This window comes from Thalassophryne amazonica, chromosome 3, assembly GCF_902500255.1.
Source record: "Thalassophryne amazonica chromosome 3, fThaAma1.1, whole genome shotgun sequence".
Classification (NCBI taxonomy): Eukaryota; Metazoa; Chordata; class Actinopteri; order Batrachoidiformes; family Batrachoididae; genus Thalassophryne; species Thalassophryne amazonica.
In genome coordinates, this window is record NC_047105.1 from 2,952,321 (window position 1) to 3,024,409 (window position 72,089).

At 42.4% G+C, this 72,089-nt stretch overlaps 1 protein-coding gene across 1 annotated transcript; it reads right to left on the minus strand.

Annotated features, from left to right (window-relative positions):
• Positions 1 to 12,657: 12,657 nt before the first annotated feature.
• Positions 12,658 to 60,375, minus strand: pnp4a (purine nucleoside phosphorylase 4a). The gene is made up of 7 exons (XM_034167645.1): positions 60,113 to 60,375; positions 45,408 to 45,571; positions 19,320 to 19,423; positions 17,431 to 17,606; positions 15,371 to 15,561; positions 13,301 to 13,380; positions 12,658 to 12,879 (listed from the first exon to the last, which is right to left on the minus strand). Exons 1-7 carry the CDS (start codon positions 60,226 to 60,228, stop codon positions 12,742 to 12,744), a joined length of 969 nt encoding a protein of 322 aa, XP_034023536.1. The 5' UTR covers positions 60,229 to 60,375; the 3' UTR covers positions 12,658 to 12,741.
• Positions 60,376 to 72,089: the final 11,714 nt, after the last annotated feature.

Genomic DNA, 72,089 nt, shown 5'->3' on the forward strand with positions numbered 1-72,089 from the left:
ACAAGTTCATCACAACGTTTTGATATGACACAGGCTGCTTGAACAAACAATGTGATCACATCATCCGCTTACCAGGGTCCCGGTATTCAGACATTAGTATCAACTCAGAATATGACACCACTTTGGTTCCAACTGCACTGAACTACTGAATGAACCTTTAACGTGTTCAACATTTTAAAATCACTTAACCACATACAGAAACACATCCAGGTACAGGTACTATCAAAATAAATATAAAAATAGCTAAACTACCAAATTTACAATATATTATGATTTATTTAATTAATTTAAAGCCTGACTTTTGCTTCTTCAGCTCTGTAACTCTGTGTCATGCAGTGACGTGCGTGACAGTTTTAAAGTTCTCCGTCTCTGGATTTCACCCTCAACAAGCTTTTCTTTCTACAATCATCACCTCCAAATCAAAGGTAAGCTGAACATTTTCCTCTTTTACCAACTTCATGTTGTAAATGTGCTGACTTTTCTGATCCATTTATCAGCATGTGCACTATAAAAACTATTAAAATATGATGGCAGACGAAGGATTGGAAGCAGAAAATGTGTGTTTGATTTAACAGGTGCACGTCAGGCTTCAGGTCCCAATCTGAACACAGTTTGAAAAAAAATAAGTGCTGGTCTACAGTACCACTTTCCTCAAATCGACGAGTGTCAGTGTGGAACTTTAATTTGTACCTCTGTTATTGTGCACGTCCAGACTGCTCCGAGTTTTTAATGGAAATACATTGTGATCAGATGGGACATTTTATCCGATGTGAGAGAAAAATCTGCTGTACAAAATGTGTTATACAGTATATGGTGTTTATTCCATGGAAAACAATACAAAAACTTTGGGACTTTTTTTGTCCGCTGACTGTGAATATCTGGTTTATATAATGATGGTTTAGGTGAGTTTTACTGGACATGGGACTGATCAATAAATTTACCTCTCAAAGCTTCGATGATTAAGTCTCTTCCATCCCACACACTGACTTTATTTTCCCAAATGTTTCTTCTGTTCAGATCTGAAGTGAATCTGTACATCTTGAAGCCCTTGTTGTGTCTATTTATGCCTCCAAATGCACAACAACACAGCATTTTCAGAGAATAAATAAATAAAATAGCTGGATTTACATGCAGACAGGTTAACAGCGAACGCTATTTTGAACCAAAGATAGTACCATGAGTCATGTGACCGCGTTTTTTTTTTTTTTTTGGCTCGTCATGTCGCCACTCTCTGAATAATGGGACTCTACCTCTTACCACGCCTATGCACCAGGTTGCAGCCAAACACACAGACCCACTGATACACAACAGCAGGGCAAGACTCAGGCAACTTCTGAAACCTTTTGGTGAGTCTTTTGGTTTGAACCAGAGCTCAGATTCATCACTGAGGTCATTCTGACTCTTGGCCATGTGATTGGCTCCTTTAGTGCGACCCAAACCAGAAAACATTGGGATAACGTGGAAAATGTAAAAACAAACAAACAAAATCTGTGATTCTTAGATTTACTTTTTTATTTTATTTCAGTCATTATAGAATATAGCCAGAATATTGACTTTATTCATTATAACAATTCCAATCAATTCCAGTTCGTGCAGAATTGTATTAGTAAAATTAGGACAGTCAGAGTAACGGTGACTGAAAAATATTTTAGTTGTTAAAAATACAGTGGTATGTAAAAGTTTGGGCCCCCCTGATAATTTTCATGATTTTCCTTTATAAATTATTGGTTGTCTGTATCAGAAATGTCAGTTAAATATATCATATAGCAGACAAACACACTGATATTTGAGAAGTGAAATGAAGTTTATAGGATTTACAGAAAGTGTGCAATAATTATTTAAACAAAATTAGGCAGGTGCATAAATTTGGGGTCCCTTGTCATTTTATTGATTTGAATAAATTTAGCACTAACTAGAAGCACTCAGAGAGTACAAACCGACTGACGCCATAACATCTACACGCCGTGGAATCACTGAACCTAAAAAAAGTCTAACAATGATGTTTGCTCAGTAGTAAAAAAAAGTTTCATCTGCTGTGACTGGATAGCATGTATCCTTAGTGCTTGGCATCACAGTTTATTGCAACTTGCACCTTTCCCAGAAGCTACTGTCATCTGAGCACTGATATTGATATTGCATGTGCTTATAGACAAAAACAAATAAGAGACAAAATTCAATTTATTATTCAACTAAACTGCAAATATATGAATTTTTTAACTTTTATGAAACACTTCTCTAAACAAGGCCATAGGGTCACTGACCCTAAAGAGATTCCCTCCTTGGCACAGTGATCTATTTTTTTTGTCTCTTTCTCTAAAATTGTATATAATAATCTATAAATAATAATAATAATATTATATATATATATATATATATATATATATATATATATATATATATAATAAAATAATAATATAATAAAATTTAATCACTTGTTCCTCTTGTCATTTCCAACCACTCCACAAAATTTCAACAAAAATAAATTTAAGAAATATTACAATTTGAAAACAAATGCACCTGAACGTGATGACAGCTGCAACTGCTTAATGCTAACTTTTAACATTGAAAATGCCATAGACACGCTAACGCATTAGCATTGGGATCCGGATCGTGATCCAGATCACCATTAAAATTTAATCACTTGTTCCTCTTGTCATTTCCAACCACTCCACAAAATTTCATCAAAATCCGTTCAAAAGTTTTTGAGTTATCCTGCTGACAGACAGACAAACAAGCAAACAAACGCGACCGAAAACATAACCTCCTTGCCGGAGGTAATTATTGGAACGAACACAAAATTGGTTTGGTAAGCTCATTGATACAAAAAGCTATCTCGGAGATTTCAGCTATCAGTTTCCACTGTGAGGAACATAGTGAGGAAATGGAAGACCACAGGCACAGTACTAGTTAAGGCCCAAAGTGGCAGGCCAAGGAAAATCTCAGATAAGCTGAAGTGAAGGATGGTGAGAACAGTCATAGTCAACCCACAGACCTACTCCAAAGACCTACAACATGATCTTGCTGCAGATAGCATCTCTGTGCATCATTCAACTATACAGTGCACTTTGCACAAAGAGATGCTGTATGATGCTGTAATGCAGAGGAAGCCTTTTCTGCCTACACGCCACAAACAGAGTCACTTGAGGTATGCTAAAGCACATTTGGACAAGCCAGCTTCATTTTGGAATAAGGTGCTGTGGACTGATGAAACTAAAATTAAGTTATTTGGACATAAGGGGCGGTATGCATGGCTGAAAAAGAACACAGCATTCCAAGAAAAACACTTGCTACCTACAGTAAAATTTGGAGGTGGTTCCATCACGCTGTGGGGCTGTGTGGCCAGTGCAGGTACTGGGAATCTTGTTAATGTTGAGGGTCACATGGATTCCAGTCAATATCAGCAGATTCTTGAGAACAATGTTCATGAATCAGTGACAAAGTTGAAGTTGGATCTTTCAAAAAGACAACGACCCTAAACACTGCTCAAAATCTACTAAGGCATGCATGCAGAGGATCAAGCACAATGTTCTGGAATGGCCATCGCAGTCCCCAGACCTGAATATTATTGAAAATCTGTGGTGATTTTAAGTGGGCTGTCCATGCTCAGAAACCAACAAACCTGAGATGTTTTGTAAAGAAGAATGGTCCAAAATACCTTCAACCAGAATCCAGACTCTCATTGGAAGCTACAGGAAGCATTTAGGGGTGATTCTTAGACTACGGGCACTTATTATGTCCTTTGATCATATTGTATGAAAAACAGAAAAAAGGGGACATTTCACACTTTTATAGTTATCTTTACAATGACAGTGTGTTAAGAAATTTGTTCTAGTAGTCTATGATGACTTTTTCACCTTTTTTCAGCATCATTATATGCAAATATTGCCGTTTTGTGCTTGTCCCACACCCAGACTTTTGATCTTCAATGATAAAAATGAATGGTAAAGAATGTCATACAACTGTTGTGATTTTTTTTAACACACACTATTGCCGTAATTTCCACCACAACACTGTAATGTCCCTTTTGTTTGTATGAAAGATTGTTTGGGTAGTTCCTATGGAGATAAACAGTGACATCAGAGCACATGTATATAGCGCCAAATCACAACAAACAGTTGCTCCAAGGCACTTTATATTGTTAGGCAATGGTGTGGTGGAAATTACATTTACAAGGCCAATAGTGTCCGTAGTTAAAGAATCACCCTTAGAGGTTACTTTTCTGCAAAAGGAGGATCTACTAAATAGTGATGTATTTTTTCTGTTGGGGTGCCCAAATTTATACACCTGCCTAATTTTGTTTAAATAATTATTGCACACTTTCTGTAAATCCTATAAACTTCATTTCACTTCTCAAATATCAGTGTGTTTGTCTGCTATATGACATATTTAACTGAAATTTCTGATCCAAACAACCAATGATTTATAAAGGAAAATCATGGAAATCATCAGGGGGCCCAAACTTTTACATACCACTGTGCATTCATTAGTATTTTTACCTTAGTTATGTTTTCACCCATGTTTATCTGTTTGTGAACAGTCTGTAACTCACAATTTTTCACATATTGTTATGAAATTTTTACTGAAGATTCATATCCTGACACTCACTATCACCTGACAAACTTTGATCTGGATCTGATCCATATTGCAGATTTAGCAGATATTTGATTTTAACATTGAAAAGCCCATTTGGTGTCCTAAATATACACACACATGACATTTGATCACATCTAGTTTAGCTGATGAAAAGCCACTTCTAACAGGACTTTGACCTGGAAACTTTTTTCAAGGTAAAAATTTGTGCAGTTGGAAACTAGTGTTGGTAGAAGTTTGCGCTCTATGAACACGGCGCTCAAGTTATTATTATTGATTGTGACTGATATCATCATCAGCATCATAATAGCAATCTGAGATTTCTGACTCAAAATAACAGATCTGTGATTCACATTGTGACCTGGACTTCATCTGGATCTGGATTCCACAACACAATGCAACAATTGCATCCTGTTCCAGGATGGTCCAACTGATCAAGATGTTGCAATCTGATAATAAATTCACAAGTTGAATCAAACTTGTGTCTTCCTGATCTTAGTTTTACATCGTGATGTTGATGTAATACTTAAAGCTCTACAAAGTGAAATCCTGATCTAGAATCCAGATCCGGATCACCTCCAAAATTTAATGGAGTCGTCCGAGGCCTGTGGTGAAAATTTGGTGAAAATTGCTTAAGTAGTTTTGACGTAATCCTCAAAATCCAACAAAGTGAAGCGTACAATTCTTTATTTTAACATTTAAAACGTAATGTGATGACAAACAAGTATATGGAGTTAAAATAGTCTCATTAATATTTGTAAATGCACTCAGGGTGATCTACAAATAATCACTGATTTGCAAATGTGTTCAGATATCCAAAATGCAAATTGCATATTTGTAACTTGTAAATTGGTCTTTGCAAATAATGTTGTATTTGCAAATATAAAACTTAATTTGTAAAAAAAAAAAATTACATTTGTAAAACTGAAAATTGTATTTGTGAATTGAGTTTCAGCATTTGTGGATCACCAATTACATGCATTCATCGCTTTCCTCTGTGACGTAATTTTGAGACATTCTTTTCACGAAATCCACACAGATCCACAAACAAATGCCGAATGATTCGCAAATACACACTCACGCACACTGGATATCCACTAGATCAGTGATTCTCAACCGGGGTGCCGCAGCACCCTAGGGTGCCGTGATCGATCGTCAGGGGTGCCGTGGGTATTTTTCATATTCGCGATTACCATGAATTATTTATTTTATCCATAAAGCATAAAACGACTCAGCCTCGCGTGCTGCAGCCTCGCTCTCGTCTTAAGGCGGGACAATAACAAGGAGGCTGATGGCCGATTAAAACAGTGCCGTCTCCTTCAAAAGCCGTCTAAAATGCGGAGCTGTTGGTGTGTGTGTCAGTGCCTGTGTGTGCGCGCGCACGCGGAGTTAACAGGCTGCAGACTGTGAGGGAGGGGAGGGGTCAGGGAGGGGAGGGGTCAGGGAGATTCCTGAATGCAGGCACACATTCAGTGCGCAGCGAGCGCGGAGCAGAGAGAGGATTTTAACCCAAGTGAACGTTAACAAAATGAAAACGTGAAGCTTTTACTTCTCTCTGAACTTTCTCTAAAGGTGTGATTCTGCCGTTACCGTCTTGTTCACACCATGTGCGCATCGTATGCTGAATTTATGAGATCATGAGATGAAATAAACGGTCAAATATCTTTAAAAACATATTTAAAAAATGAGAATATATGAATGAACTGAGCCACAAAAAAAAAAAAAAAACAATGTTCAGACGCACAGATCACAAAAAGCAGGTGAGAACTCTGAACTTTAACAGCTGTTATTTTCCAAAGGTATTTATTTGTTCAGTCTTTGAGCTTAATGTAGTGTTTAAGCACAAAACATGACTGATGAGGAGAAACAATTTCAGAAATGCAACAGAAACAACCACAAATCAGAAAAAGTTGGGACTGTATGTAAAATGAAGATAAAAATAAAAATGTTGCACCATTCCCAGTTTCTCCACTCACAGAAGCCAAACGTTCTTCCAGAGTTGTGTAATTATACTACAATAGTAGAATATAAAGAAGGGAAAAAAAAGAAAAAAAATAGACAATATATTCGTCAATCGCAATTATTTGTCTGACAATTAATCGTCTCCAGAAATTCCTAATCGTGACAGCCCTACTTGAGATCAGAGCGCAAAATGCTTGAGGATTTTCGAAATGCGGTGTTTTCTGTATCGATTTTCTATTGCGATAATTGGGTTCTGCGCAAAACCAGAGGTAATAGCATTATAATATTATTTTAGTTGGTGGTGTGCCGCAGGATTTTGTAAATACAAAAAGGGTGCCGCGGCTCAAAAAAGGTTGAAAATCACTGCACTAGATGGCAGTGTGGTTCCATTCATTACACAGCCGTCTATTTAGATCTCAGCCATTTGACTCATTTTGACTTCTGATATGAGCTGGACGGACATGTTGTCCTAACTGAAGATAAGACTCGACTCGCTTGATTATGTTCCTTCTTGGAAAATTGACTTTATCACGATTCGTCAAGAAGGAACGCACTGTCAGTGTGTTTGTGGGCGCACTGTGAGTGTGTTTGTGTTCACACTGTGAGTGTGTTTGTGTTCACACTTTCAGTGTGTTTGTGGGCGCACTGTGAGTGTGTTTGTGTTCACACTGTGAGTGTGTTTGTGTTCACACTTTCAGTGTGTTTGTGGGCGCACTGTGAGTGTGTTTGTGTTCACACTGTGAGTGTGTTTGTGTTCACACTTTCAGTGTGTTTGTGGGCGCACTGTGAGTGTGTTTGTGTTCACACTGTGAGTGTGTTTGTGTTCACACTTTCAGTGTGTTTGTGGGCGCACTGTGAGTGTGTTTGTGTTCACACTGTGAGTGTGTTTGTGTTCACACTGTGAGTGTGTTTGTGGGCGCACTGTGAGTGTGTTTGTGTTCACACTGTGAGTGTGTTTGTGTTCACACTGTGAGTGTGTTTGTGGGCGCACTGTGAGTGTGTTTGTGTTCACACTGTGAGTGTGTTTGTGGGCGCACTGTGAGTGTGTTTGTGTTCACACTGTGAGTGTGTTTGTGTTCACACTGTGAGTGTGTTTGTGGGCGCACTGTGAGTGTGTTTGTGTTCACACTGTGAGTGTGTTTGTGTTCACACTGTGAGTGTGTTTGTGGGCGCACTGTGAGTGTGTTTGTGTTCACACTGTGAGTGTGTTTTGTGTTCACACTGTGAGTGTGTTTGTGGGCGCACTGTGAGTGTGTTTGTGTTCACACTGTGAGTGTGTTTGTGGGCGCACTGTGAGTGTGTTTGTGTTCACACTGTGAGTGTGTTTGTGTTCACACTGTGAGTGTGTTTGTGTTCACACTTTCAGTGTGTTTGTGGGCGCACTGTGAGTGTGTTTGTGTTCACACTGTGAGTGTGTTTGTGTTCACACTGTAGGTGTGTTTGTGTTTGTGTGCGCACTGTGAGTGTGTTTGTGTTCACACTTTCAGTGTGTTTGTGTGCGCACTGTGAGTGTGTTTGTGTTCACACTTTCAGTGTGTTTGTGGGTGCACTGTGAGTGTGTTTGTGTTCACACTGTGAGTGTGTTTGTGTTCACACTGTAGGTGTGTTTGTGTTTGTGTTCACACTGTGAGTGTGTTTGTGTTCACACTGTGAGTGTGTTTGTGGGCGCACTGTGAGTGTGTTTGTGTTCACACTGTGAGTGTGTTTGTGGGCGCACTGTGAGTGTGTTTGTGTTCACACTGTGAGTGTGTTTGTGTTCACACTGTGAGTGTGTTTGTGGGCGCACTGTGAGTGTGTTTGTGTTCACACTGTGAGTGTGTTTGTGTTCACACTGTGAGTGTGTTTGTGGGCGCACTGTGAGTGTGTTTGTGTTCACACTGTGAGTGTGTTTGTGTTCACACTGTGAGTGTGTTTGTGGGCGCACTGTGAGTGTGTTTGTGTTCACACTGTGAGTGTGTTTGTGGGCGCACTGTGAGTGTGTTTGTGTTCACACTGTGAGTGTGTTTGTGTTCACACTGTGAGTGTGTTTGTGTTCACACTTTCAGTGTGTTTGTGGGCGCACTGTGAGTGTGTTTGTGTTCACACTGTGAGTGTGTTTGTGTTCACACTGTAGGTGTGTTTGTGTTTGTGTGCGCACTGTGAGTGTGTCTGTGTTCACACTGTGAGTGTGTCTGTGTTCACACTGAGTGTGTCTGTGTTCACACTGAGTGTGTTCGTGTTCACACTGTGAGTGTGTTCGTGTTCACACTGAGTGTGTCTGTGTTCACACTGTGAGTGTGTCTGTGTTCACACTGAGTGTGTCTGTGTTCACACTGAGTGTGTCTGTGTTCACACTGTGAGTGTGTTCGTGTTCACACTGTGAGTGTCTGTGTTCACACTGTGAGTGTGTCTGTGTTCACACTGTGAGTGTGTCTGTGTTCACACTGAGTGTGTCTGTGTTCACACTGAGTGTGTCTGTGTTCACACTGAGTGTGTCTGTGTTCACACTGTGAGTGTGTTCGTGTTCACACTGAGTGTGTGTTCGTGTTCACACTGAGTGTGTGTTCGTGTTCACACTGTGAGTGTGTTTGTGTTCACACTGTGAGTGTGTCTGTGTTCACACTGTGAGTGTGTCTGTGTTCACACTGTGAGTGTGTTCATGTTCACACTGTGAGTGTGCTTGTGTTCACACTGTGTGTCTGTGTTCACACTGTGAGTGTGTTTGTGTTCACACTGTGAGTGTGTTTGTGTTCACACTGTGTGTCTGTGTTCACACTGTGTGTCTGCTTGTTTTCACACTGTGAGTGTGTTTGTGGGCGCACTGTGAGTGTGTTTGTGTTCACACTGTGAGTGTGTTTGTGTTCACACTGTGTGTCTGCTTGTGTTCACACTGTGAGTGTGTTTGTGGGCACACTGTGAGTGTGTTCGTGTTCACACTGTGAGTGTGTTCGTGTTCACACTGTGAGTGTGTCTGTGCTCACACTGTGAGTGTGTTTGTGTTCACACTGTGTGTCTGTGTTCACACTGTGTGTCTGCTTGTTTTCACACTGTGAGTGTGTTTGTGGGCGCACTGTGAGTGTGTTTGTGTTCACACTGTGAGTGTGTTTGTGTTCACACTGTGTGTCTGCTTGTGGGCACACTGTGAGTGTGTTTGTGTTTGTGTGCGCACTGCGAGTGTGTTTGTGTTCACACTGTGAGTGTGTCTGTGTTCACACTGTGAGTGTGCTTGTGTTCACACTGTGAGTGTGCTTGTGTTCACACTGTGAGTGTGCTTGTGTTCACACTGTGTGTCTGTCTGTGTTCACACTGTGTGTCTGTGTTCACCCTGTGAGTGTGCTTGTGTTCACACTGTGTGTCTGTCTGTGTTCACACTGTGTGTCTGTGTTCACCCTGTGAGTGTGCTTGTGTTCACACTGTGTGTCTGTGTTCACACTGTGTGTTTGTGTTCACACTGTGTGTCTGTGTTCACACTGTGTGTCTGTCTGTGTTCACACTGTGAGTGTGTCTGTGTTCACACTGTGAGTGTGCTTGTGTTCACACTGTGAGTGTGCTTGTGTTCACACTGATTTCCTGACAGCAGCTGGACATCCAGTAAAACAGTACGACTTAGTGACGGCTATTGCAGAAACTTTAATGGAACCCACGACTGTTGCAGTAATAAAATATAAAGGACACAGCAAGAATCAACATCACACGCTCCAGGCAGGGAAAGAGGCAGCTGAACAAGCCATGGAACAAGCGGCAGGATGTCAGGGAGAACATATCATGCCTCTGTTAGAGGAAACATATGAGACTGACTTACCAACACTAACCCAAAAGGACTTGGAGACCCGACAGGAACAGGCAGGGGTATATGAGCAAAATCAGTGGATAGCTCATGGAGCATACAAAAAGGATGGACTGTGGAGATCAGGAGATGGATGTGCAGTTTTACCAGCAGGATTAGCACACGTGGTGATTTTGGAGGCGCATGGACAGGCTCATGTGTCTAAACAACAAACCCTGAATAATCTGACAACACGGTGGCATCCTATCTGAAAGATATGATAAAAGAACAATTGGATACCTGTGAAACTTGTCAACAATTTAGCCCTGTTCAGGAAATAGTGATTGATTTCACTGACATGGGCCCTGAAAACAGGGTACAAGGATTTAGATATCTCTTGGTTGTTGTCAATGCCTCGACCAAATAGGTAGAGGCGATCCCATCTAGAAAAGAGGATTCAGCAACTGTTTGCAAATACTTGATTAATCAATTTATTCATGCATGGATTCCCACAAAAGGTGAGATCTGACAATGGACCTCATTTTAAGAATGAAAATCTACAATCTGTGGAATAAGTGTTAGGCGTGAAACATTGCTTTGGGTCTGTTTATCATACCCAGTCCCAAGGGTTGGTGGAGAGAACAAACAGAACATTGAAAGAAAAATTGACAAAGATTTGTGCGGACTCAAAGCTGACCTGTGCTGAGGCATTGCCTATAGCGCTCATGACTATGAGAGCATCTGTAAATAGGAACACTGGATTTACTCTATATGAGTTGTGCCCAGGATGTGTTTTTGTTACTCCAGGCAAACTGGGCCTAAGGGGGACGCCCCTGGACCTCAGTCAAATTGATGCTGGAATGTTTTACAGATCGCTAACTGCACAGGTAACATCATTGTCTTTTCAGATCGAGGAGCGCTCTGCTGACCCCCAACAGGGACCTGTTGGGAAACAGGTGCATCTTGGTGATTGGGTGTGACTCAAGGTTATAAAGCACAAGTGGACTGAGCCTAGGTGAACAAGTCCATATAAAGTAATCAAGGCCAACTCTCACTCCATACAGGTCAAGATCAAAGAAGGAATCTGGTACCATCTCAGTGTGTGCAGGCATCCGTTTGTGTTTGTGCGCGCACTGTGTGTTTGTTTGTGCGTGCACGGTGAGTGCATTTGTGCCTGCACTGTCTATGTGTTTGTGCGCGCACGATGAGTGCGCTTGTGTTTGTGCGCGCACAGTGAGTGTGTTTGTGTGTGCACTGTGTGTTTGTGTGTGCACGTGAGTGTCTGTGTTTGTGTGCGCATTGTGAGTGTGCTTGTGCGCGCACGGTGAGTGTCTGTGTTTGTGTGCGCATTGTGAGCGTGCTTGTGCGCGCACGGTGAGTGTCTGTGTTTGTGTGCGCACTGTGTGTCTGTGTGCACATGGCGAGTGCGTTTGTGTGCGCACTGTGTGTGTCTGTGTGCACATGGCGAGTGCGTTTGTGTGCGCACTGTGGGTGTCTGTGTGCACATGGCGAGTGCGTTTGTGTGCGCACTGTGGGTGTCTGTGTGCACATGGCGAGTGCGTTTGTGCGCGCACTGTGGGTGTCTGTGTGCACATGGCGAGTGCGTTTGTGTGCGCACTGTGTGTGTTTGTGCGCACACGATGAGTGCGCTTGTGTTTGTGCGCGCACGATGAGTGTGTTTGTGTGTGCACTGTGTTTGTGTGTGCATGGTGAGTGTCTGTGTTTGTGTGCGCATTGTGAGTGTGCTTGTGCGCGCACGGTGGGTGTCTGTGTGCACATGGTGAGTGCGTTTGTGTTTGTGCGCGCACGGTGAGTGTGTTTGTGTGTGCGCTGTGAGTTTGTTTGTGCGTGCACAGTGAGTGTGTTTGTGTTTGTGCGCGCACGGTGAGTGTCTGTGTCTGTGAGCGCACTCATGGTGTGTTTGTGCGCGCACGATCAGTGTATTTGTGTGCACACTGAGTGTGTTTGTGTGCGCACTGTGATCGTGTGTGTGTACACGCACGGTGAGTATGTGTATTTGTGCGCGCATGGTATGTTTTTGGGCGCACTGTGAGTGTGTTTGTGTGGCCACTGAGTGTGTTTGTGCGCGCATTGTGAGTGTGTTTGTTTGTGCGTGCACTGTGTGTTTGTTTGTGTGCGCACAGTGAGTGTCTTTGTGTTTGTGCATGCATAGTGATTGTGTTTGTGTGCACAGTGTGAGTGTGTTTGTGCGCACATGGTGTGTTTGTGAGCGCACTGTGTGTTTGTGTGTGCATGGTGATTGTGTTTGTGTGGACAGTGTGAGTGTGTTTGTGCGCACATGGTGTGTTTGTGAGCGCACTGTGTGTTTGTGTGTGCATGGTGATTGTGTTTGTGTGCACAATGTGTGTTTGTGCGCACATGGTGAGTGTGTCTGTATTTGTGGGCGCACTGTGTGTGTGCGTGCACTGAGTGTGTGTGCACATTCAGATGATGATGTTGTTTATTTCCATCCTGCCAATCAGCTCCATCACCAGCTGCTGCAGAGTCGAGGCTCGCAAACGACCGACCTCCAGGACGCTTTCGTGGTTCACCAAGTCCGAGTCCTCATAGCTCTTCAGTACCTGAACCACAAACCGACCAAACAACCCGTCAATCAATCAATCAATAAAACAATCGACCAAGGAGTCCATTCACCAATCATTCACCTCCTCCCCGCTCCTCAGGAGGAGTAACAGGAAGACAGAGGATGGGAAGGAGAGGAGCAGTAGTAGCCAGTAATCCAGTTGTTGTGGTATTTATATTTATATTTACTTTTTGCAAATTGTTTTTTACTTCTATTTTACTCTGTGTACTTCTTACCCTGTGTGCTGCTAATCAATGCTGCTGGAACCTCAATTTCCCTGAGGGAGTCTTCCCAAGGGATCAATAAAGTTCTATCTAATCTTAAACAATCAATGTTTCAGTTAATTTGCCAGTCAATTAGTCCATTCATCCATTGATCAATCAATCAGTGGTCAGAATTCATTGATCAGTTATGATCACCTTATTTGTGATGAGCGAGATCCCAAAGACTCTGAGTCCACAGTGAGCAGCAACGACGACTTCTGGAGCGGTACTCATACCTGCAGAAACACCATGACACACCACAGTGACATTACTACGACCGCTCACGCCAGTCACACTGCTAACGGCACCGCAACCAGGGTGTTCCCAGGGTGTTCCCAGGGTGTTCCCAGGGTGTTCCCAGGGTCCTACCCTCACAGGGTCCTACCCTCCCAGGGGCCCATGTACTCAGGGTTTATGTTCTCAGTTTTTTATGAGTTCATTACCAGGGTCATACAATGACAGAGTTTATGTTCCCATGTGGCTGTGCTCCCAGGGGTCCGAGGCTCTGACGGCTCCTATCTTGACTTCTGTCCAGGTCTTGGCACTTCACATAATGACAGTGATGTTCTCAGACTTACAATAAAACTGTTATGGACTGGTCTGTTGAAGTTTCCGATTCCTCTCCCTGTTTTATTTTGACAGTCCCTTCCTGTGTTTGTTTCTGGCTGTTTTCTGGCTGATCTTGTGACACCCCTCTTTTTTACTTTTGTGCCGCTGCCATCTCCCCGTGCCAGATCGTCTTCAGTGCTTGCTACATCTTCTCACTGTTTCTTGGTGTTCTCTTGTTGCCAACCGTGGACTCCCTCCAGTGTATTCTTGTTTAGACTGTTCCTTGTGGAGCGGTCTAAACACTGGTTCCAACAAAAGCAGGAACCAGTGTTTCTGCATCAGTTGTGTACAGAAAACTACGAAGCTTCTCAATATTCCGTAGATGAAAAAAGCCAGAATAAGCAGTTTAAAGCCAAACTAACCAGTGATGCTAACATAGCTAACAGTGATGCTAACAGTGCTGGTCCAGAGTAAGGTCTTCCTGTACCCTTCTCATTCCTGCTCTTCTTCTTCTTTCGGCTGCTCCCATTAGGGGGCGTCACAGCTGATCATGTGTTTCTCTTCCTGTCCTCACCATGATACAACAACTTGAACCCATCGCCTATGCGCCTGCTCTTACTTCCCGTCCACTTGGTTTCTTGCACACACAATATGTCTAATGATTTGTATTCTTCCTGGTTATGTTCAATTCAATTTATTTTCATTCATATAGCACCAAATCACAACAAAGTTGCCTCAAGGCGCTTCACACAAGTAAGGTCGAACCTTACTAACCCCTAGAGCAAGAACACAGGAGACAGTGGTGAGAAAAAAAAAACTCCCTCTGATGATTTGAGGAAGAAACTTCAAGCAGACCAGACTCAAAGGGGTGACCCTCTGCTTGGGCCATGCTAACAATTACAAGGTTTTTACAAAGTTTTACTGCAGACTGCAGCATACAGCTCCCCCCCTCAGGCCTTCCACCTTACAGTCTGCCCGTGCCCTTCAGTTCGGATCCGTCCGTCGTCAGTACCTCAGACAGACAGAAAAAGAGCAGAATCAGTCGGCTGGAAAACCAACACCTAAAGTATAATTCATCAGTAGTAAATCAACAGAATAACAAAAATTACTAAGGCAATCGCCAGCCACTTGCCCTAAGTTTCACTAACAGACCCAGAATATAAATAAAGTTGAGGCCGAGACCTGTTCCATTGCTAATAAAATGACTTTAAAGGGACAGGAAGCATAGTAACATACGGTGCATCTTAAGTCTGGACTTGAAAGTCTCTACAGATTCTGACTGTTTTATTGATGCAGGGAGATCACAGAACAGGGGCACGATAAGAGAAAGCTCTATGACCCACAAACTTTTTATTCACCCTAGGGACACAAAGTAGTCTTGCACCCTGAGAACGCAGACCCCGGGCCGGTACGTAGGGTTTAATTAGGTCAGCTAGGTAGGGAGGTGCCAGTCCTTGAACAATTTTATAGGTTAGTAGCAGAACCTTAAAATCTGATCTCATGTTGGCTTGTTTTATGCCGGATGCCCTTCCTGATGCAACCCACTTATTTTTCCGGGCTTGGGACGGGCACTCAGAGTGTACTGGCTGCACACCCCATGTGGCTGAGTTTTCTCATTATTGCTCTTTGAATTTTAAAACTTTAAAATGTCCACAATCAGACTGAAATTCTTCATACCAACAGCGTCCACGCCAAGTCGATGCAGAAGTTGTGCTTCAGCGATGGTTTCAAAGTTGGGCCCGCCCACTGCAGCGTACACGCCCTCATGAACGAGGTCGGCCACACCCAAATTCTTGGAAATCTCCATCGCCAGGCAACGTAGACCTTTGTCATAGCAACTCGACATGGCTGGAAAACGTGGCCCAAACCTGGAAACAAAGCAACATCAATGTTTTACAAGTGTATTACCATGACAACCACAGTTACAAGATGCACCAAACATCATACTGATGGTCACATGACTGTTTCTGAACTTTGAAACCTTTGAACCTTAAGAAGTTAAACATCAGGGTGGCACGGCATCTTGGTGCTCACAGCGAGAAGGTTCCAGCTTCTCTTCCCACCTGGTCCTTTCCGTGTAGAGTTTCCATCTTCTCCCCGTGTTTGTGGAGGCTCCTCCCACTTTCACAGATTTCCAGTGAACTACAAACTTTAAACTGACCATTGATGTGAGTTTGTGTGTCTGCATGTGGCCCTGTGATAGACTGACAGTCCAGGGTGAACCCTGCCTCTCACCCATTGACCTAACCCTAACCCCACCAATCATATTTGTCTAATAGATTACAGTTTGTTCATGTAAATGGGGAATTTTCTTCACAGACTAAAGTTAATTATGGAGTTCCACAAGGTTCTGTGCTAGGACCAATTTTATTCACTTTATACATGCTTCCCTTAGGCAGTATTATTAGACGGTATTGCTTAAATTTTCATTGTTACGCAGATGATACCCAGCTTTATCTATCCATGAAGCCAGAGGATACACACCAATTAGCTAAACTGCAGGATTGTCTTACAGACATAAAGACATGGATGACCTCTAATTTCCTGCTTTTAAACTCAGATAAAACTGAAGTTATTGTACTTGGCCCCACAAATCTTAGAAGCATGGTGTCTAACCAGATCGTTACTCTGGATGGCATTTCCCTGATCTCTAGTAATACTGTGAGAAATCTTGGAGTTATTTTTGATCAGGATATGTCATTCAAAGCGCATATTAAACAAATATGTAGGACTGCCTTTTTGCATTTACGCAATATCTCTAAAATCAGAAAGGTCTTGTCTCAGAGTGATGCTGAAAAACTAATTCATGCATTTGTTTCCTCTAGGCTGGACTATTGTAATTCATTATTATCAGGTTGTCCTAAAAGTTCCCTAAAAAGCCTTCAGTTGGTTCAGAATGCTGCAGCTAGAGTACTGACGGGGACTAGAAGGAGAGAGCATATCTCACCCGTGTTGGCCTCCCTTCATTGGCTTCCTGTTAATGCTAGAATAGAATTTAAAATTCTTCTTCTTACTTATAAGGTTTTGAATAATCAGGTCCCATCTTATCTTAGGGACCTCATAGTACCATATTACCCCATTAGAGCGCTTCGCTCTCAGACTGCGGGCTTACTTGTAGTTCCTAGGGTTTGTAAGAGTAGAATGGGAGGCAGAGCCTTCAGCTTTCAGGCTCCTCTCCTGTGGAACCAGCTCCCAATTCAGATCAGGGAGACAGATACCCTCTCTACTTTTAAGATTAGGCTTAAAACTTTCCTTTTCGCTAAGGCTTATAGTTAGGGCTGGATCGGGTGACCCTGGACCATCCCTTGGTTATGTTGCTTTAGACGTAGACTGTGTTTCATAATTATTGTATGGCCTTGCCTTGCAATGTGGAGCGCCTTGGGGCAACTGTTTGTTGTGATTTGGCGCTATACAAGAAAAAAGTTGATTGATTGATTGATGCAATGACCTAACCCTAACCCCACCTCTCATCTAATGACCTAACCCTAATCCCACCTGTCATTTAATGACCTAACCCTAATCCCACCTCTCATCTAATGACCTACCCCTAACTCCACCTCTCATCCGATGAGCTAACCCTAATACCACCTCTACCCCAGTGACCTAACCCTAATCCCACCTCTCGCCCAATGACTACTTCAGTGCCCTGTGACATTTAACTGGAATAAGAGGGTTCAGAATATGGACAAATGGAGCAAAAATTCCAAACAAGAATCACCAGAGTGTGTGTGTGTTACTTGTCATTGTTGGGTCCACTCAATGGATTCAGTCCGACTAATCCAGGAAAGTTGATGTGGTCTTTGATGACCATCATGTGACCAGGTTGGAGGCTCTCAGCCAATGATCCAGCAGCATTTGTCACAATCAAGGTCTCCACCCCCAAAAGCTTGAAGACTGGAACAGGAAATGTTGTCTGAGAAAAAGAGAAGGGGGAGGGTCAGCGATGCAGCAGATGAGCACATGAACGCTCCCCTCAGGCATTCAGTCAGAGTTCCCCTCAGTCAGTCAGTCAGAGTTCCCCTCAGTCAGAGTTGCAATTAGTCAGTCAGTAAGTCAGTGTTCCCCTCAGTAAGTCAGAGTTCCCCTCAGTAAGTCAGAGTTCCCTTTGTCAGTCAGTAAGTCAGTGTTCCCCTCAGTCAGTCAGTCAGTCAGTAAGTCAGAGTTCCCCTCAGTAAGTCAGAGTTCCCTTTGTCAGTCAGTAAGTCAGAGTTCCCCTCAGTAAGTCAGAGTTCCCTTTGTCAGTCAGTAAGTCAGAGTTCCCCTCAGTCAGTCAGAGTTCCCCTCAGTCAGAGTTGCAATTTGTCAGTCAGTCAGTCAGTGTTCCAGTCAGTCAGTAAGTCAGTGTTCCCCTCAGTCAGTCAGTCAGAGTTCCAGTTAGTCAGTGTTCCAGTCAGTCAGTAAGTCAGAGTTCCCCTCAGTCAGTCAGTCAGAGTTCCCGTTAGTCAGTCAGTCAGTGTTCCAGTCAGTCAGTAAGTCAGAGTTCCCCTCAGTCAGTCAGAGTTGCAATTTGTCAGTCAGTCAGTCAGTGTTCCAGTCAGTCAGTAAGTCAGAGTTCCCTTTGTCAGTCAGTCAGTCAGAGTTCCCCTCAGTCAGTAAGTCAGAGTTCCCTTTGTCAGTCAGTCAGTCAGAGTTCCCCTCAGTCAGTCAGTCAGTCAGTGTTCCAGTCAGTCAGTCAGAGTTCCCCTCAGTCAGTCAGTCAGTCAGTGTTCCAGTCAGTCAGTCAGTCAGAGTTCCCCTCAGTCAGTCAGTCAGTCAGTGTTCCAGTCAGTCAGTCAGTCAGAGTTCCCCTCAGTCAGTCAGTCAGTCAGTGTTCCAGTCAGTCAGTCAGTCAGAGTTCCCTTTGTCAGTCAGTCAGTCAGAGTTCCCCTCAGTCAGTCAGTCAGTCAGTGTTCCAGTCAGTCAGTCAGTCAGAGTTCCCTTTGTCAGTCAGTCAGAGTTCCCCCCAGCCGGCTCTGGACAGATGGTGCGTCAGGAGTTAATCAGAGAAAAACCCAAATCGAAGAAGACACATCTGATCCTGACTCAGGTCTCCCATGTGCCTTCTGACAAACAGGAACTGAAATTATGTTTTTTTTTTGTTGTTTTAATTCTACTCTAATCCACTCCACCTACTTATGTGAGGTCAAAGGGCATCGACCTTGAACTCATTTTTCCAGGTTAGTTCCTGGGTGAGTCAATAGTTCTTCTAGAGGGAGCTATTGGACCCTCAGGACAGACCCCATGAAAGAATTCTACTGACATTGTTCAGTCACAGAGCGGTTAGCAGTGTTGCCTCACAGTGAGAAGGTCGTGGGTTCGCTTCCCGCCTCCTCCTTTCTGTGTGAAAGAGTTTGTCTGTCCACATGTGGCCCTGCAGTGGACTGGTGGCCTGTCCCATGTGGACCCTACAACACCCCCCCCCCCCCACCACCACCACCACTATAGGCTCCACCCCCTGCAGAGACCCTTATGTGCAGTAAGTGAATGAATGAATGAATGAACAATTTACAACAGTCTGAGTCTGTTGATCTGCAGGAAAATAAAGGATAAAAAGTTGGTCTGTAATGTGACCTCTAAGGGGCGCTGCTGTGCAACAGGATGAGCTGTGTATTCTCAAACACAAAGCAGTGTGTGTGTGTGTGTGTACCTTGCACAGCGAGTGTCCTTCGTACATGTGGAAACGACCCTGCATGCACACGCACGTCTTCCCCTTCAGTTCTCCGAAAACCAGCCGACCTGCGTGACCCTGAACTGCACACACACACACGCACACACACACACACACACACACACACACACACACACACACACACACACACACACACACACACACACACACACACACACACACACACACACACGGAGCCTCTGAGTGATGTGTTCACTTGAACTCTGAAAACAGTAACATTTTGTTGCTTTGTTGTGGTCTTTGGAGGACGAGGTTCTGACAGCAGCTTGGTGTTTTCCATTTATAGTCTCAACTTAGAGACAAAACTGAGCTCAGAATTTTTGAACAAGATTCCAAAAATCCAGCTTGACCACATGTTCAAATGTTTTTGTCCGAGCTGGAGTTCATAATTTCCCAAATCCCATTGTGCCCTGAATGCAGCATGCAACCTTAAAGCTAATGTCAGCATCAGTGTTCCTAAAATAAATAGGGGGATGTTAATATTAAGATCTCTATCTGGGAAGACCCAGGACCAGGTGGAGAGGTTATATCCCCACAGTGGCCTGGAACGCCTTGGGATCCCCTAGCCAGAGGTGGTCAATGTGGCCCGGGGAAGGGAAGTCTGGGTCCCCTGCCAGGATGGCCAACTTTGGGACTTTGGTTGGAGTGAGACTCTGCGTGCTCATAGTGCACCGAAAATGTGTGGTAACTGTAACCCTAATTAAACAAACAAACAAAAAGTCCTTGTTTACTAATAAAAATAACAATAGAAGGGAAAGTCTGCTTGAATACTCTCCACATCCATCCTCTATTTTCCAAAATATTTCAGCAAGCTCATCTACAGGCATGTGAGAGGCAAATAAAGAAAAATGCTTAAAATGGGGTGGGGGGTCAAGAGGACGCTGATCGGAAGGTCTGGGGCTTAGCCATGCTAATGCTCCCCAGTGAATTTGCAAGGAGAGAGATGGAGGCAGCCGTTTATCCATTTATCTTCATAAGCTGGACAAAATCTGTCTTCCTATGACACTGATGTCTGTGCTGTGTCAGAGGCTCCTCCCTAAAACTGAAGAGGAACAGACTCCATCCTAACACCACTGAAATGTTTAAAATAAAAACCTTTTAAGTCCCCAGATCATTTTGTACAACTATGGTATATCTCTGTTACAGACACGATTTTATGACGGCACAGTCACATTATAACACAAATATATTATTAATGTCTTTAAACAAAAATACAGTCAAACATTTCAAGATGCACATAGAACCTTTATTATTTAACTTGCATAACAGTCTGTTTCATTGTTCCATGCAAGTGCTATGTTAAAGATTGGCCAGCAGATGTCGCCATATTTAAAAACTTAAAACTTTCCTTTTTGCTAAAGCTTATAGTTAGGGCTGGATCAGGTGACCCTGAACCATCCCTTAGTTATGCTGCTATAGACGTAGACTGCTGGGGGGTTCCCATGATGCACTGTTTCTTTTTCTTTTTGCTCTGTATGCACCACTCTGCATTTAATCATTAGTGATCGATCTCTGCTCCCCTCCACAGCATGTCTTTTTCCTGGTTCTCTCCCTCAGCCCCAACCAGTCCCAGCAGAAGACTGCCCCTCCCTGAGCCTGGTTCTGCTGGAGGTTTCTTCCTGTTAAAAGGGAGTTTTTCCTTCCCACTGTAGCCAAGTGCTTGCTCACAGGGGGTCGTTTTGACCGTTGGGGTTTTACATAATTATTGTATGGCCTTGCCTTACAATATAAAGCGCCTTGGGGCAACTGTTTGTTGTGATTTGGCGCTATATAAAAAAAAAATTGATTGATTGATTGATTGATATTTAATTGTATCAAATGTTTCAAAACACTGAACCATTTCAACACAGTTGCTTAATATTGATTCAGTGGTTCAAAACACTTTGGTTTTTCCATTAAAAATTAGAAAATGCATCAGCGAGCACTAATTTTTAGCACGTGCACAGACAGACTTACAATCATGAATATCTGCTAACCAGGACATTAAATAATGTGCGACGTCTGTTAAATTAGCCGCTACATGTTGCACGGAGCCGACTGTCTCAGCACACAGACTGATGAGGCTCCGTGACAAGGGACCCAGTTTTATCAGACAATAGATTATTGATAATGACTTGGATTTCTAGAGCGCTTTACAAGTTGCGTTATTCATTCACTCATACATTCACACACGTTGGTGGTGATAAACTACTAGTGTAGCCACAGCTGCCCTGTAATACACAAATACGCCACTTTCAGACACCAAAAAAATGCCATAAAAAACTTTGTTTTGTCAGTTATTATGGCGCTTTTTACGCCGTAATTAAAGATGACGCTGTTGAATGCACCGTAATGTCAAAAAATACGCCATTTTTCATGGCCCTTAAAAACGCCATAAAAATGTCATTCAGATGTCCACAACGGGTGTAAAATACACGTGTCGTGAAGTGCACAGATGCATGTATTTTACACAAGATGGCGTTTGTGCGGTATGATAATTATCTCCAGCCTCCTTTTCTCTCAGCCAATGAACTTGAAGTGTTTGTGATCAACAAAAGCAGACAGAATCAGTCGAGCACAGATCTCTTTGTGTCAAAGTTTGCTCCAACTTACCTGTTGTGTCATTGAACATCGGCTAATATTTTGGGGTTAGAGAGGAAAATTTCTCATAAATTAACATCCTCTTTTATACGTTGTTTTTTTTATATTTATTTATTTATTTATTTTTTATCAAATACGTTTCCCTCCTTATTTATTTTAGGGATTTTGTGCTTCTGTTGTTAGGAAAGTGAATGAACAGACCCACGTAAATCTCTCATTAACTTCTGGATCTGCTCCTAAATGTTTCAAGTCTGCAGTGATTAAACAATTACTTAAGAAATCCAGTCTCGACCCTAGTGTATTGAAAAATTATAGACCGATATCAAATGTATCATTTTGTTCTAAAATCCTGGAAAAAGTGGTTTCGTGACAGCTCGTGGACTACCTCACTGAGAATAATCTTTTTGAGCCACTGCAGTCTGCTTTTAGAAAATATCACTCCACAGACACGGCACTTACTAAAGTAGTGAATGACCTTTTGCGAGCAGTGGACTCAGAAACCACTACAGTCTTGGTGCTGTTGGATCTTAGTGCTGCGTTTGATACTGTGGATCATCATATTTTACTCAATAGGCTGGAGAATCACTTTGGAATTACTGGAACTGCTCTTGCATGGTTGACGTCATACCTGTCCAGTGGTTCTTACTGTGTATTGTGTAATGGCACCTCCTCTGATTGTAGGGACATGAAGTTTGGGGTTCTGCAGAGATCCGTTTTAGGCCCCCTGCTTTTTTCCCTTTATGTAGCACCCCTTGGGAATATACTGCGGCGCTTTGGGATTCCCTTTCATTGCTATGCTGATGACACTCAATTGTACATGCCAATAACTGATGGTAATCTCATTCACATAAAATCTTTGGAAGATTGCCTTGTATCAGTAAGAAGTTGGATGTCTAGTAACTTCCTACTTTTAAATTCTTATAAGACTGAAGTTATGGTTCTTGGTCCAGCGAGGTATCGGCATCAATTTGATCAGCTAGCACTTAGCTTAGGTTCATGTGTTATACATTATACAGATAAAGTGAGGAACCTTGGAGTAATTTTTGATCCCACGTTGTCCTTTGATCTCTACATTAGAGATATTACGAGGACTGCTTTCTTCCATTTGCAAAATATAGCGAAGATTCGTCCCATCCTGTCTATGGCTGATGCTGAGACTTTGATTCATGCATTTGTCTCTTCTAGATTGGACTATTGTAATGCTCTATTTTCTGGCTTACCGCAGTCCAGGATTAGGGGTCTTCAACTGGTTCAAAACACTGCAGCCAGACTTTTGACACAAACCAGAAAGTTTGACCACATTACGCCCGTTTTGGCCTCCCTGCACTGGCTACCAGTTGCTGCAAGATCAGATTTTAAAGTACTGTTATTAGTTTATAAAATTGTTCATGGACTTGCACCTCCCTATCTGGCTGACCTGGTAAGCCCCTATGTACCAGCTCAGGCCCTGCGTTCTCAGGGTGCAGGACTTCTATGTGTTCCCAGGGTGAATAAAAATTCTACCGGTCACAGAGCTTTCTCCTACCGTGCCCCGGCTCTGTGGAACGATCTCCCGGCACACATTTGGCAGTTGGATACTGTGGAGACTTATAAGTCACGTTTAAAGACTCATTTGTTTTCTCTGTTTTATCATTAGTGTTATGATGTGTTTTCATTCTTGTATTCTTTTATGGTCATCTTTTTATTGTGTTTTAAATTTTTAATTCAGTTTTTGTTGTTGTTTTATGTTGTGTGAAGCGCCTTGAGATGAGTCGTGAATTGGCACTATATAAATTAATAAATTTGAATTTGAATTTGAATTCACGTTAGGGGGGGCGTAAAATGAATGGTCAATAGAATATCCAATAAATAACAATTTATTATGCAAGGTGCAACACAGAACCAAATTATGCTGAGTCCAATCAAACACAAAGTGACACGTGGGCAGGCCCGAGGGTAGGAGACACCTATCCACAGAAGAGCCGGGACCCATGAGTTTCACCGCCAGCCGGAGGTCTGCAGCACCCCTGAACCGCCAAGTCCTCGTTCCCCTGGTGGCCACCGCACGAAGCTGTCGGACCGGTACTGCTGGCAGTAACAGACGAAGGTTAAATGTGGGTGTGGGTACACCCAGCAAACAGTCAGCAACTCACAGTTATCCTCTTGGAGGAATAGTCCAGATACTCCCAGAGTGCAGAGGAAAAACTGGAGGACGTGCAGTGTCAAATGTTACACTCAGTAGTTAGAAGTGAGGAGTGGAGACGCAAACTCCTCCAACTCCCACAAACTCAGCTACAAGCTGCAAGTATAAGTCACAACTGCAAAGACTTCAGTTACAATGAATGTGCGTACGGCACAAAACGGCTGAGTATGTTTACCTGTCAGGTAAGCTGATAACTCGGCAGAGTTATGGTGTTCTTCCCAGGCTTTTATGGTATGAGTGATGATGATGGACCACAGCTGATGACAGCCTCCAGGTGCGCCTCCAGGAGTGCCAGCAAAAGGCCAGTGCGCCCTCCAGAGGCCCAAAGGTGCCAGTATGGCAGGGCGCCATCTGGTGGTGGGCCAGCAGTACCTCCTCTTCGGCGGCCCACACAACAGGACCCCCCCCCTCAACAGGTGCCTCCTGGCGCCCGCCCCGGCTTGTCAGGGTGCTCCCGGTAGACGTTCGCCAGGAGGGTGGGGTCCAGAATGTAGCTCCGCTTCACCCAGGAGTGTTCTTCTGGGCCACATCCCTCCCAGTCTACCAGATATTGGCAACTGTTAAGGATTTTATATATATATATATATATGTTATCACTGTTAAACATTTGTACCTTCGTCTTCTTTCTTATGAAAACGGTGTTGTGCTGTTTGCACCTAACCCCGAGAATGTATGTGTTATTCAACCTTGTTTTAGCACTCTGGGGTCAATCTGAGCTGGGAATGAAGGGCTGGATGTACTTATTATTATAATATAACTTTGTTTTCGCAGCCTCTAACGACTGGGAGTAAGAGAACGTTTTGACTGTTGTGATGTGGTGCTTAGTGTGAAGGAGTGTGAAGGACAGGACACTTCAGGCAGATGCAGAACAGCTGATAACTGCAACAGACGAACGAGATGTGCTGACCTGTGTAAAAGAAAGTGTTCTTCCTTACAGCTGCACTTATTGACGTATGCGTTTATGTTACGGGAAGAAACTTGTCTTGCGTCATCACCCCCACCCTTAGGACAAGTTTTTGTTTATGTGATGAGGGCGTCTCTTAATAAAAAGAGCGGAAAAGCAGGCCAGACTTTAGTGTAGCCTTGGTGTACAGCCTGGCCGCACTCCGCGCGTAAAATTTGACTTTCTGTCTCACTGGTGTTTCTTGACTCTGTTTGTCTTGTTAAAGGTTTTAAAAATGTTTGGAGGAGAAAATACCCAACATTGACTGGGGGCTCGTCCGGGATCTCAACAATACCGGAGGTGTCCAGCGGAGGTCGTCAAGTCCAGACGTAAATCCTTGGCCAAGGTCCGATCGATCGATTGATCGTGTCTGCAATTGTCGACCACCGTTGGCATCGTCTGGTTGACGAGATTTTCCCGAAGAAGACAGACAGGAAGTCGAGTCAGTGAGTAAAATTTCTTTGTAAACAGTACTGGGTGAGTGGTGATCAGATCACATAAAACAGTTAAATTCCGCAAGCGATGATACAGAATCGTCTGTTAATGCAAAGCAGTTAAACTCTGTAAGGAGGGTGCGGACTCCTCTGTTTATATACGCGTACCGGTAGGGGATAAAAGTGATCACATAAAACAGTTAAACTCCGTAAACGATGATACAGAATCGTCTGTTAATGAAACACAGTTAAACTCTGTAAGGAGGACGGACTCCTCTACGGTTGCGAGGGACGCACGTAGTTAAATTCCGGAAGGAGGATACGGACTCCTCTGTTTTAATACGTAAAGGAAATCCCGGGTAGAAATACGTGCACTGTAAAAAAGCAGTTAAATTTGGCAGGGACGGCGGAGTCCCCTAATGCAGGACATTAGTTAAATTTCACGGGAGGGCGAGCTCCCCTGGCATAAGAATACGCGTACGATTATTAAAAGTGTTTCTATGTGTAAATAGTGTTTTGTGTAAGTGTAAATAACTGTGTGAAAGTGTAATACTTTGGACAACGTTAGTGACAACCGTGCGTGTGGAAGCAGCAGGCAAGTGATTCCGCTTCCTACGGGGAGGTGAAAGGAATCAACCACACGACGGCAAATTAATTGTCACGTCCAAAGAAAGTGTGAAAACTTCAGATTTAGAACACCCTAGGTGTGCCCCCGTCTGAAGTCCAAAGTATAACAAGGGATAATAAAAATGGGGGGTAAGACGTCTATAAATAAGGAAAATTTATCAACTGACGACTGGAAATTTATGGAAGCAAAAAAAATCCAAAAGCAACAAAGAAATTGGAGACCTGGATAAATAAACATGACTTTGACGGACGACTGAACCTGATCAGTATACAGAAGCTGAAGAAGGAGTTAGAACAGCAACATAAAGGTGATGAGAAAAAGATGCAGAAAGTAGGGGCAGATTTAGTGGCATTTTGGGAGGAGGAAGCAGAGAACAGACGGAAGGGAGCAGAGAAGCGACGATTAGAGAAAGCAAGGAAAAAGAAAGCTGTAGGTAAGGCAGAAGAAGATGTGATAATTCAGCACAGAGAACCAGAACAGCCTCAGCAACCACCGCCGGCTGGATCGTTGGTGACAACAACACCCTTATCTCCTCTACCAGAGGATGACGATGTACCGCCACCACAGTATGATTTGGCAGTAAAACCTAAGGTAAAAAGTGAAAAACCTGAAAAACCAGAAAAACCACAAACACGCAGTCAAGCGAAAGTGCCTACAGCCCCTCCCATGGTGGAACACAGTGACCAGGGAGGTGCCTATCCTATGGTAGAAGTACCAAATCCTCGTGCAGGAACAGCAGGACATCGAACAACCATGCTCGTATATCGAACATGGAATGCTGATGATATCAAAGCAGCAGTCGACATGATACCATCGCCACATGTCGATATTGAGGGATTTATGCAGGATATAGAAAACATTAGAAATTCTTACCACCTTGATGGACCTGAAGTCCAACAGGTGTGGATGAAAGCATGTGGCCCTAAATGGAGTCAGATACGCGGAGACTGGAATCCTGCAGACCAACAAGGCGTACCACTGACACATGATGATCCAGTCTTGAAAACAAGAGTGGAAGCTATGATTAATCAATTCAATCAATTTTTTTATATAGCGCCAAATCACAACAAACAGTTGCCCCAAGGCGCTTTATATTGTAAGGCAAGGCCATACAATAATTATGTAAAACCCCAACGGTCAAAACGACCCCCTGTGAGCAAGCACTTGGCTACAGTGGGAAGGAAAAACTCCCTTTTAACAGGAAGAAACCTCCAGCAGAACCAGGCTCAGGGAGGGGCAGTCTTCTGCTGGGACTGGTTGGGGCTGAGGGAGAGAACCAGGAAAAAGACATGCTGTGGAGGGGAGCAGAGATCGATCACTAATGATTAAATGCAGAGTGGTGCATACAGAGCAAAAAGAGAAAGAAACAATGCATCATGGGAACCCCCCAGCAGTCTACGTCTATAGCAGCACGTGCAAAAGGTGTGTTAGGACCAAAGATAAATTATACTGAAATTACCAGGACAACACAGAAAGAAGGAGAGCCATGGACAGAGTTTAGATGCAGATTTGAGAGTGTATTTAGGGTCCACAGTGGCATATTGCCAGGAACACCAGTGTATGAAAACAAATTGAAAAATGTTTCACCTATGAAGCTGACAATGACCGATTTGATTCATGATGGCAACTCAACAGCTGTCATAACAGTAACAGGTGCCACTGAAGATGTTTTAAAATTGAGATTCACAGGTATGCCATTACATATGTCACTTTGTAAACCATATTTGACAGAATGGCAAGAATTGGGACTGACAGTCATAACAGCTTTGTCAGCCACTGATTGGAGCAGAGTTGGACCACGAACGGAGTTCAGTCCATCAACTAAATTGTATAAAGTGCCAGTTAATGTCTCATTGGTGCTGACAGCTGGAACACACATTGATGTGTCCACTTCACAATCCTGAGTGTTTCAGTTGAGTCCTGAAGAAGATGATCTTCTCTCTTCAGTACCGTCAGGATTGTGGACAACAGGTCCTTCAGACGTAGGACTGATAAAAAATGCACAACCTGTAGTTATAAGACCAAAAACAGAATACAGACCATGTGTAAGACAATATCCATTGAAACCTGATGCAATTGAAGGAATCAGGCCAGTAATAGAGGATTTATTAACAGCAGGAGTAATAGTGCCATGTCCAGATTCACCATGTAACACACCCATATTTCCTGTAAAAAAGGCTCCGCCCTCAGTGGGGTGGAGAATGATTCAAGATCTGCAGGCAGTAAATGCTGCTGTGATTAAAAGAGCACCATGTGTTCCAGATCCACACACCTTGTTAAATTCGCTGAGACCAAATTCTAATAGTTTCTCAGTAATTGACATAAGTAATGCATTTTTCTCTGTACCAGTACACCCAGATAGTCAATTCTGGTTTGCTTTTACCTTTAAAGGACAACGATATACATTCACCAGATTACCGCAGGGTTACGCAGAGAGTCCAACTATTTATTCTCAAGTCATGTCAGCATGTTTAGCCAATTTCGTTCCACCGGCAGATAGCCAACTATTAGTGTATGTTGATGACATTTTGATTGCCTCTGACACACGAGAAAACTGCATAACTGACACAGTAGCATTATTATGTTTCTTATTTGATAATGGCCACAAAGTGAGTAAAAACAAAGTTCAGTTGTGTAGGGATAAAGTAAAATATTTAGGACATGAATTATCAGCCACAGGGCGCACGATCCTGTCTGACAGGAAGGAGGCAATTTTGCACGCTCCAAAACCACAAACCAAAAAGCAGATGATGTCATTTCTTGGACTGACTAATTACTGCAGGGCATGGATTCCCTGCTATGCAGAATTGACTAGTCCACTTTCTGATTTGATGTACAAGGATGATATTTCAATGTCAACCGTGTTGGAATGGAACAAAGATGCTGAGGAAGCTTTTGTAAAAGTAAAACAAACATTAGTGTCATCCACAGTTTTGGCACTACCAGATTATAGTAAACCATTCATTCAAACAGCTGATTGTAAGAATAAGTTCATGACTAGTGTTTTGGTTCAAGTGTATGGCTCAAAATTAAGGCCAGTTGCCCACTACTCATCTAAATTGGATGCAGTGGCAAGTGCTTTACCACCATGTGTACAGGCTGTTGTTGCAGCCTCTATGGCTGTTCAAAGTAGCAGTAATGTTGTTCTATTCCATCAGTTGACACTGAAAGTTCCACATGCAGTCTCTGCACTTCTGTTGCAGACAAACATGAGCCTTTTGTCCCCAGCAAGACATCTTTCGTGTATGTCCTTGCTATTATCACAGCCACACCTTACGGTAGAGCGCTGTACAACATTGAATCCATCCACATTGATACCTTTACCTGAGGATGGTGAGCCGCACAATTGTCTTGTAGCTACAGTCTGTACGAAAGCACGCCCAGACCTCCGGGACACACCCATCCCAAACAGTACAATTGTGTATGTGGATGGTTCTTCCACTAAAAACGCTTATGGACAAACACAATCTGGATATGCTGTTGTCACAAATTCAGAAGTATTGGATTCTGCTTCATTGCCATCGTCATTTTCAACACAAGCAGCTGAATTAGTTGCTTTAACTGCGGCTTGCTATCTGTTTAAAGGTACGGCTGTAACAATTTATACAGACAGCCAGTACGCTTTCAGCACAGTGCATGTGTTTGCAAAACTGTGGGAAGAGCGTGGAATGGTGACATCATCTGGAAAGCCAGTGACTCATGCCACTCTCCTAACTGCACTACTGAAAGCTGTGAAGTTGCCTCAACAAATTGCTATATGCAAATGTGCGGCTCACACCAAAGGCTCTGACAGTATTTCAAAAGGAAATGATTTTGCTGACAGAGCAGCAAAAGAGGCAGCAGCAGCTTCTTCTATTTTTGTTGTACAGGAAACTACTCCAGATTTGCATTTAGGTCATACACTGCTTGCTGACATGCAACAGCAGGCAACTGACAGAGAAAAACAAATGTGGATAGCTAAAGGGGCTACGTATGCAAATGATTTGTACGTATGACCACAAAAGAAACCCATATTGCCAAAAAATATGTTTAAATGGGCAGCTATTATGAGCCATGGCGTGACGCATGTCTCATCAGGGGGTATGATATCGCAATTGCAATCTATTTTTTGTCTTTATGGGTTCGATGCATATGCAAAACAGCATTGTAGAGCATGCATGACATGTGCAAAACACAACTCACAAGGCAATTTGAGACCCCAAAGAGGTAAATTTCCAACACCACAATATCCCTTTCAAGTGATTCATATGGATTATATACAGCTGAGTAAACATGAAGGGAAGGAATTTTGTTTAGTCATAATTGATGCCTTCTCAAAATGGGTAGAATTGTTCCCTACAAAACATGCAGATTCACTTACAGTGGCTAAAGCATTATGCAAAGACATCATCCCACGATTTGGAATACCAGAAACAGTCTATTCAGATAATGGAGCGCATTTTGTTAATACAATAGTGCAATACGTAGGAGAAGCGCTACAGGTTAATCTCAAAAATCATTGTGCTTATCATCCACAAAGTGCTGGATTAGTGGAAAGGACAAAGGGCACAATAAAAATAAGATTAAGGAAATGTATAGAAGAGACAAAACGAACCTGGATTGAATGTTTGGACCTAGTAAAATTGTATATGAGAATAACACCAACACCATCAGGGTTAACACCATTTGAGATACTTTATGGACGACCATATCGTCTACCAATTTTGACATGGATACTAAAACAGCAGATGAGGAACAAACATTAGCAAATTTTATGAAAAAGACATTAACACAGAAAGAGATAACTTAAACACATTTACTGCCAAATAATTTTGATCTTCCACAGGACGGCCTTCCAGTAGTCTAGCCAGGAGACTGGGTGTTCATCAGAGTCCAGTCCTCATTGGGAAGGTCTATACCAAGTGCTGTTAACAACACCAACTGCAGTAAAGATAGCGGAGAGATCAACGTGGATACATCACTGTAAGATACAGCATGTGTTGGCGGCCTCCACAGTGTAAGGGGAAGTCTGGCTACAAAGGGAGTCTATTTAATTAGCAATAGATTGTCTCAACGCTAGTGAAGCAAGGAGATCCTTGCACTATTAGGTGAGGTTGGTTAACAACACTGTATCCTAGCAATCATGACTGAACTACAGCAGACCCCGGAGCGGCGTGCTCAGCGCCGCCGCTGCCGGACTGTTGGTAGGGCAGCCGGTTGCGTTGTGATCTTAGTGTGTTTCGTGCTCCTCGGATTCCTGGCCTGGTGGTTGACCCAAGAATTGCAGCTCACTGTGGACCGAGCCAGAGAACAACGCAAGCAACGTCAGAAGAGGTTTATTCATAATGTGAACGAGACAGATGGACACCCTCATATATACCATACTAATATGTGGTACAGATATGTTCATTTATTGGCTATGGAATTACGTTACTAATTGTTATGTTTGTTCGCAAATACCTATATCCTCAACACACCCAGCTCTGACGGCTAAACCGTACCCTGCTAGGGTGACAGAATGTCTTATCATACGGATGCATAATCAAACTGTATTTCGGGGGCAGTTCTAACACCACTTGCCTCAGTGCAATCACTTATATGTTAGGGATTTCAACAGAGGACGTACAAGCGTGCCCAAGTGCTGCTCCATTGACTAGACTGAAGGGAAACGCAAAAATATCATCACGTTAAATTGTCATCACAACGGCCATTCCCAATTTGCTTTTACGGGACAGGGAATAAAACTGTAGGTAAAATTAAGAAACGTCTGTGTACCCAAACGTATGTTTTATCAAATAATTTAAGCCTAACCAAAACATAATATGTGGATGGTACTTATCTTCATCACATTGGACGGGGATGTAATTATACAGGCTCCTGTCCATGGGGAACGGATGAATCATGTGCTTATGTTAGTAAGTTTTTGCTACCACCTGTAAATGGTACTCCGGTGTATGATGACATCTATTGGCTTTGTGGTTCCAGACTGTACATGAGTCTCCCACCAAATTGGGGTGGTGTGTGTGCACCTACCCAGGTGACTGACCATACATATGTGGTAGTGCCAAGGACCTCCACAGAGAAGAATGGCAGCACCAGACGGAGGAGATTGATATACCCAGATGTGTTACCACATGATCACATGTGGGGCTCGGATGTACTAAAGGACCAAAAAATTGTGGTCTGTAGGAGATAAAATAGCACATTCATTGTTCCCCTGGATAGGAGTGGGAAAAATTCATTAATGATTGAAACTCTGAATTATCGATTGGGTCTGTTCATGAATGTAACTAAAAAAATAGTAGCAGCTCAAAACACTGAAATAGATGCTTTACGTACCATGGTGATGCAAAATCGCATGGTTTTAGACTTGCTTACTGGTTCACAGGGAGGAGTTTGTGTTCTGCTGAACACAACATGCTGTACTTTCATCCCAGACTCCATTCATTCAGTGGATATGCAGGACGCATTGGAAGAGCTGAATAAACTTCGTGATGCAATGCATAAAGACACCCTAGCCGTGAACCGGTGGGATCCCTGGTCCTGGTTGACTTCAGGACCATGTTGGCCTAATTCTGATTGGACTTTGCATGTGTTGTGTGATCCCTTAACAATGGTTGGCAAAATGGTGTCAAATACATTTGTACAGTGTAATCTGGCCTTCCAACAAACTATGCCAAAATATCAAGCATTGAAACAGTCAGACCTTAGTGGAGAAAACTATAATGACTGTACTGAGAATTATGATGATATTGAAAAGCTCACAACTCCAGTTCAAGCTTGAACTGTTGACGTGATGAGTTAACACACTCTTAGCCTATGAAGCTTTAGCTGAAAAAGTAATAAGACAAGTGGTGTAGTCGAATAATACAGAAAAACGGTTCATTTATACCAGTCAGCCGAAGTGATGTATGGTGGTGGTGTGGTGATAACAGAATCTTTGACAGACTGCCACGAAATGTGTCAGGTTATTGTGCATTAATATCATTATTGTTACCCATGACCCCTGAAGACGTTACGACATATGCAGCCTCTCTTATTCCTGAGGATTGGCAGAAAGGCATAGCCAGACATAGAGTAAAAAGAGATTGGAAAGGAGTAGGAAATCCAACATATATTGACGCAATAGGAGTCCCCAGAGGAGTGCCTGACGAGTATAAACTGGTTGATCAAATAGCAGCTGGATTCGAATCTTCCATCTGTTGGTGGTGTTCAATTAATAAAAACATGGACAGAATAGATTAAGTTAATAAACTAACTAACTAAGCTGGGTGATGCCTACTGTATGTTTAACAGGTGATAAACAGGTGGGAAATGTTAAGGATTTTATATATATATATATATGTTATCACTGTTAAACATTTGTACCTTCGTCTTCTTTCTTATGAAAACGGTGTTGTGCTGTTTGCACCTAACCCCGAGAATGTATGTGTTATTCAACCTTGTTTTAGCACTCTGGGGTCAATCTGAGCTGGGAATGAAGGGCTGGATGTACTTATTATTATAATATAACTTTGTTTTCGCAGCCTCTAACGACTGGGAGTAAGAGAACGTTTTGACTGTTGTGATGTGGTGCTTAGTGTGAAGGAGTGTGAAGGACAGGACACTTCAGGCAGATGCAGAACAGCTGATAACTGCAACAGACGAACGAGATGTGCTGACCTGTGTAAAAGAAAGTGTTCTTCCTTACAGCTGCACTTATTGACGTATGCGTTTATGTTACGGGAAGAAACTTGTCTTGCGTCATCACCCCCACCCTTAGGACAAGTTTTTGTTTATGTGATGAGGGCGTCTCTTAATAAAAAGAGCGGAAAAGCAGGCCAGACTTTAGTGTAGCCTTGGTGTACAGCCTGACTGCACTCCGCGTGTAAAATTTGACTTTCTGTCTCACTGGTGTTTCTTGACTCTGTTTGTCTTGTTAAAGGTTTTAAAAATGTTTGGAGGAGAAAATACCCAACAGCAACCCCGACCCCTCCGTCGAACATCGAGGAGCTTCTTCACAGTCCACGCTGGTTCTTCGTCGATGATCCGGGCAGGAGGCGGCGCCGGTCAAGGGGAGCAAAGGGCTGAGGTGTGGTATGGCATGATGCGAGAAACGTGGAATACCGGGTGAATCCGCAGTGAAGCAGGGAGTCTGAGCTTCACCATGGCGGGGCTGATCACCTTGATGATCCTGTAGGGTCCAATGAAACGGTCAGTCAGTTTTGGGGAGTCCGTGTGTAGAGGGATGTTCTTGATAGACAGCCAAACCTCCTGCCCTGGCTGGTAAGCAGGGGCCAGGGCTCGTCGGTGATCCGCATGGTCCTTAGCCCTCGTCCGGGCTTTCAGGAGAGCAGAGCGGGCTTTCTTCCACACCCGACGGCATCTCCTGAGGTGGGCCTGGACCAAGGGCACCTCGACCTCTCCCTCGACTGCCGGAAATAACGGAGGTTGATACCCCAGGCAGACCTCAAACGGGGAGAGGCTGGTTGCGGATGAAACTTGGCTATTATGTGCGTACTCGATCCAGGCCAGGTGGTGGCTCCAGGCCGTCGGGTGTGCAGATGTGACACATTGGAGGGCTTGTTCCAGATCCCGGTTCGCCCGCTCTGCTTGACCGTTAGTCTGAGGGTGGTACCCGGACGACAGGCTCACTGTGGCCCCCAGGTACTTGCAAAAGCTCTTCCAGACCTGCGAGGAGAACTGAGGACCACGATCAGAGACGATGTCCGTGGGGATACTATGCAGATGCACGACGTGGTAGACCAGGAGGTCTGCAGTCTCCTGGGCAGTCGGGAGCTTCGGGAGGGCCATGAAGTGGGCCACCTTAGAAAACTGGTCCACTATTGTCAACACGACAGTCCTCCCCTGGTACGCAGGGAGGCCCGTGATGAAATCCAGGCCTATGAGATTGGCCCCCGATTGCCAACATCATAGTTCCGCTCAGTGGGGGTCAACCTGCGAGAGAAGTAAGCACAAGGGTGGACAACACCATCGGACTCCCTGCTCTGGGACAACACGGCTCCTATCCCTGAGTCAGAGGCATCCACTTCAACTATAAACTGGTGGCAAGGATCAGGCTGCACCAGAACTGGTGCAGTCAAAAACCGGTGATTCAACTCCCTAAACGCGGCTTCGAACCGATCCGACCAGGTGAAGGGGACTTTAGTGGCGGTTAGGGCTGTAAGAGGGCTTGCTACCTGACTGTAGCCCTTAATAAACCTCCTATAGAAATTAGCGAACCTCAGGAACTGTTGAAGCTTCCTACGGTTCGTTGGTTGGGGCCAATCTCTCACCACAGCTACCTTAGCCGGATCTGGTGCGACGTAGTTGGAGGAGATTATAAACCCCAAGAAGGACAGAGAGGTGCGGTGAAACTCACACTTCTCTGCCTTCACAAACAACCATTTCTCCAATAACCATTGAAGGACCTGACGGACATGCCTGACATGAGTCTCAGAGTCCTGGGAAAAGATGAGGATGTCGTCTAGGTAAATGAAGACAAATCGGTGCAGGAAATCCCACAGAATGTCATTTAACAAGGCTTGGAATGTAGCGGGGGCATTAGTGAGGCCGAACGGCATGACCAGGTACTCAAAATGACCTAAAGGGGTGTTAAATGCTGTCTTCCACTCATCTCCCTTCCTGATCCGAACTAGGTGATAGGCATTCCTAAGATCCAGTTTAGTGAAAATTTTGGCTCCATGCAGGGGCCCACACAACATCTGTTGTATAACTGTGGCTGTGGTGCAGCGGTAAGACTCCATCCGCCATTCAGGTCTTTTCAGGTTCGAATCCTGCGCGTGCCGTGTGTGTGTGTGTTTTTTTTAATTTAACCAGAAAAACTCCCACTGAGATTAAGAACATCTTTTCTAAGGGAGTCCTGGTCAAGACAAACAGCAGCAAATACGAGGTCTGTCCAAAAAGTAACGGACCTTTTTATTTTTTTCAAAAACTATATGGATTTGAATCACGTGTAATTGCATCAGCCAAGCTTGAACCTTCGTAGGCATGCTTGAGTTTTTTCACGCCTGTTGGTTGCGTCATTCGTCTGTGGGCAGGTTTTGAGTGAGCACTGGTCCACCCACCTCGTCGGATTTTTATTGTCAGTGAAATGGCTGAGCGACTGCCGCTTTGCTCCATGAAATTTTTTTCAGAAACTGTTAGAGACAGGCAGTTGGAAACCATTTGAAAGATTCAGATGGATTTGGTGAAGATTCTGTCGGCATCACACGGATTAAGGAGTGTTAAAACCTTTTTAAGACGGCCCACAGCGGCGGAGGGTGGGCAGTGCACTGAGCGGCCATCGACAGGCTGGAATGACTAGATCATTTCCAAACTGAACACTGTGTTGATCCGGGACATCATGTGACTACCACAGAAATGACAAGAGAGCTGGACATAGCACTTTTGTGGCACATTCCACTGTTACAGGAGCTTTTGTAATGAAAGACATGCGGAGGATTTCGCGCGTCGGCACGAAGCCGCTCATGGCGCGCAACAAAAAAAACACCTCCGTGTTGGAAACCATTCAGAAGATTCAGACGGCTTTCGATGGCTTTTCAGTCGAGTGAGTGTCCGAGAAATTGTGTAACAGCTGGACATGCCCCAACATGTCCTGTGAGACTTCCAACACGGAGGTGTTTTTTTGTTGCGCGCCATGAGCGGCTCCGTGTCGACGCACGAAATCCTCCGCACGTCTTTCATTACAAAATCTCCTGTAACAGTGGAATGTGCCACAAAAGTGCTATGTCCAGCTCTCTTGTCATTTCTGTGGTAGTCACATGATGTCCTGGATCAACACAGCGTTCAGTTTGGAAATGATCTAGTCATTCCAGCCTGTCGATGGCCGCTCGGTGCACTGCCCACCCTCCGCCGCTGTGGGCCGTCTTTAAAAAGGTTTTAACTGTTATGTGTCGACGCAGATTGAGGAGCGAACCTGCGTCAGACAGGACCCAGCACTAAAAATAACCAGAAAGCGGTTCCATCAACAAAAAACAATTTATTTTTCACCTGTGCCTAAATAAATTATACAAAAAAAACCCCAACCCAATGTCCTTCAAGAGGAGTGACTGCTGGCACGCTCTCCAGTGTTCATGGGGAGAGAAGTCCGGTGCTCCTGGACTCACTACCATCAAACAGACACCCCCCAGGTGGACACGACAAACTGACTCTCTGTTGAAGCACAGAAGATGTGAGGTACGTTAGCAGTTATAGCAATTTCTTTCACAAAACACATGCTATCAGCAACACATCAAGGTCTGTACTTTTTATCTTTATGCACATGAGCAGCTTCTCACAATAAGTGGAGGATCACTTATCCTGCACGCCACAGCAGTGAGAAGCAAGCCACACCATTCTCATCACAATTTCACGTATACTATGTAGCAAAACATCAAGTTACTATCTACAATTAGTCCAACAGTTAATTACCTTTACTGTGTGCTGACAGCATGTGTCCTCACCCTTCCTTGCTTCACAGGCTTAATGTGTCAAACCCAGGTGCGGTCCTCAGCGTCTCACAAACGAACATCACAAGGTCGAGTTCCCGGCAGTTCTGCTTGATTCACACCTGCCTTAAAAGCAGAACGCCATCCAATTATCCGCTACAGCTGAAAGTCTTTAGGGCTGCACGTGAGCACCAGTCCCAGGTGCCTCACATGATATTGACGAGGGTGAGGATTCTTCAGCCAGCACCTTTTTTCCACAGACAAATCAGCTTCCATGCCACCTGAGGAGCAAAGAAAAGAAAACAACACCAAAACCTCCAGCCACACCCCCCAACACACAACATTAACAGTCCATAATCTGCGTGACGCCGACAGAATCTTCACTGAAATCCATCTGAATCTTTCGAATGGTTTCCACCTGCCTGTCTCTAACAGTTTCTGAAAAAATTTTCATGGAGCAAAGCGGCAGCCTCTCAGCCATTTTCCTGACAATGAAAATCCGATGAGGGGGCTGGACCAGTGCTCACTCAAAGCCTGCCCACAGGCGAATGACGCAACCGACAGGTGTGAAAAAACTCACGCATGCGCACGAAGGTTCAAGCTTGGCTGATGCAAGCGCACATGATTCAAATCCATATAGTTTTTGAAAAAATAAAAAGGTCCATTACGTTTTGGACAGACCTCGTACAAAGCACAGTTACACATTTACACAAACACAAACAAAAGGCAAATAAAAAGATGATAAAAATTTAAATGACAAGCACACTATAAAAAACAAGTGCATATTATGGAGTTGGTCTCAAGTGCTCTCAGTGTGGATTTAAAAATGCTCAGTGAAATTAATAATTTTAATTTCCACTCCTCTTGCAATTTATTCCAGGCAAAAGCTGCGGAGTGGACAAAAGCCCTCTTCTGTCCGGGCACATGGAACAGAGCTGAACCACAGCAATAAATAACTGACATCTGACACATTAGAGCCCAAAAAGTTGGTATGATTAATAAATAAAAGGGGACCCAAAACAAAACCCCGTGGCACCCCATTGTGGAAAGAAACAAATTCAGAACACAGACCATCAGATTTAAAAATAATAATAAGAACCTTTATTTAACCAGGTCGAGTTCCACTGAGATTGAAGCCTCTTTTGCAATGAAGACCAGGCCAAGAGAGGCAGCAGCATCGTGGACAGTTTAACATCAACAGGAGAACGATGGTGATCAAGAAAATACAATCGACTTGGTCATAATAACATTGCACATGGTGTAAAGTATCAGGCAGATTTAGTTTTAGAAACATAGGCACTGCACAAACGAATCCCATTCACGATCTCATTAAATAAACTGGAAGGAGTTGAAGGAAGTCAGTCTGGACAGTTTCAGTTCAGATTGGAGAATGTTCCAATCAGAGGGAGCTGAAAAACTAAAGACATTCTTTCCTGCTTCAGTGAAGACACAAGGTACACGAACACATAACATGTCATTGAGAGCTTTTCCTCACAGACAGAGATTCAATAAGTTAACAAAATTTCTGTGGCTGTTTAGGGCCCTGTCCCACTGGGGAGAGGATTAATTGCACATGGATGGAGTACACAAATCGCGGGCGTTCGTTGTCGTCCACAACAACAATGGCCAAAAATGACAAATGTCCCAGTATGAATTACGGATATATTAATAATATATAGCGAATATATGATGAACAATCACGGTTATATAACGCATGTAGTGAGGAAACTGATCCGACACATTGAGATTATCACAGCAGTATTACGGGAGTATTATGAATGCATCGCGCACGTGTTGCGCGTGCACAGCATCTGCATTGAGGTCATAAAATAAGCGCACTCGGGCCGTCGGCATCACTATTCAAACCAACAATACAGCCTCTGGAGCATTTGCTGGACTTGGACAAGTTGATCACAGAGTTTGTTCATGTTGTCATGCGAGGGTTTGGGGAGCGGGAGGGGGGAAGCCGCTCGGGGTGTGAGACGGTGTTTTTTTTTTTTTTGAGTGAATTGTGGCTAAACAGCAACTCTTCCTTTTGTTGGTGTTAAATAAAAGTCCTGGATTGCAGCAGCTACGTCTTTGTGGATCTACATAGCCGGACCGGCACTGACTGGCAGGTATGTCGCTTTCTGCCACATATAGTACTTTGGGTTTACATGACGTGTTTGTTATGCATTCACAGATTGTCCGCAAATCAGCTGCAAAGCAGATGTAATAAAAACACTATATTTGTGGCCAATTTGTATGCATTTTCTACAACATATTTTAGTTTGTGATGTGGACATGATGGGCACAATATACGAGGTCTGTTAGAAAAGTATCTGACCTTTTTATTTTTTTCAAAAACCTGATGGATTTGAATCACGTGTGATTGCATCAGACAAGCTTGAACCTTGGGCGGTCTTTAAACCGTCTGCAGCACTCCTTAATCTGTGTAATCCCCATAAAATCGTCGCTGAAAGCCAACAGAATTTTCCGAACAGTGTCCACCTGGAGGTCTCTCTCAGTTTCTGGAAAAATTTGATGCAGCAAAGCTCCACATTGTTCAGACATTTTATTCATAATAAAAATCCAACGAGAGGGGTGGACCACTGCTCACTCAAAGCCTGCTCACAGGTGAATGACGCAACCGACAGGCGTGAAAAAACTCACACATGCGCACAAAGATTTAAGCTTGGCTGATGCAATCACACGTGATTCAAATCCAAATGGTTTTTGAAAAAATAAAAAGGCTGGATACTTTTCTAACAGACCTCGTATATCTGTTTTACACACTGTCCCAGTCCGCTGCCAAGCCGCAAATCCCCATCAGTTGTGGATATCAGCGGTTAACGGCAGATATACAGCGCATAGAGTGAGTATGTATTATGTATGAATTGAGTATGTATGGAGTATGTAAGGCGGATGTAATCTGCATTCAGATTTTTGAACAGCTCAAAAATCCTGGCTGTGGACATGCGTGCCTCTGCGGATGATCACAGGCGTGTTCGGATGACGGCCGACTCATACAGGCATGTTACACGGATATTGCGGATGTTTGGCGAATATGGGCCAATTTTGTGCGCAATCCATACGCAAATCCTCCTAAACGCCAGTGGGACAGGGCCCTAAGGTTATTAGTGGTGACAGACAAAGATGATGGACTCAGTGATGGTGGTGTAGATGTTCACCATCATTGTTTGGGGAAGGTTGAACTTCCTCAGCTGCTGTAGAAAGTACCTCCTCTGTTTTACTCTCTTGATGAGAGAGCTGACACCACGTCATTCAAACACAGGCAAGGCGGGTTAAGTGTCTTGCTCAAGGACACAATGGTAACATGTAGATTTTTCACTGGTTGGGAGCCAGATTTGAACCGCCGACCCCTCAGTCATAAGGCTGTAGCTCACTGTACCAGCTGAGCTACTGCCGCCTCGATTATTCGATTTGTTCGGCTATTCATCGGCTTACCTTGCCATCCCCTCATTACCCCATCCCCGTAGAGACGGTGCCTGCTCCCAGACCACCAATAACCAGCAAAAATCTATTTAAGCATAAAAATTCAAAAAGAAAAAATAATATAGCACCTTCAACTGCACCACAGACTAAAACAGTTAAATGTGGTCTATTAAACATTAGGTCTCTCTCTTCTAAGTCCCTGTTGGTAAATGATATAATAATTGATCAACATATTGATTTATTCTGTCTTACAGAAACCTGGTTACAGCAGGATGAATATGTTAGTTTAAATGAGTCAACACCCCCGAGTCACACTAACTGCCAGAATGCTCGTAGCACGGGCCGAGGAGGAGGATTAGCAGCAATCTTCCATTCCAGCTTATTAATTAATCAAAAACCCAGACAGAGCTTTAATTCATTTGAAAGCTTGACTCTTAGTCTTGTCCATCCAAATTGGAAGTCCCAAAAACCAGTTTTATTTGTTATTATCTATCGTCCACCTGGTCGTTACTGTGAGTTTCTCTGTGAATTTTCAGACCTTTTGTCTGACTTAGTGCTTAGCTCAGATAAGATAATTATAGTGGGCGATTTTAACATCCACATAGATGCTGAGAATGACAGCCTCAACACTGAATTTAATCTATTATTAGACTCAATTGGCTTTGCTCAAAATGTAAATGAGTCCACCCACCACTTTAATCATATCTTAGATCTTGTTCTGACTTATGGTATGGAAATAGAAGACTTAACAGTATTCCCTGAAAACTCCCTTCTGTCTGATAATTTCTTAATAACATTTACATTTACTCTGATGGACTACCCAGCAGTGGGGAATAAGTTTCATTACACTAGAAGTCTTTCAGAAAGCGCTGTAACTAGGTTTAAGGATATGATTCCTTTTTTATGTTCTCTAATGCCATATACCAACACAGTGCAGAGTAGCTACCTAAACTCTGTAAGGGAGATAGAGTATCTCGTCAATAGTTTTACATCCTCATTGAAGACCACTTTGGATGCTGTAGCTCCTCTGAAAAAGAGAGCTTTAAATCAGAAGTGCCTGACTCCGTGGTATAACTCACAAACTCGCAGCTTAAAGCAGATAACCCGTAAGTTGGAGAGGAAATGGCGTCTCACTAATTTAGAAGATCTTCACTTAGCCTGGAAAAAGAGTCTGTTGCTCTATAAAAAAGCCCCCCGTAAAGCTAGGACATCTTACTACTCATCACTAATTGAAGAAAATAAGAACAACCCCAGGTTTCTTTTCAGCACTGTAGCCAGGCTGACAAAGAGTCAGAGCTCTATTGAGCCAAGTATTCCTTTAACTTTAACTAGTAATGACTTCATGACTTTCTTGGCTAATAAAATTTTAACTATTAGAGAAAAAATTACTCATAACCATCCCAAAGACATATCGTTATCTTTGGCTGCTTTCAGTGATGCCGGTATTTGGTTAGACTCTTTCTCTCAGATTGTTCTGAGTTATTTTCATTAGTTACTTCATCCAAACCATCAACATGTCTATTAGACCCCATTCCTACCAGGCTGCTCAAGGAAGCCCTACCATTATTTAATGCTTCGATCTTAAATATGATCAACCTATCTTTATTAGTTGGCTATGTTCCACAGGCTTTTAAGGTGGCAGTAAGTAAACCATTACTTAAAAAGCCATCACTTGACCCAGCTATCTTAGCTAATTATAGGCCAATCTCCAACCTTCCTTTTCTCTCAAAAATTCTTGAAAGGGTAGTTGTAAAACAGCTAACTGATCATCTGCAGAGGAATGGTCTATTTGAAGAGTTTCAGTAGATTTTAGAATTCATCATAGTACAGAAACAGCATTAGTGAAGGTTACAAATGATCTTCTTATGGCTTCAGACAGTGGACTCATCTCTGTGCTTGTTCTGTTAGACCTCAGTGCTGCTTTTGATACTGTTGACCATAAAATGTTATTACAGAGATTAGAGCATGCCATAGGTATTAAAGGCACTGCGCTGCAGTGGTTTGAATCATATTTATCTAATAGATTACAATTTGTTCATGTAAATGGGGAATCTTCTTCACAGACTAAGGTTAATTATGGAGTTCCACAAGGTTCTGTGCTAGGACCAATTTTATTCACTTTATACATGCTTCCCTTAGGCAGTATTATTAGACGCCATTGCTTAAATTTTCATTGTTACGCAGATGATACTCAGCTTTATCTATCCATGAAGCCAGAGGACACACACCAATTAGCTAAACTGCAGGATTGTCTTACAGACATAAGGACATGGAGCAGAGATCGATCACTAATGATTAAATGCAGAGTGGTGCATACAGAGCAAAAAGAGAAAGAAACAGTGCATCATGGGAACCCCCCAGCAGTCTACGTCTATAGCAGCATAACTAAGGGATGGTTCAGGGTCACCTGATCCAGCCCTAACTATAAGCTTTAGCAAAAAGGAAAGTTTTAAGCCTAATCTTAAAAGTAGAGAGGGTGTCTGTCTCCCTGATCTGAATTGGGAGCTGGTTCCACAGGAGAGGAGCCTGAAAGCTGAAGGCTCTGCCTCCCATTCTACTCTTACAAACCCTAGGAACTACAAGTAAGCATGCAGTCTGAGAGCGAAGCGCTCTATTGGGGTGATATGGTACTATGAGGTCCCTAAGATAAGATGGGACCTGATTATTCAAAACCTTATAAGTAAGAAGAAGAATTTTAAATTCTATTCTAGAATTAACAGGAAGCCAATGAAGAGAGGCCAATATGAGTGAGACATGCTCTCTCCTTCTAGTCCCCGTCAGTACTCTAGCTGCAGCATTTTGAATTAACTGAAGGCTTTTTAGGGAACTTTTAGGACAACCTGATAATAATGAATTACAATGGTCCAGCCTAGAGGAAATAAATGCATGAATTAGTTTTTCAGCATCACTCTGAGACAAGACCTTTCTGATTTTAGAGATATTGCGTAAATGCAAAAAAGCAGTCCTACATATTTGTTTAATATGCGCTTTGAATGACATATCCTGATCAAAAATGACTCCAAGATTTCTCACAGTATTACTAGAGGTCAGGGTAATGCCATCCAGAGTAAGGATCTGGTTAGACACCATGTTTCTAAGATTTGTGGGGCCAAGTACAATAACTTCAGTTTTATCTGAGTTTAAAAGCAGGAAATTAGAGGTCATCCATGTCTTTATGTCTGTAAGACAATCCTGCAGTTTAGCTAATTGGTGTGTGTCCTCTGGCTTCATGGATAGATAAAGCTGGGTATCATCTGCGTAACAATGAAAATTTAAGCAATACCGTCTAATAATACTGCCTAAGGGAAGCATGTATAAAGTGAATAAAATTGGTCCTAGCACAGAACCTTGTGGAACTCCATAATTAACCTTAGTCTGTGAAGAAGATTCCCCATTTACATGAACAAATTGTAATCTATTAGACAAATATGATTCAAACCACCACAGTGCAGTGCCTTTAATACCTATGGCATGCTCTAATCTCTGTAATAAAATTTTATGGTCAACAGTATCAAAAGCAGCACTGAGGTCTAACAGAACAAGCACAGAGATGAGTCCACTGTCCGAGGCCATAAGAAGATCATTTGTAACCTTCACTAATGCTGTTTCTGTACTATGATGAATTCTAAAACCTGACTGAAACTCTTCAAATAGACCATTCCTCTGCAGATGATCAGTTAGCTGTTTTACAACTACCCTTTCAAGAATTTTTGAGAGAAAAGGAAGGTTGGAGATTGGCCTATAATTAGCTAAGATGGCTGGATCAAGTGATGGCTTTTTAAGTAATGGTTTAATTACTGCCACCTTAAAAGCCTGTGGTACATAGCCAACTAATAAAGATAGATTGATCATATTTAAGATCGAAGCATTAAATAATGGTAGGGCTTCCTTGAGCAGCCTGGTAGGAATGGGGTCTAATAAACATGTTGATGGTTTGGATGAAGTAACTAATGAAAATAACTCAGACAGAACAATCGGAGAGAAAGAGTCTAACCAAATACCGGCATCACTGAAAGCAGCCAAAGATAACGATACGTCTTTGGGATGGTTATGAGTAATTTTTCTCTAATTTTTTCTAAACAGGCCGCTGTGCTCACAGAAAATTAACGGCAGAAATTTTTATTGGCGGGACATTTGATGCTTGTGCGTGAGAGGGTGAGCGTCTCGCCCCACGACCCTGAAGATGAGTGAGTAAGTGAAATTAACAGCATTTTGAAGTTAATGTTAAACTTTAATGTCTCAGCTGTTATTCATTTATTCTTTGAACTTCTGTAACACAAGCTAGGCTAAGCTAGGCTAGTGCCAAGTCACAGCGTTACGGCATCTTCAGTGACCAAACACTGATTGATAATCAATAACTTGTGCTCATAAGTGTTCATAAAAGTCAGATTTAAGTTCTGCTCTTATTTAGAATTCCGTTTGTCTCGCGTGCTTACCTGTGCTCTGCGGAAAACCAGGAATGTCTGAGTAAGGAAACAATTCCTGGCACTTGAGGGCGTCGGCGAGCATGCCCAGGCCAGACCCGCAAATGAACGCCACCTGGGGGCGCTGCTTCGTCTGACACATCAACCAATCTGCTGCCTTCTGGTACTCGTCATGGCTGCTCCCCAAGGAGAGAAAAAGATAAAAATAAAAAAATAAATCACCATAAGTTTCCAAACTGTGGTCTGGGGCCACAAACAGCCCACGAGTTGGGTCATGTTGGCCTGCTGGAGCACAGGAAGAAGGCAGAGCTTTGTAACTGCTGCGTTCACACGCAGTCTGGATTCTTGGGCACTAACAAGTCTCCTGAACTCCTCAAGTCAGAGCTAACGACTCGCCAGTCGGTGCCATGGCTATGAGCCTGGTGCATGCTGGGAAGTTGTGCGGGTTTTTGTTGCGGCCTGTGGTTTTGTGTGCACTTGGTCTTTGGGGGCAGAGCTGATTTAATCTGGGCTGTGATGTAGATCTCTCTCTCATTGGTCTGTTTTGTGACTTTTTGACATCAAGCACACAGACAGTCAGCCCTTATTAAAGGGGCGGAGCTTGTAAAAAGTGTTTGCACTTTTGCCCTTTGACATGATTTCAAACAGACTGCTGTTTTACATGTTGTTCTGTTATTTTGTGTTTCATATTTTCTTTCGATTTCAGTCACTGAGTAGATTTGTTCATTCTACAACTTAAAAAAAAAAAAAATCAAAGCTGGATTTTATACATCTTAAAAAATAATTTGACTTCAAGAATGAACTTGAACTGTTATTTAATTTGGATCATGCTGCAGAGAGTCTGTTTTTAACCCTTTCATATCCTCACATATTTCAATAGGCAGCACAGTCTCCTTTGAACCCTGCGTGATACCGCAGGATTTGACCATTTATGGGGGCCGCTGCTCCCGTTGTGCAATATATACACAGCCTAACTTCACACGGATAAATGGTGCACTGTTTTGTTTTTGGCTGCAATAACCAAAGCAGTTGTGAAAAGTGCCGTTTTTCGGTTCCCAGTGGAGAAGGGAAGAAGAGGCGAGTGGGAAACGTCATGTCTGTAAGTGTTAGCCTACACAGCTAACTGGAGTAGCTGCGTTCTCTCGTCTGCAAATCTGCCTCGACATGTTTGAGCTCCAGTCTCGCCGATTGAATGGTCCCCCCCCAAAAAAAAACTGGTCCACTCTGCCTTCGCTGTGCAAGTGTCATTTCGGAGCACAGCAGCTCGTCTGAGTCTGAGTCTCTGAGTCTGACTCTCTTCATCCAAAGTGATGAACAGGATTAATGTGATTATTAACCATCAGTTGACAAAGTAAAAACTCTTAAATCATTCTCAAGTCAGTTTTAAGCAGAAACAAGGTGATAAACGGTGAATTGTTGCTGATGCTCTGAAATGATGGAGGAAGTGATCAAAGTGCCGCGGTGAGAATCGCTGAATTGCTGCTGAGGCTCAGAAATGATGCATGCGCAGTGAAGGTGGGGGGGGGGGGATTTTTAGGGGGGATCTTTCAGTCAGTGACAAACTCAGCCACATGGGGTGTGCAGCCAGTACATTCTGAGTGCCGGTCCCAAGCCCGGATAAATGAGGAGGGTTGCGTCAGGAAGGGCATCTGGCGTAAAACAAGCCAACCCAACTATGCAGACTCAGAATCGAATTCCCATACCGGATCGGTCGCGGCCCGGGTTAACAACGTCCACCACCAGTGCTATTGCCCAACAGGGTGCCGGTGGAAATTGGGCTACTGCTGGGCGAAGACGACGAAGAAAAGGAGGAAAACGTTGCCACAAACAGCGGGAGAAGAGGAAAACTAGAAGGGTGGAAATGAGAGTGGGGACTTTGAATGTTGGTAGTATGACTGGTAAAGGGAGAGAGCTGGCTGATACGAGGGCTGTCCATAAAGTATAGGTCCTTTTTATTTTTTTCAAAAACTATATGGATTTCATTCATATGTTTTTACGTCAGACATGCTTGAACCCTCGTGCGCATGCGTGAGTTTTTCCACGCCTGTCGGTGACGTCATTCACCTGTGAGCACTCCTTGTGGGAGGAGTCGTCCAGCCCCTCGTTGGAATTCCTTTGTCTGAGAAGTTGCTGAGAGACTGGCGCTTTGTTTGATCAAAATTTTTTCTAAACCTGTGAGACACATCGAAGTGGACACGGTTCGAAAAATTAAGCTGGTTTTCAGTGAAAATTTTAACGGCTGATGAGAGATTTTGAGGTGATACTGTCGCTTTAAGGACTTCCCACGGAGCGAGACGTCGTGCAGCACTCTCAGGCGCCTGGGAGCGCTGCGTGACGTCCCACTCTCTGTTATTGTTATTAATGAGTTTTTTCATAAATTGTGACAGATTCATGGCTGGCTGTCGCCACCTCACCCATCACTGTGAGTTGTCTGCCAAAGCTGGCATGCCCTCTTCCCTCTTTGACCGTCAGGTGATACACACATCAGATGACTCTGGTTTACAAAACTTTTATTGGACTGATTCTGACCTATTTATCCAGTTTACTTCGGAGATCTGAAAGCTGTGACGCTCTGCGTTCAAACGACATGTTAAGTTTCTGTGTACCTCGTGTCCGCACTGAAACGGGAAAGAAGCTTCTATGGAGCTAAATCAAGGCCAAAAGTTTTCTAATCTGAAAATAAAAAAGATTAAAATGTCAGGTTTTAGCCCTGGACCTGCCCAGAATCTGGTGTTGTCCCCCAGTCTCCGTCCATTTCCCTGTCTTGGTCCTTCTGTTTAGCTCTGAGTGTTTATTTTCTGTTTCTTCCACTTTGGTCTTGGTTTTATGATCTGTTACACTTCAGCCACGTTAAGTTCTGTTCTAGTTTAGTCTCTGCTTTTTATTTAGTCATACTGTGTCATCACATTAGGTTTTGAGGATTATCTGTTACACTTCGGCCACTTATTGAGTTCTGTTCTAGTTTAGTCTTCATCCTTTACTTTCTGGTTATTCAGTCACTCTGTGTTGAGCACATTAGTCCTTCAGGTTTTTCTGTACACTCCTGCCACACGTTGAGTTCTCATCTAGTTTAGATCCAGCCTTTAATTTTCTGTTCTGCTCCTGCCTTTGTTTATTCTGTTACCACATTTGTATTCTAGGTATCATTATTTCCTTATTGTTTAACATTTGTTCTGTCACTGTCATATTCCTCTTTTTCCTGCTTTTGTCTGATACGCCCACCTGTCACTCCACTCGTCTCACTCAGCCACGCCTTCTTTACTCCACTCGTCTCACTCAGCCACGCCTTCTTTACTCAATGTCGGACTCTGTAGTTTTCTCTGGGCCCCTCCCCAATCGGACCGGGAGTGACATGTTTAGCCGCATGTTCTCCTTGAATTGCTGGCTGTCTGAGTGGTGTCAAAAAAATGAGGTGGGCTTCATAGATAATTGGCAAAGCTTCTGGGGAAAACCTGGTCTTGTTAGGAGAGACGGCATCCATCCCACTTTGGATGGAGCAGCTCTCATTTCTAGAAATCTGGCCAATTTTCTTAAATCCTCCAAACCGTGACTATCCAGGGTTGGGACCAGGAAGCAGAGTTGTAGTCTTACACACCTCTCTGCAGCTTCTCTCCCCCTGCCATCCCCTCATTACCCCATCCCCGTAGAGACGGTGCCTGCTCCCAGACTACCAATAACCAGCAAAAATCTATTTAAGCATAAAAATTCAAAAAGAAAAAATAATATAGCACCTTCAACTGTACCACAGACTAAAACAGTTAAATGTGGTCTATTAAACATTAGGTCTCTCTCTTCTAAGTCCCTGTTAGTAAATGATATAATAATTGATCAACATATTGATTTATTCTGCCTTACAGAAACCTGGTTACAGCAGGATGAATATGTTAGTTTAAATGAGTCAACACCCCCGAGTCACACTAACTGTCAGAATGCTCGTAGCACGGGCCGGGGCGGTGGATTAGCAGCAATCTTCCATTCCAGCTTATTAATTAATCAAAAACCCAGACAGAGCTTTAATTCATTTTGAAAGCTTGTCTCTTAGTCTTGTCCATCCAAATTGGAAGTCCCAAAAACCAGTTTTATTTGTTATTATCTATCGTCCACCTGGTCGTTACTGTGAGTTTCTCTGTGAATTTTCAGACCTTTTGTCTGACTTAGTGCTTAGCTCAGATAAGATAATTATAGTGGGCGATTTTAACATCCACACAGATGCTGAGAATGACAGCCTCAACACTGCATTTAATCTATTATTAGACTCTATCGGCTTTGCTCAAAAAGTAAATGAGTCCACCCACCACTTTAATCATATCTTAGATCTTGTTCTGACTTATGGTATGGAAATAGAAGACTTAACAGTATTCCCTGAAAACTCCCTTCTGTCTGATCATTTCTTAATAACATTTACATTTACTCTGATGGACTACCCAGCAGTGGGGAATAAGTTTCATTACACTAGAAGTCTTTCAGAAAGCGCTGTAACTAGGTTTAAGGATATGATTCCTTCTTTATGTTCTCTAATGCCATATACCAACACAGTGCAGAGTAGCTACCTAAACTCTGTAAGGGAGATAGAGTATCTCGTCAATAGTTTTACATCCTCATTGAAGACAACTTTGGATGCTGTAGCTCCTCTGAAAAAGAGAGCTTTAAATCAGAAGTGTCTGACTCCGTGGTATAACTCACAAACTCGTAGCTTAAAGCAGATAACCCGTAAGTTGGAGAGGAAATGGCGTCTCACTAATTTAGAAGATCTTCACTTAGCCTGGAAAAAGAGTCTGTTGCTCTATAAAAAAGCCCTCCGTAAAGCTAGGACATCTTTCTACTCATCACTAATTGAAGAAAATAAGAACAACCCCAGGTTTCTTTTCAGCACTGTAGCCAGGCTGACAAAGAGTCAGAGCTCTATTGAGCTGAGTATTCCATTAACTTTAACTAGTAATGACTTCATGACTTTCTTTGCTAACAAAATTTTAACTATTAGAGAAAAAATTACTCATAACCATCCCAAAGACGTATCGTTATCTTTGGCTGCTTTCAGTGATGCCGGTATTTGGTTAGACTCTTTCTCTCCGATTGTTCTGTCTGAGTTATTTTCATTAGTTACTTCATCCAAACCATCAACATGTTTATTAGACCCCATTCCTACCAGGCTGCTCAAGGAAGCCCTACCATTATTTAATGCTTCGATCTTAAATATGATCAATCTATCTTTGTTAGTTGGCTATGTACCACAGGCTTTTAAGGTGGCAGTAATTATTCACTTTATACATGCTTCCCTTAGGCAGTATTATTAGACGGTATTGCTTAAATTTTCATTGTTACACAGATGATACCCAGCTTTATCTATCCATGAAGCCAGAGGACACACACCAATTAGCTAAACTGCAGGATTGTCTTACAGACATAAAGACATGGATGACCTCTAATTTCCTGCTTTTAAACTCAGATAAAACTGAAGTTATTGTACTTGGCCCCACAAATCTTAGAAACATGGTGTCTAATCAGATCCTTACTCTGGATGGCATTACCCTGACCTCTAGTAATACTGTGAGAAATCTTGGAGTCATTTTTGATCAGGATATGTCATTCAATGCGCATATTAAACAAATATGTAGGACTGCTTTTTTGCATTTACGCAATATCTTTAAAATCAGAAAGGTCTTGTCTCAGAGTGATGCTGAAAAACTAATTCATGCATTTATTTCCTCTAGGCTGGACTATTGTAATTCATTATTATCAGGTTGTCCTAAAAGTTCCCTAAAAAGCCTTCAGTTAATTCAAAATGCTGCAGCTAGAGTACTGACGGGGACTAGAAGGAGAGAGCATATCTCACCCATATTGGCCTCTCTTCATTGGCTTCCTGTTAATTCTAGAATAGAATTTAAAATTCTTCTTCTTACTTATAAGGTTTTGAATAATCAGGTCCCATCTTATCTTAGGGACCTCGTAGTACCATATCACCCCAATAGAGCGCTTCACTCTCAGACTGCAGGCTTACTTGTAGTTCCTAGGGTTTGTAAGAGTAGAATGGGAGGCAGAGCCTTCAGCTTTCAGGCTCCTCTCCTGTGGAACCAGCTCCCAATTCAGATCAGGGAGACAGACACCCTCTCTACTTTTAAGATTAGGCTTAAAACTTTCCTTTTTGCTAAAGCTTATAGTTAGGGCTGGATCAGGTGACCCTGAACCATCCCTTAGTTATGCTGCTATAGACGTAGACTGCTGGGGGGTTCCCATGATGCACTGAGTGTTTCTTTCTCTTTTTGCTCTGTATGCACCACTCTGCATTTAATCATTAGTGATTGATCTCTGCTCCCCTCCACAGCATGTCTTTTTCCTGGTTCTCTCCGTCAGCCCCAACCAGTCCCAGCAGAAGACTGCCCCTCCCTGAGCCTGGTTCTGCTGGAGGTTTCTTCCTGTTAAAAGGGAGTTTTTCCTTCCCACTGTAGCCAAGTGCTTGCTCACAGGGGGTCGTTTTGACCGTTGGGGTTTTACATAATTATTGTATGGCCTTGCCTTACAATATAAAGCGCCTTGGGGCAACTGTTTGTTGTGATTTGGCTCTATATAAAAAAATTGATTGATTGATTGATTGATTGACTCAGCCACGCCTTCTTTACTCCACTCGTCTCACTCAGCCACGCCTTCTTTACTCCACTCGTCTCACTCAGACACGCCTTCTTTACTCCACTCGTCTCACTCAGCCACGCCTTCTTTACTCCACTCGTCTCACTCAGACACGCCTTCTTTACTCCACTCGTCTCACTCAGCCACGCCTTCTTTACTCCACTCGTCTCACTCAGACACGCCTTCTTTACTCCACTCGTCTCACTCAGACACGCCTTCTTTACTCCACTCGTCTCACTCAGACACGCCTTCTTTACTCCACTCGTCTCACTCAGCCACGCCTTCTTTACTCCACTCGTCTCACTCAGACACGCCTTCTTTACTCCACTCGTCTCACTCAGCCACGCCTTCTTTACTCCACTCGTCTCACTCAGACACGCCTTCTTTACTCCACTCGTCTCACTCAGCCACGCCTTCTTTACTCCACTCGTCTCACTCAGACACGCCTTCTTTACTCCACTCGTCTCACTCAGACACGCCTTCTTTACTCCACTCGTCTCACTCAGCCACGCCTTCTTTACTCCACTCGTCTCACTCAGACACGCCTTCTTTACTCCGCTCGTCTCACTCAGCCACGCCTTCTTTACTCCACTCGTCTCACTCAGACACGCCTTCTTTACTCCACTCGTCTCACTCAGCCACGCCTTCTTTACTCCGCTCGTCTCACTCAGACACGCCTTCTTTACTCCGCTCGTCTCACTCAGACACGCCTTTCTTTACTCCGCTCGTCTCACTCAGACACGCCTTCTTTACTCCACTCGTCTCACTCAGCCACGCCTTCTTTACTCCACTCGTCTCACTCAGACACGCCTTCTTTACTCCACTCGTCTCACTCAGACACGCCTTCTTTACTCCGCTCGTCTCACTCAGACACGCCTTCTTTACTCCGCTCGTCTCACTCAGACACGCCTTCTTTACTCCACTCGTCTCACTCAGACACGCCTTCTTTACTCCGCTCGTCTCACTCAGACACGCCTTCTTTACTCCACTCGTCTCACTCAGACACGCCTTCTTTACTCCGCTCGTCTCACTCAGACACGCCTTCTTTACTCCGCTCGTCTCACTCAGACACGCCTTCTTTACTCCACTCGTCTCACTCAGACACGCCTTCTTTACTCCACTCGTCTCACTCAGACACGCCTTCTTTACTCCGCTCGTCTCACTCAGACACGCCTTCTTTACTCCACTCGTCTCACTCAGACACGCCTTCTTTACTCCACTCGTCTCACTCAGACACGCCTTCTTTACTCCACTCGTCTCACTCAGCCACGCCTTCTTTACTCCACTCGTCTCACTCAGACACGCCTTCTTTACTCCACTCGTCTCACTCAGACACGCCTTCTTTACTCCACTCGTCTCACTCAGACACGCCTTCTTTCCTGCACCTGCATATCATCACGCCCTGATTATCCTCTGATTTAAACCCCTTGTCTTCAGCAGCTCACTGCTAGTTCGTTGTGCATTCTGCCTCGTTCCAAGCCACCTGTATCCTGTCATAGTCTGTGTTTTTGCCGTTCTCGACCTCTGCTTGTCCTTGACCACGTTTCTGCCTGAGCCTGTTAACCTGCTTCTCTGTGCCTGAACCCTGCTTGTTTTTTGACTATGTTTTTGCCTCCTCTGATACACCTGTTTGCTCGTGCTGGAACTCCGCTTGTCACTGACCACGCCGCCACCTCAACACTGTCTGTACTGCTGCCTGCCTGCTTGTGACCCTGTGTATCGACCTGAGCCTGTTTTTTGGATAAAGCCTTTTTCTTAACCCACATCTGAGTCATGCATTTGTGTCCATCCGCCCGCTGTGCCTCGCCACCTCAGTCCCTGACACGAAAAAAAAAATCATTTTGAAACTGACAATTAAAGTTTTGTAATCTGAAAATAAAAAAAAAATAATTTTGAAACTGAAAATTAAAGTTTTGTAATCTGAAAATTAAAAAAAATAATTTTGAAACTGAAAATTAAAGTTTTCTAATCTGAAAATAAAAAAATAATTTTGAAACTGAAAATTAAAGTTTTGTAATCTGAAAATAAAAAGATTGAAAAAATACATTTTGAAACTGAAAATTCAATGTTTGTTCTTGAATTTTATAATCATTTAAAAAGTATTATCAAAATAAAAGTAAGTGTAAGATATATATTTTTCAGTTTAAATAAATTTTTGATTCAGCTCTGTAATTTTTTTGATCAAATAATTTTTTTTCATTCATATTGTTGTGTGGGCCGCTGAAGAGGAGGTACTGCTGGCCCACTACCACCAGAGGGCGCCCTGCTTGGAGTGCGGGCTCCAAGCACGAGAGGGCGCCAGACCCAGAGGAAGTGACAGGTGTCACTCATCACACCAGCTGTCACTCATCTACACCACCACTTAAGCCGGACTGCAACTCCACCTCACCGCCGAGAAATCAACTACCGAGAGGTACGTTCTCTGCTACTGACACATTGTGTTATAATCCAGTTCTCATTTGCAGCCCTATTCCTGTGGACGGAGCCTTATCTGGGACTTCGGTGTTTGGCGTAACGACGACGACTGCGCCTTACTCTCTGGACAGATAAGTGGTTACACAGGAGTTGCACGAGTGTGTGATTCGGAGGTGGAGGTTCCCCCTCCTAACGGTGTACAGACCGAGGACCGCTGAGTGTAAAGACTTACACTCATTCATCTTGTTTCTGCTCTTTGCCAGCAGTACCAGGGTCGACAGTCGAAGACAGAGGTCACCTGGGGACTCGGGACTTGGCGGCTCCGGTGTTCTTCAGGCCGTTGGTGGTGGAAGCCGTGTGGGACGCGGCCTCTCTCTCATCGGGGTCTCCTATCTTCGAGCCTGCCCACACGTCACCTGGTGTTAATTGACTTTGCAGATTTTGTGTGTTTAGTTGTGTATTGTCACAACATTAAATTGTTACCTTTTGGCTTACTCATTGTCCGTTCATTCGCGCCCCCTGTTGTGGGTCCGTGCTACGACACCTTCCCAACACATATTTCTTTTTTTCACCTTCAGATCTTATTTTCACTTTCAGATCTTATTTTTCAGTTTCAAACTTTTGGCTCCGTTCTGACGTGGGAGGGCGTGGCTTCGATTGAGAGGGGCGTGGAATTGTGAGTGACAGGAGAGCAATCAGTCCTCACATGATGTTGCTTTCAGGAAACGTGGGTACTTTGATAGATAATGACTCTGCTCCCGTCTCCATCATTTATTTACTACGCGGCTGGCGCGTGAAAGAAAATAAAAGAAAGTTTATTACGAGGCTTTAAACCCTCGAGATAAAGATGTTTATTGTGATGGATGTGTAGCAGTTGGTTTGATAAATAATGACTTAACACTTTCTCTCCACTGTGTTGTCTTGATACCTGTAAATAAAGTGATGCTAAAGATGTCTGTTACAAGTAATTCTAGACCACTCTTTGTCATTTTTGATGTTTAAAAATGGAAAATACGCAAGATTGTAAAGTTTAACACCTATACCTAAAAACCAATGTGTCCCAAATCCACACAAGATCGTGAACGCAGCGCAGCATCGCCGCATGAAAATGAGGCAGGTCACTCATTTTACAGGCTGCAGTGGAGTGTTACAGCTTTCTAAGTGACACACAGAGATCTGACTCAGCAGATCTGAAGGAAGCTTTAATATGGACACAACCAAACAGACCGCCTGGAAATCCAAATCCAAAGCCACCCGGAAGAGCGCTCCGGCTACCGGCGGTGTGAAGGAGCCTCACCGTTACAGGCCCGGCACCGTGGCACTCCACCGCTACCAGAAATCCACTGAGCTGCTGATCCGCAAGCTGCTCTTCCAGCACCTGGTGAGAGAATTCGCTCAGGACTTCAAGACCGACCTCCGCTTTCAGAGCTCTGCTGTGATGCTCTGCAGGAGGCCGGCAGCTTGTGGATCAGCAGCTCGGTGGATTTCTGGTAGCAGTGGATCTCTCTCAGCGCCTCAGTGCCGGGCCTGTAACGGTGAGGCTTCTTCACACCGCCGGTAGCCGGAGCGCTCTTCCGGCTTTGGCTTTACGGGCGGTCAACTTTGTTACATCGTCATTAAATTCACTATCCGGTACAACATATGGATCCACTGAACAGTACCCACGTTTCCTGAAAGCAACATCATGTGAGGACTGATTGCTCTCCTGTCACTCACAATTCCACGCCCCTCTCAATCGAAGCCACACCCTCCCACGTCAGAACGGGGCCAAAAGTTTGAAACTGAAAAAATAAGATCTGAAAGTGAAAAAAAGATCTGAAGGTGAAAAAAGAAATATGAATGAAAATAAATTATTTGATCAAAAAAATTACAGAGCTGAATCAAAAATTTATTTAAACTGAAAAATATATATCTTACACTTATTTTTATTTTGATAATACTTTTTAAATTATTAGAAAATTCAAGAACAAACATTGAATTTTCAGTTTCAAAATTTATTTTTTCAATCTTTTTTATTTTCAGATTACAAAACTTTTTGCCTTGATTTAGCTCCATAGACAAACACATTGATATTTGAGAAGTGAAATGAAAAATTTACAGAAAGTGTGCAGTATTTATTTAAACAAAATTAGGCAGGTGCATAAATTTGGGCACCCTTGTCATTTTGTTGATTTGAATACATTTAGCACTAATTATTGGTTAAAAATTGATTTGGTAAGCTCATTGACCCTTGACCTCCTTACACAGGTGAATCCAATCATGAGAAAGGGTATTTAAGGTGGCCATTTACAAATGTTTCCCCTCTTTGCATCTCTTCGAATGAGTGGCAACATGGGTGCCTCTAAACAACTCTCAAATGACCTGAAAACAAAGACTGTTCAACATCATGGTTTAGGAGAAGGATACAAAAAGCTATCTCAGAGATTTCAGCTGTCAGTTTCCACTGTGAGGAACATAGTGAGGAAATGGAAGACCGCAGGCACAGTACTAGTTAAGGCCCGAAGTGGCAGGCCAAGAAAAATCTCAGATATGCTGATGCGAAGGATGGTGAGAACAGTCAACCCATAGACCTGCTCCAAAGACCTACAACGTGATCTTCCTGCAGATAGTGTCACTGTGCATCGTTCAACTATACAGTGCACTTTGCACAAGGAGATGCTGTATGATGTTGTAATGCAGAGGAAGTCTTTTCTGCGTACATGCCACAAACAGTCGCTTGAGGTATGTTAAAGCAGATTTGGACAAGCCAGCTTCATTTTGGAATAAGGTGCTGTGGACTGATGAAGTTAAAATTTAGTTATTTGGACATAACAAGGGGCGGTATGCATGGCTGAAAAAGAACACAGCATTACAAGAAAAACACTTGCTACCTACAGTAAAATTTGGAGGTGGTTCCATCACGCTGTGGGGCTGTGTGGCCAGTGCAGGTACTGGGAATCTTGTTAAAGTTGAGGGTCACATGGATTCCAGTCAATATCAGCAAATTCTAGTGAACAATGTTCGTGAATCAGTGATAAAGTTGAAGTTGTTCTGGGGTTGGATCTTTCAAAAAGACAACGACCCTAAACACTGCTCAAAATCTACTAAGGCAATCATGCAGAGGAACAAGTACAACGTTCTGGAATGACCATCTCAGTCCCCAGACCTGAATATTATTGAAAATCTGTGGTGTGATTTTAAGCGGGCTGTCCATGCTCAGAAACCAACAAACCTGAGATGTTTTGTAAAGAAGAATGGTCCAAAATACCTTCAACCAGAATCCAGACTCTCATTGGAAGCTATAGGAAGCGTTTAGAGGCTGTTATTTCTGCAAAAGGAGGATCTACTAAATAGTAATGTATTTTTTCTGTTGGGGTGCCCAAATTTATGCACCTGCCTAATTTTGTTTAAATAATTATTGCACACTTTCTGTAAATCCTATAAATTTCATTTCACTTCTCAAATATCACTGTGTTTGTCTGCTATATGAGCTATTTAACTGAACTTGCTGATCCAAACAACCAACGGTTTATAAAGGAAAATCATGGAAATCATCAGGGGGGCACAAACTATATATATAGCTACGACAGTACGCGCGATCTGATTGGCTGATTTCAGGTGTCACAGACCGAATGGGCCCCCCCTAAAAATTGGTCTGCCCTGCCTTCACTGCTTGAAAGGCTAAAAGCTTCCAGGGATATTGTTCAACATTTTACAGAAATTTCTTTGAACACCCCTGTAGCCATGTCACATTATCTTCCAACCTTGAGCTGGTCTTCATCATTGGTTAAGATCAGCCATGTGACCAGTGTCGCAGACCGAATGGTCCCCCACTAAAACTCTGTCTGCCTGCCTTCACTGTGCATGCGTCATTTCGGAGCTCAGTTGCTCATCTGAGTCTGAGTCTCTTCACCCAAAGTGATCAAATGGATTCATGTGATTATTAACCATCAGATGACAAAGTAAAACCTCTTAAATCATTCTAAAGTCAGCTTGAAGCAGAAACAAGGCTGTTTTGGGAGGTGGTGGCATAATGGTTTGTACGTTGGACAGGAACGCCAGCGATCCGGCTTCACTTCCTGATTGCAGCCACGCTCCCAACTGGCACCCTCAGCAACAGTGCTGGGGAGGAGTGAGAGATGCGTGTCGTGGACCCTTCCGGAAACAAGCTTCGTGCTTTCATTGGCTACCCACGTTTAAGATGATCCTCTTCTTCTTTTTCTTTAAGCAGAAACGAGGCGATACTCAGTGACGCTTTGAAATGACCGATGCACAGTGAACGCACCAGCTAGCAGCTCATGTAGCCGTAGCGCTCTGATGGCTTCCTCTGTCTTTTCTGATGAAATAATGCTGAGTTAATGCGGAAATGATTATTGTAGAAAAGCTTCAGATATCTGTGGCTGAGACAGATGATGACTGGAGGCAGTTTGAAGCAGAAACGAGATGATAATCTGTGAACCGCGGCTGATGCACAGAAATGACACATGCACAGTGAAAGCAGGGTGGACCCATTTTAGGTTCAGTTGCCAACACTGATCTGATATTTTCCCATATCAGACTGATGCTGCGAATCAGTCTGATTCGCGTATCAGATTTGTGACTTTGTTTACAATTTACGGGTGATTCTTTAACTACGGGCACTATTGGCCTTGTAAATGTAATTTCCACCACACCATTGCCTTACAATATAAAGCGCCTTGGGGCAACTGTTTGTTGTGATTTGCCGCTATATACATGTGCTCTGATGTCACTGTTTATCTCCATAGAAACTACCCAAACAATCTTTCATACAAACTGTTTAAAGGGACATTACAGTGTTGTGGTGGAAATTACGGCAATAGTGTGGGACAACTACATTTTGTTTAAAAAAATCACAACAGTTGTATGACATTGAATACCCCAATTATGTTTTGATTATTTTACTGATATTTTATTCAGAGATATTTTAAAACATTAGAAAAAACGTTTCTTTACCATTCATTTTTATCATTGAAGATCAAAAGTCTGGGTGTGGGACAAGCACAAAACGGCAATATTTGCATATAATGATACTGAAAAAAGGTGAAAAGGTCATCATAGACTACTAGAACAAATTTCTTAACACACTTTCATTGTAAAGATAACTATAAAAGTGTGAAATTTCCCCTTTTTTCTGTTTTTCATACAATATGATCAAAGGACATAATAAGTGCCTGTAGTCTAAGAATCACCCTTACACGGCACAAAATAAAACAAATCAAAAAACGAACAAAAGAAATGATGAGGGACAAAGAGGACTGTTCTCCGAGCGAGTTTTATTACACTGATGAGTTTGAAATGGAGAGATTAACCGGAAATGAGCTTTAAGTGGACAAAGAAGATGAAAACACACCTCAGAGCAGCCACATAATAAATTAATTATTAACACCACCTGCTTGGTTAATAATCCAGTTAAAAAAAAAAAAAAAAATATATATATATATATATATATATATACACACACACACACACATATATATATGAATAATAGATAAATGTAACTTTCTGAGCGTCAAGCTGAAGCTGATCTGCAGATACATGCTGGGAGGTTAACAGACACGACGACTACGCCTGAACGCATCACGGGAGCTCAGGTTTAAAAGTTCTGAACGAATTTAAACCAATCAGAAAAACAACAGCATCATTCATCTGGTTACCATGGTGATGTGGTGTCCTCTTACCCGATCTGCTCTTTGCTGTGCATGATGGATGAACGGGCGAGCGTCTGGGTGCCAGGTTCTGGTACCGGCCCGTCTACATAATCCTCAGTCACGTGACTGATTGGCTCACAAGCCATCCATTCATCTCCAGCGACCAATGGCAGCCCGCCGCTGTGCGAGCAGCATCACGTCTCACATCACGACTCTGCTGACAGTAACGTGATTTCACTTCATGCCCCGTCTGGGGTCACGACCTCTGGCAGTCTGATGAAGGAACGAGTGCAGCACGTCTTAAACTGAAGCTGAAGTTCTAATGATTTTTTGATTGGTTTTTAAACTGATCAACAAAAAACTGATCTGGATCATGTGTTTACTCATTTCGGGGGGGGGGGGGGGGGGTCCACTGGCCACAGTCGTCACCTTATAGGACATGTTTCTGGGAAACATACAGTACAGAACTGAGACCCAGAATTCTTTGGGGACCAGGATCTGAGGTTAGCATCCACATCTACAATCATTCTGATTAGCGTGTCCACAACATGTATCATCAACATGACCACAACAAGAATCACTAGAAACATACATTTGTGTGAGAATACCGCACATTGTTTCATGGGTACTTGGCAGGGGGCGCCAAGTACCCATGAAACAACTCTGTGATTAGAGTGTGATTCTGTGGTGTTATTTAACTCTCTGGGGTTCGAGGGCATTTTTTGGACAGTCGAAAGTCCGCGAAGTTCACTTTTCAGCAAAAAAAAAAAAAAAAAAAAAAGAGTAAGTTTCTATCTCATATCATTAAAAAATTATTTAGAATTTAGTAAAACTTGTACTCAGCCGTCGTATACAATGGCATTGGTCCCAGAGGGTTAAATCCAGATCTTATTAATTGGGCATGCACATAACTGGTGTCTATGGTGCTAAAATAAAAAATGCAATTTTAATTTATTTCATTTATATAGTGTCAAATCACAACAAAGTTCCCTCAAGGTGCGTCACACAAGTAAGGTCAAACCTTACCAACCCCCAGAGCAAGAACACAGGCGACAGTGGTAAGGGCCCCTTCACACATGTGGTCGAATTGCACATGAAGCAGGAATCATATGCAATACGTGTAAATTCGGAGCTGCCTCCAACGCCTCGTTCACCCGTTGCTACAACTATTTGCACATACCAGTGGCTAAAAGACAGAGTGTGCTGTGAGAGCCCATCGAACCCTCTCGTGGTAGGTGTTCGCCAAATTCCAGGTGACACACACGCACATCTAACACCGCTTGTTTGGCACTTAGAAAATGTGTGGCCATTCCCGCTATTAGCACGAAAACAGTCAGCAGACAATCACTTTTGAGCTGGATGTGAAATTTGTGCCCCACGAGTGTAAAGTTGACAAGTACGCATGTGGTGTGCCAGAGTGTTGGCTCCCCCCACAACACATGTGCATGGGTTTCTCGCGCTCCCCCCGCGCCTCCCAAACATGGCGTGCGTGTGGTTTGCGCCCCCCCGGCAAGGCGCCTCTCATCTGATCACAGTGACACCTTGGTCTGTGCGCTGAACAGATGGGGGCATGGCTTGCTGCCAACAGCTGTTGAGATCTCTGGTCCTGGATGTCACAGCTGCAGAACACATCTTGTGTTTTGACAGACCTGTACGTGTGTGCTTGCTGTCCTCATGTGGAAATACATAAAAACATATATCGCTTTTGCAACGGGCTGAAGAAATGGACCGTCAGTTTACGTGGACAAGCAGAAAGCGATCTGAATGTCACATCTGTGTCACAGGACACACACACAGGCCGGGCCCGACACGCGTGTCCTGTGAGCGGAGCAGGACTATATGAGAAGCCAACAGTATGACAAATACGCCACTTTCCGTCACGTATCAGCAGAAATAAGCTGTAACAAATGTTGTTTGGTCAGTTATCATGGCACTTTTTCTCTTTTTAAAAAAAAATGTTCATCTGCTTGTTGATTTTAGCCATTTTATGCTCCTGTTATAAAACAGTGATTGTAGCTCAGTGGTAAAGTTACATTTGTAAATTGCAGGTTCAAATCCTGTGAGTGGCATTTATTTTTTAATTAACCAGGGTTATTTGTATTTTTTATTTTATTGTTCTCCACATCAGCAGCGCGATGTGGAGTACCACGTCCCAGCTGCTCGCAAAGTGTTTCTGCTCGCATGACACCATCACAGCAGGTTCGATCACGCCTGCCTGTCGGCTCGATGTTTCTGTGGTTTGCTCATACGAGCTGTTCCCCCGTGATTCACCCCCTGAGGTGTACTTAGTCATACTCTGTGTGAAGGGGCCCAAAGCCCTAATGCTGGACTGCGGTAAACCAGAAAATAGAACATTGCAGTAGTCCAATCTAGAAGAGATAAACACATGGATCAGGGTCTCAGCATCAGACATAGACAGGATGGGACGAATCTTTGCTATATTTCGCAGGTGGAAGAAAGCAGTCCTCATAATATTTCTAATATGGAGGTCAAAGGACAACATAGGATCAAAAATGATCCCAAGGTTCCTCACTTTGTCAGTGTGATGTATGACACATGAGCCTAGGCTGAGGGTTAACTGGTCAAATTGATGCCGATGTCTCACTGGACCAAGAACCATAAATGGACTGCATTTATTTAGCGCTTTTCCATCTGCATCAGACACTCAAAGTGCTTTACGATAATGCCTCACATTCACCCCAATGTGAGGGTGCTGCCATACAAGATACTCACTAGACACCAGGAGCAACTAGGGGATTAAGGACCTTGCCCAAGGGTCCTTAGTGAGTTTCCAGTCAGGCTGGGATTTGAACCAAGGATCCTCTGGTCTCAAGCCCCACCATCATCTCCCCTGACCATCATTTCAGTCTTATCAGAGTTTAAAAGTAGGACGTTTCTCGACATCCAACTTCTCACTGATGCAAGATAATCTTCTAAGGATTTTATGTGAATGGGATTACCAGCAGTTATCGGCATGTATAACTGTATCATCAGCATAGCAGTGAAAGGTAATCCCAAAACATCGCTTCCCTCCGTGTTAATTTTTCCACACGAGTGCCATGAGCACCAGTTATGTTCATGTCTGATTATAATTAACACAGAGTTAGCATTTCATCCATTAGTTTCCTGGGTTAGCTCCAAAATGAAGATGTGAAAATCATGTTTTTGTTTGTTTGTTTCTTCGGTTGCTGTGATCGCTGGGCTCTGTACAGCCTGCTGCAACATGTAGTGTTTGATTTATGCCTTTGGTTTGAGTCTCCACACTGAGTCTGGTCTGCTGCAGGTTTCTTCTTGTGAGAGTTTTTTCCTCGTTTTGCCTGTGAAGCCCGATGGATCGATGCATGTTGCAAATTGTTGCTGTATAAACTGAAACAAGCGCGTGCCTCAGGATGATTTTTGGTTATTGTTTGTGGATGAGGAGCTGGAGGGTTCAGGACCCTGATACAGGCCCGTGGTTCTGAATCAGGGTCAGAATATAAGCTCAGGGTTGGATGAGGAAATGAGCAGCAGCTCATTAGCTGCTTTAGCTTAATTTGAGTCTCATGACCGCTAACACGCCTCACACGATCAAGCTCTGATCAGCCACTAATAGACCTCATGTGGCTCTCGTGGATCTGGATCCCAGCTGGACTGAGCACAGCAGAAACTGGTACAGATGCATAAAGCAGGATTATGAGCCCTGAAGGCTTCAAAAAGACGATCAGACAACATGAATGCGAGACGGAGACGTTCAACTTCAGAATTTTAAATCACCTTATTTATTTAGTTGGTATTTTAAGTTAAGAGTCACACATTTAGGACAAAGCTGAAAACTGACGGCTTGTGACACCACATCTGTCCACAAACATGTCCCACAGCTCAGGACTGTCCCCCGTCCTGTTCCACATGATGACACTTGTCCCCCCTCCTGTTGCCATGGTGACCCCTGTTATCTGTGCTCCACTGATCTGTGGGCTTTTCCTTAGTTTGGGGGTTAATTGGCTTCAGAGTTGAGTGAACTCAGCCAGATCACCTGGTCAGGACCTGAGCGGTCTGAGGATTCTGGCTCAGAGTCCAGATCAACAGTTAGCTTCGCTGAATCAGATTTATGAAACGGGTCCGAGCGCTCGCTCAGTTTGATCTGATTAGATTTTTTTTTTTATGCATGTACACAACTGCAGATCAGAGCTGTGACATCACACACACACGCACACACACAGACACACACGGTGATTGCAGAACAGTTATAGTCTGCCTGTGCATGTGCACGTTGGTCAGCCTTGCATGTTGATTGCACCTCGTTACGGCAGAAAGCAGCTGGATGGTGATGGAACTGTGTGTGTGTGTGTGTGTGTTTCTGTCTTGGTGGGGACCTGCTGAGGTTTGAAGTTGTGGACTTTCTGTTCAGTTCGGTTCTTTTCCCATCACAGGATTTAAAAGGTCAAGCTGGGTTCTTTATGTTTTTCAGTTTGCAGAAATAAGATGTTCTTCTGAGTTCGCAAACCCCAACAAATGTTTGCACTTGCATCTATCACAAATACTGGATTATGACACTTATACACCAACATACGAGGTCTGTCAATAAAGTATAGGTCCTTTTTATTTTTTTTAAAAACTATATGGATTTCATTCATATGTTTTTACGTCAGACATGCTTGAACCCTCGTGCGCATGCGTGAGTTTTTCCACGCCTGTCGGTGATGTCATTCGCCTGTGAGCACTCCTTGTGGGAGGAGTCGTCCAGCCCCTCGTTGGAATTCCTTTGTCTGAGAAGTTGCTGAGAGACTGGCGCTTTGTTTGATCAAAATTTTTTCTAAACCTGTGAGACACATCGAAGTGGACACGGTTCGAAAAATTAAGCTGGTTTTCAGTGAAAATTTTAACGGCTGATGAGAGATTTTGAGGTGATTCTGTCGCTTTAAGGACTTCCCACGGAGCGGGACGTCGTGCAGCGCTCTCAGGCACCGTCGTCAGCCTGTTTCAAGCTGAAAACCTCCACATTTCAGGCTCTATTGATCCAGGACGTCGTGAGAGAACAGAGAAGTTTCAGAAGAAGTCGGTTTCAGCATTTTATCCGGATATTCCACTGTTAAAGGAGATTTTTTAATGAAAGACGTGCGGACGGATTGCAGCGTCGGCTCGCAGCCGCTGCGACGCTCCGCCACAGGAAAAACACCTCTGTTGGAAACCTTAAGGACAAGTTGGAACATGTCCAGCTGTTAAACAATTTCTCATATACTCACTCCACTGAAAGCCATCAAAAGCCGCCTGGATTTTACAAATGGTTATCAACACGGAGGTGTTTTTCCTGTGCCGCCGCACCACACCGGCTGCGTCCCGACGCGCACGTCTTTCATTAAAAAAAATCTCCTTTAACAGTGGAATATCCGGATGAAATGCTGAAACCGTCGTCCTGGATCAATAGAGCCTGAAATGTGGAGGTTTTAAGCTTGAAACAGGCTGACGACGGCGCCTGAGAGCGCTGCACGACGTCTCGCTCCGTGGGAAGTCCTTAAAGCGACAGTATCACCTCAAAATCTCTCATCAACCGTTAAAATTTTCACCGAAAACCAGCTTAATTTTTCGAACCGTGTCCACTTCGATGTGTCTCACAGGTTTAGAAAAAATTTTGATCAAACAAAGCGCCAGTCTCTCAGCAACTTCTCAGACAAAGGAATTCCGACGAGGGGCTGGACGACTCCTCCCACAAGGAGTGCTCACAGGTGAATGACGTCACCGACAGGCGTGGAAAAACTCACGCATGCGCACAAGGGTTCAAGCATGTCTGACGTAAAAACATATGAATGAAATCCATATAGTTTTTGAAAAAAATAAAAAGGACCTATACTTTATTGACAGACCTCGTATACCTGAGATAACTCAATTCACCAGACTGAGGTTTCAAATCCCGCAAAACTTCGTAGAGTTCGCTGCTCTGCGAGATGTCAGTAACATTAAGAATTGCACTGAGATGCTCTGATCAGACTGCACACGGACAACAGCATGAACATCACAACATAGTCAAACTTTCTGGATATTGTGAATATATTATCTGGGTTTATAGATGCTGTTATTTTAAATCACCTTTAAAGACCCATTTGTTTTTCTTGTTTTATCATTAGAGTTATGATGTGTTTTTATTCTTGTGTTCTTTTACGGTTTTGTCTTATTGCATTTTTAATTCATTTTTTTCTGTTTTTATTATGCTGTGTGAAGCACCTTGAGGCGAGCTCATTGCAAATTGGCGCTATCTAAATAAATAAATTTGAATTTGTTATTGTGTTTGTTTTATGTAAACGTGCGAGAAGCTCAGGTCGTTTCTCCGTCATTTTCAGCAGGAGTCGCTGTGAGTCGCGATCGCTTCCTGGGAAAGTGAAGTTTGCTCTTTAACGTCCTGATTATTGTCCTTTACAGCACTGTTTGTTCCAGAGTAAATATATATAAAATGTCTGATATTTGGTTAAAGTTTATTAAATTCCACACAGATTAAATGTAGCAGACACGGATTATTTGGAATATCTGTTTTAGCAGGTTTTCAGGGTCTCATGCAGCAGTCTGTTATTAACATGATGAAAAGCGTAAAACAAATTACATTTTGGTGGTATAATGTTCATTTGCAGTTGATGTCATGTGGTTTCTCCATGTTGTTTAGACTGCAGTGACTCTCTGGTGCACAACGGATTATGGGATACATCAATAGGGTGAAAACTCAAAAGACTTCCCTGTTTCTTGTTTGTCCTGAGAGGAGGAGTGCTGCTGGTTTGGACAATGCAGCTATGATATGTGTGGACTTCAGTCCAGGTATCCCTTATCCAAAGACAAATGTCCAGGTGAATCAGTAAATCGAGTGGATGATGTGGCAGGAATAGAGTGGCAGGCTGAGAACCACATTATTATTTGGGTATTTCAGTTCACTTGCTTTCATACTTCCTCATCATGGACGTCACACACTTCCAGTGTTCTCCAACCACAGCAATTTACTGATTAATGAGAGGTTGTTTAATTTAAGTGGGTGATTCTTTAACTACGGGCACTATTGGCCTTGTAAATGTAATTTCCACCACACCATTGATTTACAATATAAAGCGCCTTGGGGCAACTGTTTGTTGTGATTTGGCGCTATATACATGTGCTCTGATGTCACTGTTTATCTCCATAGAAACTACCCAAACAATCTTTCATACAAACTGTTTAAAGGGACATTACAGTGTTGTGGTGGAAATTACGGCAATAGTGTGGGACAACTACATTTTGTTTAAAAAAATCACAACAGTTGTATGACATTGAATATCCCAATTATGTTTTGATTATTTTACTGATATTTTATTCAGAGATATTTTAAAACATTAGAAAAAATGTTTTTTTACCATTCATTTTTATCACTGAAGATCAAAAGTCTGGGTGTGGGACAAGCACAAAACGGCAATATTTGCATATAATGATGCTGAAAAAAGGTGAAAAAGTCATCATAGACTACTAGAACAAATTTCTTAACACACTGTCGTAAAGATAACTATAAAAGTGTGAAATTTCCCATTTTTTCTATTTTTCATACAATATGATCAAAGGACATAATAACTGCCCGTAGTCTAAGAATCACCCAAGTATGCCCAGACTTCCCGTCGGTGTGATGTGAGAGACAAACGGTCAATCTCTCCAAAGAGGCTGCGTATCGGATAAAACATTTGTGCAGTAAATATTTTTGAGGATGTCGCTGTCATGGAAGAAGTCTTATTATCTTCCTGCATATTTTTCTATGAAAATGTCGTCAGAACTGAAAAAAAAAACTGTTGACAACACTAAGGAGCTACATAATGTCCACAAAAAACAAACAAACAAACAAATAAAAAAAAACTGTTGACAAGACTAAGGAGCTACATAATGTCCACAAAAAACAAACAAACAAATAAAAAAAAACTGTTGACAAGACAAGGAGCTACATAATGTCCACAAGAAAACAAACAAACAAACAAAGAAACAAAAAACTGCTGACAAGACGGAGCTACATAATGTCCACAAGAAATCAAACAAACAAACAAACAAACAAACAAAAAACTGCTGACAAGATGAAGGAGCTACATAATGTCCATAAAAAAACAAACAAACAAAAAAAAACTGTTGACAAGACTAAGGAGCTACATAATGTCCACAAAAAACAAACAAACAAACAAAAAAAAACTGTTGACAAGACTAAGGAGCTACATAATGTCCACAAAAAAAACAAACAAACAAACAAAAAACTGTTGACAAGACGAAGGAGCTACATAATATCCACAAGAAAACAAACAAACAAACAAAAAACTGTTGACAAGACGAAGAAGCTACATAATGTCCACAAACAAACAAACAAAAAAAAAACTGTTGACAAGACGAAGAACCTACATAATGTCCACAAACAAACAAACAAAAAAAAACTGTTGACAAGACTAAGGAGCTACATAATGTCCACAAAAAACAAACAAACAAACAAAAAAAAACTGTTGACAAGACTAAGGAGCTACATAATGTCCATAAAAAAACAAACAAAAAAAAACTGTTGACAAGACTAAGGAGCTACATAATGTCCACAAAAAACAAACAAACAAACAAAAAAAAACTGTTGACAAGACTAAGGAGCTACATAATGTCCATAAAGAAAAACAAACAAAAAAAAACTGTTGACAAGACTATGGAGCTACATAATATCCACAAAAAACAAACAAACAAACAAACAAAAAAACTGTTGACAAGACTAAGGAGCTACATAATGTCCACAAAAAACAAACAAACAAAACAAAAAACTGTTGACAAGACTAAGGAGCTACATAATGTCCACAAAAAACAAACAAACAAACAAATAAAAAAAAAACTGTTGACAAGACTAAGGAGCTACATAATGTCCACAAGAAAACAAACAAACAAACAAACAAAAAACTGCTGACAAGACTAAGGAGCTACATAATGTCCACAAGAAAACAAACAAACAAACAAACAAACAAAAAACTGCTGACAAGACGAAGGAGCTACATAATGTCCATAAAAAAAACAAACAAAAAAAAACTGTTGACAAGACTAAGGAGCTACATAATGTCCACAAAAAACAAACAAACAAACAAACAAAAAAAACTGTTGACAAGACTAAGGAGCTACATAATGTCCACAAAAACAAACAAACAAACAAAAAAAACTGTTGACAAGACTAAGGAGCTACATAATGTCCACAAAAAACAAACAAACAAACAACAAAAAAACTGTTGACAAGACTAAGGAGCTAAATAATGTCCACAAAAAACAAACAAACAAACTGTTGACAAGACTAAGGAGCTACATAATGTCCACAAAAAACAAACAAACAAAAAAAACTGTTGACAAGACTAAGGAGCTACATAATGTCCACAAAAACAAACAAACAAACAAAAAAAAACTGTTGACAAGAATAAGGAGCTACATAATGTCCACAAAAAACAAAACAAACAACAACAAAAAACTGTTGACAAGACTAAGGAGCTACATAATGTCCACAAAAACAAACAAACAAACAAAAAAAAACTGTTGACAAGACTAAGGAGCTACATAATGTCCACAAAACAAACAAACAAAAAAAACTGTTGACAAGACTAAGGAGCTACATAATGTCCACAAAAAACAAACAAACAAACAAAAAAAAACTGTTGACAAGACTAAGGAGCTACATAATGTCCATAAAGAAAAACAAACAAAAAAAAAACTGTTGACAAGACTATGGAGCTACATAATGTCCACAAAAAACAAACAAACAAACAAACAAAAAAACAGTTGACAAGAACAAAGAGCTACATAATGTCCACAAAAAAACAAACAAACAAACAAAAAAACTGTTGACAAGACTAAGGAGCTACATAATGTCCACAAAAAACAAACAAACAAACAAAAAACTGCTGACAAGACGAAGGAGCTACATAATGTCCACAAAAAAACAACAAAAAAAAAAACTGTTGACAAGACGAAGAACCTACATAATGTAAACGAAAAAACAAACAAAAAAAAAGAAACTGTTGACAAGACTATGGAGCTACATAATGTCCATAAAAAAACAAACAAACAAACAAAAAAAACTGTTGACAAGACTAAGGAGCTACCTAATGTCCATAAAGAAAAACAAACAAAAAAAAACTGTTGACAAGACTATGGAGCTACATAATGTCCACAAAAAACAAACAAACAAACAAATAAAAAAAACTGTTGACAAGACTAAGGAGCTACATAATGTCCACAAAAAACAAACAAACAAACAAATAAAAAAAACTGTTGACAAGACTAAGTAGCTACATAATGTCAACAAAAAACAAACAAACAAATAAAAAAAACTGTTGACAAGATTATGGAGCTACATAATGTCCACAAGAAAACAAACAAACAAACAAACAAAAAAAAACTGTTGACAAGACTAAGGAGCTACCTAATGTCCATAAAGAAAAAAAAAAAAAAAAAACTGTTGACAAGACTATGGAGCTACATAATGTCCACAAAAAACAACAACAAACAACAAATAAAAAAAACTGTTGACAAGACTAAGGAGCTACATAATGTCCATAAAGAAAAACAAACAAAAAAAACTGTTGACAAGACTATGGAGCTACATAATTTCCACAAAAAAACAAACAAACAAACAAACAAAAAAACCGTTGACAAGAATAAAGAGCTACATAATGTCCACAAAAAAACAAATAAAAAAAAATAAGTGTTGACAAGACTAAGGAGCTACATAATGTCCACAAAAAACAAACAAACAATCAAGCAAACAAACAAACAAAAACTGTTGACAACACTAAGGAGCTACATAATGTCCACAAAAAACAAACAAACAAATAAAAAAAAAACTGCTGACAAGACTAAGGAGCTAAATAATGTCCACAAAAAACAAACAAACATATAAAAAAACTGTTGACAAGACTAAGGAGCTACATAATGTCCACAAAAAACAAACAAACAAAAACTGTTGACAAGACTAAGGAGCTACATAATGTCCACAAAACAAACAAACAAAAAAAAAACTTTTGACAAGACTATGGAGCTACATAATGTCCACAAAAAACAAACAAACAAACAAAAAAACAGTTGACAAGAACAAAGAGCTACATAATGTCCACAAAAAAACAAACAAACAAACAAAAAAACTGTTGACAAGACTAAGGAGCTACATAATGTCCACAAAAAACAAACAAAGAAAACAAAAAACTGTTGACAAGACTAAGGAGCTACATAATGTCCACAAAAAACAAACAAACAAACAAATAAAAAAAAACTATTGACAAGACTAAGGAGCTACATAATGTCCACAAGAAAACAAACAAACAAACAAAGAAAAAACTGCTGACAAGATGAAGGAGCTACATAATGTCCACAAGAAAACAAACAAACAAACAAACAAACAAACAAACAAACAAAAAACTGCTGACAAGACGAAGGAGCTACATAATGTCCACAAAAAAACAAACAAACAAAAAAAACTATTGACAAGACGAAGAAGCTACATAATGTCCACAAAAAAACAAACAAAAAAAAAAACTGTTGACAAGACGAAGAACCTACATAATGTCCACAAAAAAACAACAAAAAAAATAAAACTGTTGACAAGACTATGGAGCTACATAATGTCCATAAAAAAAAAAAAAACTGTTGACAAGACTAAGGAGCTACATAATGTCCACAAAACAAACAAACAAAAAAAAACTGTTGACAAGACTATGGAGCTACATAATGTCCACAAAAAACAAAAAAAAAAAAAAAAAAAAAAAAACTGTTGACAGACTAAGAGAGTACATAATGTCACAAGACAAAACAAACACAAAAAAAAAAAAAAAACGACTGACAAGATGGAGCTACATAATGTCCACAAGAAAACAAAAAAACAAACAAACAAAAAAAAAAAACTGCTGAAAAGACGAAGGAGCTACATAATGTCCACAAAAAAAACAAACAAAAAAAAAACTGTTGACAAGACGAAGAACCTACATAATGTCCACAAAAAAAAAACAAAAAAAAAGAAACTGTTGACAAGACTATGGAG

Excerpts from the sequence above, each read along its gene's own strand:
- pnp4a (XM_034167645.1), bottom strand. The coding sequence starts at position 60,228 with ATGGCTTGTGAGCCAATCAGTCACGTGACTGAGGATTATGTAGACGGG. Across the intron at positions 45,572-60,112 it reads CACAGCAAAGAGCAGATCGG|CCATGACGAGTACCAGAAGG; the intron begins GTAAGAGGACAC and ends CTTGGGGAGCAG. Across the intron at positions 15,562-17,430 it reads AGTGGACCCAACAATGACAA|GTTTGGGCCACGTTTTCCAG; the intron begins GTAACACACACA and ends CTTTGTTTCCAG.